The sequence below is a fragment of the Haemaphysalis longicornis genome, unplaced genomic scaffold (assembly GCF_048455015.1).
Source record: "Haemaphysalis longicornis isolate Haplotype H1 unplaced genomic scaffold, Haemaphysalis longicornis Haplotype H1 scaffold_32, whole genome shotgun sequence".
Lineage (NCBI taxonomy): Eukaryota > Metazoa > Arthropoda > Arachnida > Ixodida > Ixodidae > Haemaphysalis > Haemaphysalis longicornis.
The window spans coordinates 513,962-586,050 of record NW_027526343.1 but is presented as its reverse complement, the minus strand read 5'-3'; the positions used below and the strand labels follow the sequence as shown (position 1 = coordinate 586,050).

At 46.7% G+C, this 72,089-nt stretch overlaps 1 protein-coding gene across 2 annotated transcripts; it reads right to left on the bottom strand.

Annotated features, from left to right (window-relative positions):
- Window positions 1–26,164: 26,164 nt before the first annotated feature.
- Window positions 26,165–48,023, bottom strand: LOC144177838 (uncharacterized). 2 transcript variants are annotated; one of them, XM_077705422.1, is made up of 5 exons: window positions 47,947–48,023; window positions 40,252–40,357; window positions 39,161–39,415; window positions 38,025–38,093; window positions 26,165–30,877 (listed from the first exon to the last, which is right to left on the bottom strand). In XM_077705422.1, exons 2-5 carry the CDS (start codon window positions 40,337–40,339, stop codon window positions 30,807–30,809), a joined length of 483 nt encoding a protein of 160 aa, XP_077561548.1. In that variant the 5' UTR covers window positions 40,340–40,357; window positions 47,947–48,023; the 3' UTR covers window positions 26,165–30,806. The 2 variants fall into 2 exon arrangements, with proteins under 2 accessions (XP_077561548.1, XP_077561549.1); XM_077705423.1 differs by lacking the exon at window positions 47,947–48,023 and adding an exon at window positions 43,843–43,974.
- Window positions 48,024–72,089: the final 24,066 nt, after the last annotated feature.

Genomic DNA, 72,089 nt, shown 5'->3' with positions numbered 1-72,089 from the left:
GTGTCAGTACTCCTTTAAGCGGGTGCATTAGCCCTTCTCACGCCCGATTCCTGGCCAATCCCCCACGTGGGTATGTGCCATGTCAGCGGCCAGGCAGCGCGCGCCCATCTCCCCCCGTTGCCAAGGAAGACGAGGAGATTCCTGGCCAATCCCCCACGTGGGTATGCTATGCGGACATCGCCGGTGGACGCAGGTTCAGGGTCGCTTAAGAAGTGCATTCGCACTTAAAAATTTTACCATGCAACCTAAGCCACAGTCAAAGTCCAAAATCTAAACTGCTTCGACCGTGTCGCAATGGTACAATCGGATAGACGTCGTCTTCGCAATGCTACGTACACAGGTTCGATTCACACCACTGATAGCGTTGTTGTTAATATTGTTGCTGATGTTGTTCTAACTATCCCACGTTGTGGATTGGCCAAGAACCGTTTCTTATGCGCGTGATGTGACTGTGCTAAGCATCGCCATCATCGTTTTGTGAAACCCTATATGTAAAAGCGGCTTTCTTGCAGTGCGGTGTAACGCGTACGGCCCACGCCGTCAATGAGGCAGTGGAAGATTCACTTTAACAATGGCACCATCTCCACTCCATGGATGACGGCAAGGGTGCGGAGTATGGGGACTCAAAATGACATCTACGTTGCGCCCCGAGTGACATCCGATTTGCGCCTCGAGCATAATTCGATTTGAGCAGTGAGTTTCACCTTTATTATTCCCTAAATGAAACTGCAACTCACAGCTCGAATCAAACTTCGCTTGATTTTCGCTTGATGGTGGTGTGTGCACGGATGGACGCGGACGGACATTCGGAGGTCCTAAGGCACTCCGCACAGTTACGGGCGAGGGAGTAAGTCGTTTGGCTCTCGGGTACTAGCTCACGGTCGTAGCTGTCGCCTTCTCTTCACTAATCGACCACGAAGGTAATTAGAACATTGCGAATTGCAACTTTAAAAGTGCGAGGGCTAAGCACAAAAAAGAAGCAAAACCAGCTATACCGCCTCGCTTATGAACTTGACCTTGACGTATTGGCGGTTCAAGAAACTAAGGTCGATGGTGATGAGCAGACTGACAGTATGGTGCGCCGCTTTACGACGCACTATAACGCTGTTGTAAGCCACGCAGTCGGAAGGTCAGCGGGCTGTGTGTTGTTTGTGCGCCAAAGTGTGGGTGTTCAGGTCAATGAGGTGGAGACTTGCCATTCAGGGAGGCTTGTGGTTTGCGATTTCTCGCTCTCTGGTTTGGAATGGAGGATTATATGCGTGTACGCTCCGAAGACGGTAAACGAAAGAAAAACATTTTTTGAGGGCATGCGCCAGTACTGTGACAGCGACAAGGTACTCATCGTGCTAGGGGTTTTTAATTGCGTGCTAGCCGCCGGTGATAAAACAAGCACCACAGCCTACAGAGACGCAAGCACTTTAGCACTTGGGGATATAGTAAATGACTTTGCGTTAGAAGACGTTGCCGGGTGTCTTGAAGGTGGGCGAGCGGTCACATTCACGCATTTTCAGGCGGCCAGTCATGCCAGACTAGACAGAGCGTACGTCACGCTTGATTTGGTGCCGTTGTGTCACGATTATTGTGTGCGGCCGGTCACGTTTAGTGACCATTGTCTGGTCGGATTTACGATAAAAGGTTCGAACAAGCAAGACAAAAAATTTAATTGGGATCTGTGGAAGATGAATTCTAAATTATTAGAGGATGAAGTGTTCAGTAGCAACTTAATGATGCGTATAGAAAAACATAACGCTGACAACAAAATAAGGCCCGGAGTGAAATGGGAAACGTTCAAAGAGCAAACTAAAATCGACGCGATAGAACAATCGGTAGCAGTAAAAAGAGAGGAGAGAATTAAAGAAACTATTTTGCGCGAGAATCTAGAAAAGTTAACGCGGGAAGAGTGCCGAATTCCAGGCGAGTTCACGGCCGAGATACGAACAGTGAAACAGAAGCTAGATGCACTCGAGACTGAGCGCTATCGCGGAGCGATGGTACGGGCAAGGGCCGAAAGAATTACCGCCGATGAAGCGCCAACAAAGAGAGCGCTTGGCACCGAAAAGTGGCATGCGCGTCGAAATCACATTGCTGAAGTTGAATGGCAAGGTGTTGTTACAAGTGATAAATACGAAATAGAAAACTGCTTTCTACAACACTACAAAAAATTGTTCGCATATAGCCCAGTTGATGTTGAGCGGTTCAAAAACGATTACCTTCATCTTTTGCCCAAACTTAGGGATGAAACAAAAGAACTCTTAGAATTCCCAATTTCAATAGAGGAGGTTACGAATGCAATTAAAGATCTGAACCCTGGAAAGTCACCTGGGCCTGACGGCCTCAGTGCAGCCTTTTACAAGGCCTTAAAGGGACACTGAAGTGATATGTAAACATTGCGGGATTACTTGCGCAAATTGTAGTCCGGAGTCCCCAGGCCATGTTTCGACCACCCTGGGCGCGTTTACGCGATTTTATTTAGTAGAAAAATTAATTTGAAAATGCTGTCCTCCTCTCTTTACGCTCGCCCATTTTCTGCGGCGTTTTCGTGTGACGTCAGGAGGGGATAAGCTGGCAATTGGCTGCGCTACTGCACGGCTCCCCGGCCTTCTGACAGAGTCAGTCGGCCCAGCGTTTCGTCCGCCGGCCGCCGACGGGTCGTCGCAATTCGTTCGCTCAGTTTAAACGAAGCCAGGACACGTTTGTGAATGGTAAAATTTGCCTTTCTTTACTTGGTTAGTTTGTACACTGTATCTAGCTCCAAGTCAAGGTCGCTTCACACAAGCGCTGCACAAGCGCACATGCGACGCTTCGCTGACTGGTATGCCTGTAGGAAAATATAAGGCCTCTTGAAGGCGGGAGAAGAGTCAGCGAAGTCAATATAGGTACTAAGGAAATAAAATCAACTGATATTTTTACCGTACAGCGTAAAACTAGGGTGCGGGAAGCACTTTTTTGCGCTGGGCGAACAAGCACAGCGGTCAGCAGCACGACTACGCATCTGCGAACGGTTTTCCGTCTACGAAATGCAATTGCTAGACGTGAGCTATTGTGGAAACTCGGGTGACGCTTACTACACGAGCGCAATACAACAAATAGTCACCTAAGCTGCTTGAAATGCCAAAACTAAAGAAAAGTGTAAACTGGTTGTACAATATATACCCTATATTACCAATGCAAGCGAAGCCCGCTCTGTGGCCGAGCGGTCTGGGTTGCTAGGTGTGCCACCACAAGTATTTTGCAAGTCACGAGTTCGAATCCCCGCGGGTACATGCTTTTTTTTGTAAGTTAACTTTTTCGTTCTCCGCCGATGTTTTCTATATTGAGTTCACCTTTTTTTGGGCCGCAACGTTCATGGCTCCACGAACTAGTTCACAAAACGCGCGCAGGCTGGCACTGGCGCGCTAGCGAGTTCTCGTTGGTGTGCTGTTGCCATAAGCACCGACTGCTTGCAGGCAGTGGGCACAGGCCAGAATGAACAGACCCATGGCCTGGTGCGAACACGCTTTTTACGACACAGGCATGAGGGAGGCAAGCTCCAAATATGGGGGAAAAGCGCATGACATTTGGGCGTCTGCGGGTACGCGGAGGGCGTTCATGCACTACGTAGGTTTCGGCTAGTGAATGCTACGATTCCAATCCGTCCTAGGAGGCTTATCTTTATGCATTTTTACAGCTGACAACATGGCAGAAGCGCGGTACGATGATTACTGAGTTATTGAGAATGCCCATCCAACAACGCCAACGGTTGTGTTTTACAGAACCGAAACCGAAACCGAAACTTGTTTGGTTGCTCACCTTGGGCATCGTCCAATCACGGTTCCCGCTCCTCCTAACGTCACAGCTTAAGTTGGTGTGGCCGCCGCAAACCACGCATGGTAGTTTTTCTTCTTTCGCGCTTTGTAAAATAATTACCGATTTGTCAACCGAATAAACGATGAAAAGTGTGCTAATTTGAGCCAGTCTACGCAGTGCAAGCAAAAACGGGAGCTTGACAAATTCACTTCAGTGTCCCTTTAAGAAATGAATTAGCGCCAATTTTGACAGATGTGTACAATGAGGCTTACGATATTAATGTTGTGCCAACGTCTTTTACCGTTTAATTCACACACAGTTCTTATTCCTAAAACCGAAAACCCCGCAATGCTGCGTCAGTCCACATCATATAGGCCAATCAGTTTAACCAATGTTGACTATAAAATATTCATGAAGATACTAGCTAAAAGGCTCCAAACAGTAATGACAGAACTTGTGGGACCACACCAAACATGTGGTATTAGGGGACGCACAATCTCCACGAATATCCACACAGCCCGTTGTGTGTTGGAATGCTGCGATGCAACAGGAACCAACGTAGCGATGCTTCAACTTGACTTAGAAAAAGCATTCGACAGAGTTCCCCATGAAATATTGCAGTGCATTTCAGACTATGTGAATGTTGGCTCTGTTATTCGGGAAGGTGTGGCCATGACGCACAGGTGTTGCAAGTCGCGGCAAATAGTAAATAAGGTTGTGGGAGAAAGCATAGAAGTACAGCGCTCCGTACGCCAGGGATGCCCACTTAGCCCGTTACTTTTTTGTCTGTACATTGAAACACTTTGTTTAAGCATTATACGCAGCGACAGCGTACACGGATTTCGGCTGCATGGGGCAGAAGTTAAACTCTTAGCCTATGCGGACGATATTGCTGTTTTTTGTTCCGATGTCGAAAGCATCAATGCGGTAGTGGAAATCGTCAAACGATCCTGTGAGGCGAATGGGAGTGCCGTAAACTGGAAAAAATGCCTGGGGTTTTGGCATGGAAACTGGCCATCAACCCCTAGCATCTTCGCTAATATGAATTCGGTCAGCACACCGGCAGAGTACTTAGGTGTGCCTTTGGAGTTTTATAAAGACAGCGATCCGTATTGGAGGAAGGAAGCCGAAGTAATGAAAGAAAGGGCATAAAAGTGGAAAGGGTGGAGCTTATCAATATTTTCAAGAACGACTGTGTGCAACCTATTTTTTGTAAGCAGACTGTGGTATGTCCTTCAGGTTCTTCACTGTTCCCGAGCAAATGTTCAAAGACTGCATCCTGTATTCGCTGTGTTTATATGGGGGTCAAACTGGGAACGGACAAGCCGGACAAACCTGTTTCGTAGGGTCAGGGACGGAGGTTTGGGACTAGCACACTTGTTTGTACGTCAAATTGTAAACCGTTTCTTGTTTCTCCGCGATGTTAAGGATCCAACGTTAAGAACTATCTGTCAATTGCGCTTGGGTAGAGCGTTACCGGATATTATAGTCACGTCCAATGTTATACCTGGCGGCCTACATGGTTTTATGAGAGAAGTTGTACTGTCATGCCGTTTCTTGGCTGTTCGATTTTCTTGGGAATACTTGTGTCAAGTAAATAGGAAAAAGTTGTATAAAGACGTGTGTGATGTAGTCCTCCCTGAACCAATGTACCGGTTGATGTATAGAGTAGGTAGGGGTAAAGATGTGCTTAAAAGAGTTAAGCGTATGCAGGTACCCCCTAGCGTAAAGACTTTTTTCTTCAAACTGCATACTGGAACCCTTTCTGTTAAGACGTGGATGGCAGAAAAAGACTTGTTCGTTCCATGGGGAATTGACTGTATAATATGCAAAACAGCTGAAACTATTGAGCATGTATTCATCGATTGTTGGGATGCTGTGTTCCTGTGGGATGTGCTCCAACGAACTCTGAAAAAGGATCTGCCTGTGGATGCCCAAGGTATACAGTACTTGCCTGTTGAAAGCGAGGATGGTATGCCTTACGACCTGATCATGCTTGTTGGATTGAGCTCTATTTGGAAAGCAAGAATGGCCGCAAGGTACTCTGACATCGATGCGCGAAGCGCGAGACAGTATTTTAGAGAGGCAATGAGTGAATACGTGGAAAATCAAAAATATGTGTCGAATCCACCCGAATGTCTTGCAGTCATGGAATCGTTGGTACACCTAAGGGACTTTTAAACACATGACGTCAACCAAAGTCAGGTTGATGGCTGTCTGTGAATGAATGTCTGTGTTCTGTGTGTGCCAAATCAGGCAATAAAGAAAAAAAACGGTCGTAGCCCAATGGGTAAGACGACCGACACTAACTCTGTGTGGTCTACCAGACACAGGCTCGAATCCTGCCGGTACCTGTGTGATTTTTTTTCGATTGTAAACGCTATGCGCACGGACGCGGACGGACATTGTGCGGTCCTCAGGTACTGCGCACCTAAAACAGCATCCTTGTCTGAGTATTCGAGCTAGACAGATACCGGCAATACGTGAGGTCTCGCCGTTAAAGCTTTGGCTTGGGATTAACGAGCCGGCTAAGAGAAAGAGATTAAAGATTGCGTCGGAGGTTGAATGTACAACTGTGTACCGGGCTGCTAAACGGGTACTGCGGCGGGAACAGAGTCCCTGCCATTGCCGCTCAAGTGTTTTGTGTACCTTTGGATCATAGGAGACTAAGGCTCGGATTACGAGGCGCCCAAGAGACTTAACCCAACATGGCGCTACAGACTAACAGTAGCTTTTTTTCTTACTTTTCCTTCTTTATTTTTTCTTTTATCATTCATGTATCCAGTCTTTTTGACCCTAAATAGTTGCTGATAAATGTTTTACTTCCTTCCATCATATCAACAACGCCTCGAGAGCAAAAATCGACAACCATCTCGGAGAAATTCAACGCCACCACCTCTTTGAGCCTCCTGCGAAATCGACTGAAGCCCAGGTGATTGTGTTCCTGCTTGACGCCAGACTTTTGGGAACAAACGCTACTAACGTTTTGAAGGCGTGCGAACTCTTTGAGCGAATTATGAAATCTAACAAGTAGGTAATCCTGCGACCTAACCCCAGGTGCACAGTAGAGGCGAGGGAAAGGCAAATTGGATGTTTCATATCGCCTGACGGCCGTTAAAAGTACATTTCATATGCTCTGTCTGGCACTGTGCTTGCGCGGCCAGTAGGAACATACGATTGCGATAATCTTGGCGCATTGTTTTCCCAGTGTGGAGACCACAAAGCGAGCGTTGGCAGCGTAGTTAGATTACGAAGTTCATGGTTCTGGAAAGAGAAATCCCCCGAAACAATAACCTCGTATAAGCAACAACAGATGCTCGAACCGTTCGGTCCTCAACCAGTAACCGTTATTTCTTTTTCCGGTTAAGTTCCGGTTAAGGTTCAGCGCGCTCACAAAATAACGGTTCGGGTTCGGTTACCGGTCAAACCTTAACCCGACCGATGTACCACTGCGCAATATTGAGCAGAAGAAATGTAACTCTCGCGGCAGCCTTCAACCGACATAAGACGTCGACTTTGTCCTTCCCAGACTGTTCGGAGGAGGCATCCAAACCCAAGATAGGTACACTGCTTTGCATCGACAATGACCCACACTACTTAAGTGCGCCGGTGGGAAGTACAGGTGGGCAGCCACCTTCCTCATAAAAAAATGTGATGCCAGGAGAGGAGGGACGAACGGCAGCATGAACAAAAAACGAGGACCGACAATTATTTTCTAGTTGACCGGCTACGCTCCAACCCATGCATATTCGATACAGGTTCTCAAGACGACGATCATCCATTTTACAAATTAAATGGGGAAAAAAAAGAAGAAAACAATTGTAATATTGGCGTGTGACGTCATATCGAAATCCCTGTATGCTTAATTAGTGCAAATTCCTTAATTCGGCGTCTAAAATGTTCTTCTAAGTTGTTTTTTTTTTTCTTTTTCCTGACTAATACGTGTTACATTCACCATATTTCTTTTACTACCTAACCACCCAACTGCCCCGCTGCCTACACTTGAGCAGTGGAACTGCGGATTTCAGAGCTTCCAAATCAAAGACCGTGAGGGCTGGATCTCTTCGTGGAGAATGGTGCCCGCGCCACACATGACTACCAGGTTGGCCACCCGCTTCCAATAGCTTTGAAGAGCAGGGCACTTTAAGGGCCCATGTTGTCATCGTATCTCGTCCCCAGCCGCGCTATCGAGCAACCGCAGTCACGTGGCCTCAGCACCCAGACAGGGGCTTAGAAAAGATATCGCCTTGTCCCTCGATTCGGCCTTGTGACCAACAACATACTTGAACAAGCGGTTTATATACTCATAACCGTTGGAAACTCCTGAAACACTGCTGCTTGTCACACATGTCCCCATTATTCAGCGCAAAGAAAGCAGCAGGTGCATTTGAGGCAAAATATAGGTAATTAACCGGCACTCCCTGCGTCCATTTAGTTAGGAACGTCTGTTAAGTTGTGTTTTACCAGAGTAAGAAAAAAATAAGTGGCAGTCGAAGAAAATACGCCGTTTTCGAAATGTCGCAGAAAGGCTCGAACAGGTGAGAAATGAAAGCAAGAACAAAAGAACAGAACTCCCGCTCGTGCCTTAGAAAGCAGAACAACAAAGAGAAGATAGGAAAAAGATGCTGTCTATCCAAGGAGAAGGTGCGCGAGAACTAAGAAGGCGGGAAAATTGAATTGCATTGAACAAACCTCATCAAGAGAGGAGTAAGGCACGGAGAAGGACAGCGTGAGTGGTGGTAGCAAAGAGCGTTCGAACGGCGCCACAGCCTTTATGGCGAACCGCTGCTGTGCAGTTCCGACCGCTTTCACGCTGAGTGGAACTTGTTGAATTTTTCTCCTCTCCCGTATTGTTTCAATCAACATTTTTGTCATTATCCTTCAGCGCATTCCGTCGCACAAAAAAAGACCATGCTCGTTGTCTTAAATTCTTTGACGTAGCTATACCTCCCGAATAATTTCAGGTGTTCTCGCTGGTTTTAACCGCCGAATAGGCAAAATTTCAGGGCGCCTAGTTTCTGCTATCCATCCCAATATCTGTCTCACCCTTCGCATAAACAAACGTGCCATCATGAAGAGGAAACAAGCCCCGTGGTGCCTGATATAGTCGCCCGCCTTTCAGGACGCTGTTACCTTAGGAAAGGCATCCCCGAACCGGACTCCGTCACCTCCGTCATGCATGGTAGCCTGGTGGTCGAGCGGCCAGAAAAACTTGCTGCATTGGTGATGACAAGAATCCGGGGGCGAGTTTAACTGGATTACTACATGACGAGAGGCGAACTGCTACGGTACAGAAGCAATACCATTACAGGCGATGTTACAGCAGGGCTCGGACAGAGCAGCGCTCCTAACAGACACCACGCGCTATCGGCTAACGGCCACAGAAAGCACTGGATTTATAGACCGTTTACAGCGAGCAGTTGGGCTGACCTTCAACAAGTGACGCTAGCGCCGCACTCGCTATAACTGGCCTTTAACACAGGGTGGTTTCGGTGTCCGCCATTGACTGCCATGGTCTCAGCGAAATGCGCAGCCACAAAATGTGGAAGTCACGGGAAAAAACCTGCGCCATACCCCAAGGTTCCAGCTGCGTGGGGACCTGAAAGTGTGGGATAAATCGCCATGCGAGTATCACTGGCCACGCGTTCACAAAGACTGTCCATGTGTGACAAAGACTGTCCATGTGTGCGGCTATTCGCAGTACATTGCTTTCCGCACAGTGAACCGCTTTCCGCACATGCAGACCAGGCGTAACTGGATCGCCATCCTTCAACGGAATATTTTACTTTCAAGAACATCGGCAAAGGCGGCTTTCTCAGACCGTAACGGAAGCCTGCTCGCAAGCGGAGTGTAGTTCACACCTATGTGCACCGGCGCGCTTGTTCTAAACAATGCCTCCTTTTGTGCTTACGCGTTGCCTGCGTGTAGCCGCGGCGAAACCAGTCAGCCTGGCTGTGAAAGCTAGGTGGTCGGAGCGGGGACTCTCGGATTCTTTTCTAGTTATCGCTAGCTCATACCAGCTTTGCCACAGCGTAGAATGTCTGGTCTCGCGTTGCTTAAAGTTAACCAAACGCCTTTCATCGCAACGCCGTAATTTCGGAGCCCAGCCCGTTCAGTGCAGCCGCTAACCCATCCCACGTACTCGCGACCAGAGCAGAAACCTGGCTTCAGTAACTATTGGTAACTATTGCATGTGCTTCGTCGTACTGCAGGCCTATATTATGAACGTTGGCGCAACCAGAGATAAGCCGTAGCGGCCGTTGCCTTTCACCGGAGGCTGCAGCTGCGATGTTATTTCCAAGTATGGTGCGAACGAATCTGCACATACTCATGAGATAACAGTTGGGCAACTAGCGGCTCAAAGCCGCTTCATTTACATCAGCGATCGGAAACCTTTCGAGGTGGAGGGCCGAGTTTCGTCAAGCCGACACGACAAGGGTCGGACGGCAAATAACGGGAATGCGCAGTTTTGTTTGGACCGGTGCAAAGACAGGAACTAAAGACGTTATCTCCGCGTGAAGATGGGATGCAATGCTAACCAGAAGCGATCTTGCTTTGTTCCCGTCTAACCACATGGCACGTTAGAATTCTCATATCAGCCATCAGAAGTGACAAGGGAAGTGGGGTTCTGAGATCGTGTGCGGGGCCTCGTAATGCTTCCGCACGTGAGGCCCGCGGGCATCAGGTTTCCCTCCCTGATATGCATGGTTGCTGTGTACGTAGAAATGGTAAAAACGCCGCCATCAGCTATGAAACTCGTACACGGGTGTTTGGCGATGGGCGCCAGCCAGAACAGTGCTTTAAGAAGCATCATGGGACATTTTTGGGGTCTAAGTAGTCTGTCAAGGTTTACAAACAATTTCTACGCCTCCCATAAGTCCTCATTCACGGCGACACTCCGAAAAAGTTGTCCAGTTCACCCATAAAGCCGTCCCGGTGCTCGCCTATCACCCTCGGCCTATTGTATTCCACGGCGAGAAACGCGTCCAAAAAGAGCAGTCGAGTGACGTCAAATTGTCCAACATGGCTGCCGCGAGGCCGCTGCTCTGTACACTTTGCTGTAAACTGTGTATAGGCTACAGCAGTCACGGCTCCACCGCTTTCGTTGTGCTTTTGTACGCGGCACGAAAAGAGCGCACACACACACACAAACGCTCTTTCCAGATTTCGTAAAGGCCGGCAGTAGCGGCGCTCGTTGATTCTGGGAGAGGGAAGAAGGAATTTCGGCGAGCAGCGTCCGTTTCGCTGGAACATTTTCAACGAGACGAATTGTTTGTGCCGTGTTAGGCAGCCGCGCAGGTTGAGTCACCGATAGCGAGGCACCCACGCGCCTCGCTATCAATTTTGGCGATGGCGACATTGGCGGCATGTTGCAGTCTGTCAAGGAAGGACGGCTTTCTGTCCCTGCTCACGAGGAAGGTAGGCTTTTTCACACAGCACCGGAGCTAAAACGAAAACCTTGCCGCACGAGCGTGCACGGTAGCGACGCGCTGAATCGTAACAACGCGTAGAAAGGACAAGTTCACGTCCTTTTTAATGAAACCAAATTATAATTGCAGTTCCAGCACATGAAATAGCGTATGACACGAACCTGCCTTCTCGTAAAACAAAGTATCACATTAACCTCTAAAAAAAACTCTATATTTAGCCGTAAGAAAGCACTAAAGAAAGGAAACGTGCGAAAAAGCTAACAGAACATGCCAGGTACCGTTTTCACAGTGCTTTATCCTTGAACTTGTTTGGCGGTTTCGTCTGTTTAAGAGCTGCTTTCTTTTCGTTAAATCAAATTGACCTTCTGGCTCATCCTACATTTGTTCTGCTGCTGTTGTAACGGACGTCTGGGGCTGCTGTCAACAAAATGAAGGCCGTCCTTTTAAAAATACATGTATCTTTTACTAACGCTAAATTTCACCTTTCAACTTTGAGTCACTTAATCTATCTTTGCATACCGAATTAGAGCGAGAGGAGCAGTGTAACTGGGAGCAGAGTCGCATTGGCATGTCTGCGCACACCAGCGACACCAATTTTAAAATGCGAACCAGAGGTGCCAACCATAATAGTCCCTTTGCAAAATGGCCAAATCGTTGGCGGAAAAGCAGGAAGCCACTCTGGCAACACTGTACACCCGCTGCGCCGCCATTACAAAGGAAGCGAAAAGGCTGCGAGCACAGAGTTTCTATGGAGTAGCTACCGTCCACAGTCCACGTAATTGCATGCGCGTCCCGCGAAGTGGTGTTTCCCACTGCAGGGTGGGAAAATAACTTTGCCGCCCTTCCTTCGGAAGAAGAGCGGCATATTCAGGATTTTTATTCTTCGAGGTCGACCACTGAAAGGTACTACGAGTACGAGCGATCATACGTCAGCGTGGAGTCCTACGTTACGCCATCGTCAGTGTTGACAAACAGCAGCAAGCAAAGGTAGGATTTGTTGCTAATAAAGAATAGCCTCAGCGCTGCCTCCTTCTTTGGTTGTCGAGTTTTAATTGTGTGTAATCGATGCGCCCTTGCCCCGTGGTAGCGGCGGCTGGCCGCTATGAACGGGACATGAAGGGTCCGTCTCTGCTGATCGCTCACTTTGCGTATATTCAAACTTTCGAAACTATTCGCGAAAATGACCAAAGCATGCATAATGAAACTGATTTTGATGTCTCTGCTAGAGGTCATGTTTGCGATTCCCCGCCTCTGTACTTGCGGCGCTTAATTTTTGCGTCGGTGAATGCGGTGCTAATGCGGGAGCGATAGGTCGCACGCGTGCGTCAGCAGCGAGCAGAGGCAGTCGACCTTGAGAGGAACTCAGACATGTCCAGCATTCCCGCTCATGGCAGTCCTTTCAACAGTGATTACTCTGCAATTTTTTGGCGAAATGAAAAGTTCTTTTACACAGCTAATATTTGGGGTGAATACTTCGTTTGTGCACAGTTTCAAGTCGCGCACGTTGCGAGACTGGGTTCCTGAGCCATGGGAACTATCCCATACAAATGCATGGGGAGTTAGATTTGACAGCGAAATACACAAAAAAATATTCAAAAACCTGAAATATTCTTTTAGCGTTTTAATGTTCACGTTGACTTCTGGCATTATGCCAAATATCATTTTCCTAAAGTGGTTTTTCTAGGTTCCCGAGAGGTTGTAATTTTGAGCGAGAAGGCTGGGTATGGGAAGGAACAAACACATAAGAAATAGGAGAAAAGATGGGCACGTCTCGACTCGCCCCAGACGAGCCGCTGTGCAGCGGGGTCGATAAGCGGAAGCGATTTGACCAGCGTTAATCTTCGAAAGGTAGCGCAAAACACCACTTTAGGAGAAAGATATGACTCCGGCGATGGGGCAACAGACTCGCGATGCCGTGGGCGAAAACGCGCAACCGCAACGGCGTTGCTACGACCTGCTTCCTTTCTAATGGCGTCGTCGCGTTCACCACCAGTGTTACCACCGCTGAATTGTCAGTGTTGTCCGGCTTTTTGCAAAGGGTCTATACAATGGCGGAGCGTAATGCACATTCAGGAAAATAGTGACTTTTCATAAAGTTATGCTAGGTGACCAAACCGTCTAATAACCCTGTCAGACGGCACATTTAATTACATTTAGAGCAAATGTCATTTGCACTAAATGTAATTAGTTCGGTGCTAATACCGAATGACATTCGAGCTGAATCAATATTCTTGACAGCACTGGCTTGTCGCTACAGAAGTAAGTTCAGTAATTAACCAAAGAACACTGTATCTAGAATCGGTCAGTCAACTTATGTTTTTCCCTTCACATTGTCTTTCAAGTAAACAAAGACAAATAAGTACTTATAAAAAAAAATCTCTCCCCCAATGTGCGCACTACCCTGATATGGATTTTTTCATGACTTGTCTCATCTTGTGATGTCTGCTTATGGCAACTACGACGGCGATTATTTTAATAAAAAAGATTTCATTCGTTTTTAACAAATCAGTATGTATGACAACATTCTAGACGCACTTGCACTATAATTTTGCAATTTTGGGAATTTGTAATCGTCACTGCTTTCACAATCAAATGACATTTATTGGGCGTGTAGACCCGCACTGACAAACAAAATGTCATTAACAGCTAGAGTCACTCCATTTGAATTATATTACATTTGTCATGTTGCAGGGGCATAACTAGTAAGCAGCATTTAGGCAGTGGCTGGAAAGATGTTTGTCTTGTGCTCTAACTTCGGAAAAATCCTTCTCTGCAATTTAAAGGTGTTCGTGTCTCATGTGCGTGCATGACGCTCCCGTACGCTATCTAACATCTATCAATTTTATGTCCAGCGTTACTGGCTATTCCAACCACAGGATCGCAATTTTCATAGAAGAACAAACGGCAGAAAAGTGATGACGCCACTTTAGATCGACCTTGTGCGACTGTGGCTGATTGGTCCCAGGCCCATCCGAAATGGAAGAGTAATTTGCCTCGAGTTGCTCCGAGTACAAATTTGTAAGCTCGAAAATAAACGCAGGCATTCAGAAGCCTTTCTTGGCAGTAACATTTGACGTGCTTATTGCGCGCTCCTAAACAAATAAAATATGATGCTTTCAGAATTCGACTTTGCTCCTCAGGCAGAGAGACAAGCAGTTTCATTCCAGGCAATGAAATAGGTATTGTGTTTGCACTTTCAGTTGCACAGGCTCTGGCGCTGTCGGCATCCATCTTGCTGGGATGCGACGCTTATTCCGTATGCCATTTCGATTGTAGTTATTCAGCAGTTTATACTAACATATATGAAAACAGCAGCATGGATTCGGAAACCAGTGCTTGCGCACAACACTGCAATTCAAATTGCGCGAGAAAAATGGGCTTGGGCAGGACATCTCATGCTTATGAGAGAAAGCAGTTGGCACATACCTCTATCGGAGTGGACTCCTGTGAACCGTAAACTAAACAGAGGCAGACCTGCAGGACTCGGTATAGGAATCGACTACGAAAATTCGGGGGCGAAGAATGGAGTCGGTTAGCGCATGGCAGGCGAGCCTGCAAATCATTGAGAGAGGCCTCCGTCCTCTAATAGACCCCCGCCCCGGTGTCTCCGGGTCTAACTTGTTGCGCTGCCGAGCTAAAGAACGCCGATTCAATTCCGGCCGTGGGGGTCACTTTCCAGATAGAGCTGAAAAGCGAAAATGTTCATGTGCACAGGTTTAGGCACGTTAAATATCCCCAGCTACTCATTCATATTACTCCGAGGACCTTCACTACGATAACCTAGGGAAGCTTCGGCGCGTTAAACTTTATCATTATAACTGCAATTAAAATTAACTCAACCGAAAGCCAACACCGCAATATTTAGAAAAAACCTGGAGCTTGAGGCGGTCCCGCCAATGACGAACCACCCTATGAAAAAGGCCCCAGCGATATGCACTCGAAAAACGCTTACGAGAACCCCAACAAGGTTACCTCATTGTAGTGAACTGAAATCTCCCTACTGGCAGTAACGGTTGATATGCTAGAATGCCTCGTCGAACGCCACAAATGCGCGATGTCCGAACAAAAAAATGACTTATTTTGGTGCATATTTTTACCAGAGATGCACCAAGTTGCCCAACAGTGTGTTCGACGAATGTTTTGAGCGGGAAAAGTGGGTGCTGGTACACGTGTCTACTATTTAGCATAAGACTGCGCATTGAGATGTACGACGATGTGCGCGATGCTTAAAGCAATCAACCAAGTACAAAAAAAGATTTTCCTTTGTATATAAATAATTCTGGGGAAAGGGTCTTCTTTTTCCGTGCTCCTGTTAGCCAAGAACAGTTTACAAAGTGAGCTCAGGTAATAACCAAAGCTGGTGAGCCTCCGCTAGAAAATTCTACAACCTGTGAAAGCCACATCTACGCACGGTACTTTATTTGCTTCTGAAACTCCAGCCTGTCTGTACGTGCATTTAGCAATCATAAAAAGAGGCTGTTGAAGTTACCGATTTTAAATAGACAGCTATCAGGACATTGTATTGTACCGTAATCATTTTATTTCATGCCTTCACGTTCATTCTCCGCGATTTCTTTCCCGCTGCGAACGGCAGTACATTCTTGATACAACGTAGTGTTCCCCGGAATACTGGAATGGCGGTCTATAGCAACCATATTTCCCAACATTTTGAATTACTTTTCCGAGCACATTCTATGCTTGGTATGCACCTGGTGTTCACCCGGTATGAGGCGCTACTGCGCCGCGTTACCGATACTCGATGTTCCCTTTTGGGTGCATACAGCAGCATGGTAACTCTTGATTTCACGGTTTGGTGCTTTCCGCCTGTTGTATTTGGACTTGATAAGGCCCGCCGTACAAACAGTGGTTTTCGTTAGGTGAACTTATGTATTTTCTGCCAGAGTTTTTTTTCCTAATGTGTCACGGACCCCAAAGAACTGTAGCCAACCATACAAATTATCATCCACCGCCACCTCCAGACAAAACATTTGCTCGTAGTTTCGACGAGACCTGAGAAAGTGGGGAGTAGGGTGAACTGTTTATTGCGCGTTTTTTTATTCTATGGAGAACATCCAGCGCTATCTATCCAGCGCAAACTATGAGGCTTATTTGTGACATAGAGAAGAACTTGCAGTCGAGTAGGCCTACTTCATGGCTAGCTCGGAACACCCCATTCTGTCACAAAAGAGATCGGATCACAAAACAAACAAAAATGGCCGCGTATCTGCTCTTTTCGTTGCACATGTCAACGAAAGACGATAGTCGACTGGCGCCCCTGGCACGTAAGTGCTTCACTTGTCTTTCCCGCTCACCGCCCATGCTGTTCCTGTCCTTTCTCATTCCTCCCAAGATAACACGCTGGAAGTTTGCTCAAATCAATTTATATTTACCGCGTTCCACTACTCCAAGTCGGGTGCCTCGATGCCAGTGCTGCCGTACGGCGGAGACGCGCGTGAATCGAGGCACCCAACTACAACTTTCATAAAACCACGTTGCCCTACTCTACGAGCGTTCCGGAACCTATCTCTTGGAACCTTTCGTTGCTGTTGCCGTTTGATTTTAAAAATTCCGCCATGTAGCGTGGGCAACAGGAGGCGATGGTTTTCTGCAGTTGATGTAGTATTTCATTTGCTATCGCGAAAACCGAGCATCCTGGAATTTATTTATAAAGGAACACAGCAAATATCCCTCATGTATTGATTTTCTTGCTCATGTTTGCGCAATCAGTCGTGTTCTTTTTCAACAATGCTGACAAGCATGAACGTTAACACTGAACTTAGACGTTTTGATTTGGCTGTGCGTATATAAGACTATTGCGCAGTTACTGTTTGATTTTGGCCAGGTGGATGAATCGAGTCAGAGACAGACAGACAGACAGACAGACAGACAGACAGACAGACAGACAGACAGACAGACAGACGGGCGGACAGACGGGCAGACAGAGAGACAGACAGACAGACGGGTGGACAGACAAACAGACAGACAGACAGAGAGACAGACCAAAATTCCTGCGGTTAAGCAGTCCAAGAAACTGTCATCTTTAAGATAATTAGGTGGTTTTTCCAGTACGTTTTGAGACAAGTAGCGAGCCACACAAATGCATCCTGCAGAGCAGAGAAAGTAGCCACCACAGAAGGTATTCCGCAAATGTAAACATTCTACGGCTTGTTACATCACATGCATTTTTTCCCGTTGATGTTTACAAAAGCATGCATTCCGCATTTTCCCGTGATCCTTAAACACAAAAGCGGCTGTGGCCCGGATGCATCTCTCATTTGAAGTATATTAACATGCTGCTGTCACGTCCCACAGGACGCTTCTTGCATGGTGTGCTAGCGACGCAACATCCCGCAATCTACTCCCGCACACTTTTAAGCTTTCACTAAATTTCACTAATGCATAGCCAAAGGGAACTCACAATTATTACCGAGATGCTGTCATAAACATCGCAGAAACGCATCCAGGCTGGAGCATAACGGCATTATGGTTAGAGGCCAGCACCGAAAACATTAATTAATGGTTTATGGATACCACTGCCCCGTAGTGCCGTCATGTGGTGGAACGCCAGGTGTATACAATCTGTAAATAACATCCCTCCATGCCTCCTGTACAGATGGTTACTAGCCAAGCTGTAACGTGAGGCAGGTGTTTTACGCATGACGTGCGGCCTGTGCATTTCGAAGTAAACGTGTGGGCAGTGTTTGCCACTGTTGCGTTGACACTACTCCACCCACACCTTCGCCGCCCCTGTCCGCCGCATTCGCGTTATCTCCGCTTCACGCAGTCGCCCGCTTCGCCCGGGCTCTGCTGCGAGAGGAAGAAATTCAGCTTATCTCCCCGCCCTTAATTCTACCTGTTCCCCAACCTGTGCGTGTGCGTGTGCACGTGCGCTTGCGAGCGTGTGTGTGTGTGTGTGTGTGTGTGTGTGTGTGTGTGTGTGTGTGTGTGTGTGTGTGTGTGTGTGTGTGTGTGTGTGTGTGTGTCTGCGTGTGTGTGTGTGTGTGTGTGTGTCTGCATGTGTCCGTGTCTGCGTGTGTGTGGGTCTGCGTGCGTGCGTACGTGCGTGCGTGTGTGTGTATGTGTGCGTGTGTACGTCTGCGTGCGTGCGTGCGTGCGTGTGTGTGTATGTGTGCGTGTGTACGTCTGCGTGTGTGTGTGCGTGCGTGTGTGCGCGCGTGTGCGTGTGTGCGTGTGCATGTGAGTGTGTGTGTGTGTGTGTGTGTGTGTGTGTGTGTGTGTGTGTGTGTGTGTGTGTGTGTGTGAGTGTGTGTGTGTGTTTGTGTGTGTGTGTGTGTGTGTGTGTGTGTGCGTGCGTGTGTGCGCGCGCGCACACAAACACACGCAAGGCGTTGTGTGTGTGCAAGGCGTTGTGCAGGGGAACTTCCCTGCGTCCACAGAACCTTTGGATTTTTCTTGCATGTAGCTGTACGATAATGCTTAAAACAGGCGGCCATATACACGCATGGATGCAGGCATAGTAGCCAAGTGGCAGAGCCAAGCGTGTCTGGACATTAAAAGTATGCGCCAGTCAGTAAAAACGCTTCCATACTAAGCCCAACACGCCCGCTGTAAGCATCTTGAACCCTTGTTTAATGTATAGCTATATTCTTCTTCAATAATGCCTAAATGCTATAAGTAAATAAAGCTCCAGATTTGATCGTTATTGAATTTGTTTTACTACCTTGATAAAGTGAACTATGAACAACGGTGCGCGTGGTTTTCAAAGGGTTTTCCCAACCTTATGCCAGTTGTGCATACACGGGGCCAGTCGCCCGGGTGCCCCGCATGTACTGAAAAGCACGCGGACCGCTCCTGGTATTTTAATTTATCATAATAGTTGATCTATATCGGTGGTAACGGGGTGTTCCGTGCGAAAACAAATGGATGTTAAAGTTATTTTATGTTATTGATGTTGAAGGCATAAGTTGCGACCAATGTGTACCTCGCGGCGAGTAGACTGACTGCCTCCAGCTGATATGGCCTTCTTGCCGGAACGCCATATCAGATGGAGGCAATCAAATGGAGCAATAATACGCATATGTCCAAAAGGAGGCCACATTTATTGAAAGAATGCGAACAGTACACACAATAAGTGCCGCTCACGATTCCCATCACAGCCTTTTATTAAAGGCGGCTCTTGGATTCTGGCGTTTGACGCGCCGATGCTACACAGACTATGAGGCGCGCCGTAGTGGAGGGCTGCGGATTAATTTTCACCACCTGGGGATCTTTAAAGTGCGACGAAATCTCGAACACATAGGCGTTTTTGCTTTTTGCCTTCATTAGAAAAGCGGCCACCACGACCGGGAATCGAACCCGCGTCTTTTTTCTCAGCAGGACAGGTATTCCAAGCCATCTTCAGTACCAAGATGAGGACTGAATCCGATTTTCGCCGGGTGATAGCATTGAAAAGTGTCAAGCCACCACTGAAGACGTGTGCCAAGCCTCTGGTCATTCAGCTTGCACAGCGTAGATGTCAAAGCGATTGGCCACAAGTTGCGAAGTTCGTGCGGTGGTTTTCCTGGCTTGTGGATTGGAGCAATAGCCACCCGAAGCCAGGATTCAGGCAGCTTACCACATAGCCACACGTGATTTACGGAGTCCAGAGGCATCGTGAGCGCTCAGGCGTCAATATTTTTGTATACCTCATAAGTAATGCCGTCGGGACCCCCGGAGCAGTCCGCCGTTTAGCTCGATCGATAGCGGCCAAGAATTCATCCATTGTGAACTGTAACTGAATTCTAGAAATGGCATCATGAGTTGGCGGTAAGCACACACCGCTCCGAAAGGAGGAACGGAACCGGAATTGCCACTGGCACAACCTGAAAGGCAGGAAACAGCGCCCGGGCAACGTCGGGGGCGAATTGTGTCGAATCCTTGTTTGATGCAAGGCAAGCGCTAGCTGCTGCTTCCGGAGGGCGACTGGCGGATTCCATGGCGGGAAAGGTGCGCCAGACCGACATGGTAGAAGATGACGGACCACGAGAATCGCACCAGACAAGCCAGCGCTGCCTGGACTGTCTCCACTCGTGCCGTCTAGCAGCAGCGGTGAGGCGCACATACTGCAGCCTGGCAGGTATCGACGAAAGGTCCCGGGTGGCAGTTACTTCATCTTGCTTACGTTTTGCCCAGAGCTGCAGGAGCCGGAGATCAGGCCATTGGCGGGTATCCTCCACCCACGTATGCTGCGAGGCGTCCGCAAAGACACGGCGAAGCAGATCGGTGGGGTCTGGGATAGTCGCTGACAGGGAAGCGTTGAGAGCAGATACCAGTTCACCACTGAGCATCGGCAACGAAGGCTACCCGTTGAATGCGGAATAAGACCGACGCGAATTGGGTGGTGATCGCTGCCCCAACAGTCCACTTCGCGTTGCCAAGAGACCATTTGCATACCCAGCCACCACAACAGCTCAGGTGGATGGGGGGGGGGCATCCGTAAGTGGGTACACCGGCATGTTGGGCTAGTAACGTCATTCAGAAGTGTAAAGCTGGCATCGGTGAAGTGCTCTTAGACCACTCGACCACGCGCACTTGAAGGCGGGGTATTCCCTGTCACAGTGCGGAGCATTGAACTCCCCCGCCACGACAATGTGGAAACCAGGGTTAGTTCGCCCCAGTTTGGTAAGCCAACCCAGCAGCATGCGGGGAGCACGAACGCTATAAGGACGCACGTAGCACGACACCAGTATTACCACACAACGCGGAAGCTGAACTTTTACTACCACCACTTCCTCCCGGTCTGTACACCACGAGTTTAGAGAGATAGGGTTTGAGGAAGCTGAGTTTGAACATAAATGGCCGCCTTGCCCGTAGGTTTACAAGTTGGGCTGCACCGCCGATCAGGAATGGACGGCTCAGCGTATGCCGTAAATTGAAGCAGGCGGGGGAGAGAGTTCGTCGTGTGAAGCAAGAAAGCCCAGGCATGGAGCTTTCCCAGACGTAGCTTGTCACGCATCTCACCGATTTTTGTAGGGAGACCCCGGCAGTTCCACTGAACAATATATAGTTTGTTATTGTTCAGGCATGCTTGCGGACTAGTTGTGCGGCGAGGACGGAAACCAGTGTCTGTAGCTGCTGCACCACAAACTGGAGATGTTCCTTGCGGGTCAGAGTAGAGGAGCTAGGCTGTAAAGGAAGGTCAGTCGTAGACGGGGCGTGCTGACGAGGCTTAGAGAAAGGACGAGGTGGACGTGGTGGGTCTTGAGTCGATTAAGGCAAGTTCTGCCGGCGGACTGTGAATTGAGACCTTCGCGTGTTGAGTTTCTTAATTTCAATATGCAGCAATTGGTCTACGGCCACAAGCTTATCCTCCGCAAGAGGCAAGGGCATCTCAGAAACAGCTTTCCGGGAACGGCGCTAACCACGTACAGAATCTCGATACGTTGACTGCGAGGGAGGCTTCGTAGCTTCCTCTTCCCCCATTGCATCCTCATCCCCTTCCGACAAACAGCAGAAACGGTTGTACAGTGTGTTGCGACAATAATTGGAACACTTTAAAATTTTTTCATGAGTGAACAGCCGCTCTGTTCGCGCTGTTCGAACTTTGAATTGCATTGAGTCGTAGCAGTGAGGTGATAACGGCGCTACATCCCATTATGGCGAATCACTGCTCTGCACTTCCGACAGCTTTCACATTGAGTGGAACGGCTTTAATTATTTTTACACCCATTTGCGCAGCTGTTGATTCGGTGCAATCATCTGATGACGGCGCTACGGTCGCTGTCAGCCAACCTGCGCAACTTGTGAAAGAGGCATCAGTGGGGGCGAGGGGAATAATCATTGTGATAACCATTGTAAAAGAGCGGTCGGTGGTGACGAGTGAGAGCCACGGAGCGGCGCCGAGTAAATCTGCTTCACCGGAAGAAAACTGGGGAGGGGGGGGGCGGGGTGAGACATATACTGCGTTGCAGTAAAAGGAAAACAAGACAAAAGACTAAATAAAAAAGGACTGTGGCTTATCTCAGCTAACCGTGGATATCCAAAGCAAAAGTTTGGCTTAACCTGTTAAGTCTTGGTTTCGCTTCGTTAATTTTTCGTTTGGCTGTAATTATTACACTATTCCCACAAAGCATGGCGTTGACTACGGTTGTGGCCCCGATTCCGGAGTTTTCCGAGCCGAACGGCTTCCTGGGCGATATCCACGGTGTGGTTAGACGCCGCTTGCTGACGACGGCTCAAAGCCTCCAGCTGCCGCGCAACGCTCATAGACGGTCTGGACCTCGCTCTTATCCATGGCCAAGCTCGCGTGCACGTGGCGCGTCACGTGGTCATGCGCGAACCGGCTGCGCACAGCGCATGCACAAAGCCGGCAGCTGTATACCGCCTATACTCGGGGGCAACTTTCTGTGCCAATGGAGAGAAAGCCACGGGAGGAGGGGCGAAGTGGCTGGCCGAACCACGACATTTCGCTCCGCAGTTGGAAGTAGTTCTACAAACATTATTCAAAGGGAATAACCTATGAAATTCAAAAACATATATTTCTTTTTTTAAGCCTTGCATTGACAATGCCGATAAATCGCCAGGATATAAACGCCAAGAAGCATTACTTTATTTTAAATTTTCGGTTTTTTTTTTTGTTTAGGAAATTACCACTGGTGGCGCGAAGGTTCTCTTCAGAAAAAAAAGTGGCGTCATCGTCGACAGCAGCTACTTTTCCGTCCGATAGCCTGCCACTTTGTTCGCCGCAAGGGATTTTCAAAAAGCTTCACAACCAAAAGCTGTCACAACATACCAAGCAAGTTGTCTGCAACGCGTACACCAAAGTAAAACTGACGCAACCAGGGCTCTCCGCATTTCGTTCGGTTAGCCAGCTTACCGGCGTAAGCGAGCGTACGGTCGCACACCTCAAGAATTAGGTTTTGCGTGGCACCCTGAAGTCCCCAAAGCGCAAAAGGCTTCGTTTTTTTTACTTGAAAACCGTCTGCAGTTACAGGAAAGACAAGAGTACAACGGTACGACAGCTTCACCCTTGCTGCTCTCTGACGAAAAGTGCACCAGTACTCATTTGCAACGAGGCGCCAAAGGCAGAAAACATCCTCAGCGATGTGACCAGCGACCCCGACATGGGGCTACCGAAAATGAGTGTCAGAACGATGCGTCGGCTTCTGAATGGCATTGGATTTGCTTTTCGGAAGCGAAAACGTAACTCTGCGCTTCTGGAAAGGGTGGAAATTATCGTGTGACGGCGGACATTTCTGCGGACCATTCGAGAAATGCGAAAGCAGGAACGGTAAGTGGTTACTGTTTCGATTTGGCGGACAGATAGCTAAATGTCAATTCCGGTGATTAAAGTAAAAATTTCGTATGGAACCTTTTTTGACAGTTGAAATGTAACAAGAAAAAATAACGATGGAATCTCTCCTACAGCCAAATTTTTTATTGCTGGGAGTTACTTATCAACATCCCTCCGCATGCATACTGGCGTTCACTTTTATTTTTTTCCTGGCGTTTTTCTGCATCCCTGCCTCTTGTTCGTATTTTTCATGCTATTCTGGTTGAGCGAGTGAAGGGACAAGTATGCATCGACATGTTATAATAATGTATGGATAACACTCAGTGAGTGGATTTCATTAGCCATGTGGGTGGTGTACGTTCTGCAAACATTTTTTATTTTGGTGTTTTGCGGTGCCAACAAAAACTAAACATACCTGCCTGCGTAGTAGAATGATGTTAGGTGCAAGCAATAAGTGCCTTCTCTGTCTTTACTAACCCTTCTCCCCAAAGAAAAACTGACACGTATTCCCTTCATTTTCGCAGGACTATATACTACCTCGACGAGACTTGGGTCAATGCTGGCCACACCAAGGGCACGGTGTTGGAGGACACCACTGTGTCATCCCGTGAAGACGCCTTTCGCAAGGGTCTACCTACTGCGTTTCGTGCACCAAGTGGCAAAGGTGGTCGGCTCATCCTCCTTCATGCTGGAAATGAGAAGGGCTTTGTGGACAGGGCATGTCTCATTTTCCATGCGTCAACGAGTGCTTCCACTGACTACCACAGTGAAATGGATGGCCCACACTTTGAGGAGTGGTTCGCAGAACACCTTTTACCCAACATTGAGCCACGGAGTGTTATTGTCATGGACAATGCTCCGTACCACAGTGTTCAGATCGAAAAGCTGCCCTCGACGTCGTGGCGCGAGGCCGACCTTCAGTCTTGGTTGACTACAAAAAGCATCCCGTGGTGTGATGACCAGTTGAAGACCGAGCTCCTTCGGCTGGTTAATGAGAACAAACACAAGTTTTTTGGGTACCGAATTGAAGCCCTGGCCAGAGTTACTGGTCATGACACTGTTCGCCTTCCTCCTTACTCGCGAAAACTGGGCCCGGAAGAACGTCTTGAGATGATGCAATCGACACCAGAATCGACAATGTCGTGATTCCGCTAGGTTATGACTCTAGCAGCTCCAGTGACTGCAGTGACAGTGAAATGAGCGGTGTAGATGAACTGATATAAAACCGGTGTGTACTGAATTATGTGGTGCTGGTCGTGTGTGGCGAGTGACGAGGTGCTTTGTTTACGGTTCTGGTGACAGGAAGCTTGGAAGTACGCTCTGTTCGTTTATGTGGTGCTGCTTTTGTGCGGCAACTTACAGAACCTCCTGTTTATCTTTCCGATGCTCAGCAGCTTGGAAGTACGCCTCGTTGGTTATGTGGTGGTGGCCCTGTGTGGCAAGTGACGAGGTACATAGTTTTCCTTTCTGGTGGCCAGAAGCTTGGAAGTACGCTCTGTTGGTTTATGTGGCGCTGCTTGTGTGCAACAACTTACAGGACACCTTGTTTACCTTTCTGATGCCCAGCAACTTGGGAAGTAGCTGCTCATACGGTGCTGGATTTGTGCAGCACCAGGCAATCATTAGGGATGCTTGTTGTTAGTATGGGAATTAGTCTTCAGATTCTCTAAGATTCTCTAACTTGTGATTCTCTACACTGCAGTTGCATTGAATGAGAGTAGTCACCTGAGCAAAGTGTTTAGACAGGGAGTGTAATTGAGGAGTTTTATGTCGGGACCCGGCTCTTGCAAAGCTATTGAATCCGGGATTTCAGGCAATTTGGTTAGGAGCACCTACAGAATACCCGCTTGTTTCGGCATCGACGATGGTTTCGTTGCCACACGAAATTGCGTTCAGTGTTCTTGGTTAAGGTCGCCATCACTAGGAAGGGCTCTAGTTTGTCACGTCTTCCGTCTGTGTCCCTGTGGTGTTTCTGAAGTGCTAAATATGCCTACCCTACTAGCCTAATGTCAAGCCTTCGTATAATAGAAAGGGGGCGTTCAGGGTTCTCGAATTGGAGAGGTTGTGGTCAATGGCAGTTGGGTGATGTTGCCCATTCATTCAAGTACTTTGGCGTGAAGGTTATGCATGGATTTTTGTATCGCAAGTATTTTGCTCAGTCGTTTTGTCTTTAAAAGATGAGAAAAGTCTTTAGCAGTCTGCACGAAGTTGCTGCATGGTGGCGACAGAGCTTGCAGTCATGGGGAGGTTGATCAGATTCTAGTTTCCGTTTGAGAGAGGGAGGGTTGGAGTGCGATACAAGCGTACGTTGTGCCAGAGTAAAGCATTTAGGGACTCTGGTTGTGCTTTTGCCTGTGCTGGTGCGCCCGGGTGGGTAGGGGTGGGCGAGTTGAGACGTTGTCGGACAGCATGCTTTTCCTGGGCAAGGTGTGCGCTCTCCTCGCGGATTTGGGTTGCTTCGGGCAGTGTGTTCACTTCATGAAGTGCTTAGTGTCTAGTGCACTGCGCGTGAATTGTTGGGGAATGGGTAGCGGGGATATCTAATCTGCTTCAAGCATGGTCACTGCAGAACCGCCGCCAAACCTTTAATAACGCTGAAAGAGTGTCGAGGACTAAGAAAACACACAATAAAAGCAAATAATTATTCACTAAGACTTGCTGATAATACTTTTCTACACACTGAATTTTCTCACAGAGACGAGAAACAAAACCCTGCGCCATAAATACGTAGTGCTTTATTCAGTGGCTGTACACAGTCAAACAGCATCGGGAACAGTGCACTCGGTTAATTAGAAACCCGGTAAATAAAACGATAAAATACAATAATACAATACAAATCCAACACAATACAAATACAATAAAAACCGTACAGTCAGTCACCAATGCCACCCGAAGGCGCTGCTATGAGAACATAAAAACTGACAGAACATAGAAGGCGATTTGCAACAAGTCTTTAAAAGATGTCATTTACAACGAACATGAAACAAGGTTTCACGTAGGCTCCTCATTGTACAGGCTAAACGAATGTCCAGACAAACTCTTGGAGACTTCTCCGATCGGACTCCACTCTACCACACATGACACCAGACTGGTCGCATTGGGTTGTTTGACGGCCACGTTTAACCTCAAGCAAACACAACGGACATGTCATCATTAAGGGTATGAAACCTATACCTCCGCGAGCGCCCCCCCCCCCTTTACCACCCTCCTCTCCCAACCCATGCACGCAAAAACGGGCAACCTGTCATAAGCGGGTGCTAAGAAATGAAAGATACTGTCGAACATGTCGCTCGGAAAGCCCTTTAATCTAAAGAGTGATATTGGCCTTTACCTTTTGAACTGGGTAGTCTGAGCAAATGTCGAAATGTCAGGACCCTAACAGCAGATACCCACCTCTGTTTGCATCTGACCGTCTATGCAAATCCCCATTTTCTACCCGGCCTACACAATGCGCCTTAATGAGTATTCCATCGCCTGCGCCGGAACATGGCTTACACCCGAAGCTTCAAGTTCAGAATAGGGTGGCAGAATTCACTAACGAGCCCCAGGTGCGCTCTGCGCGACACTATAGAGCAATTGTGTACCTACCCGCGATTTCCTGTGGCGCGAACAGCAGAATGCTGCCAGACTCGTTAACGACGAGGAGCAAGGCTCCAGTTGTGTACTTTTTGGGACTCTGAGCCACCAATGAAAATCCATCTTCAGGGACGAAATTTTTGCTTTATTTTTACGGGACTCCGCAGTAGAAAAACAATATTTTCTGAAATTTGCTCTTCACTACGTGTGAACGCGTTTCCACTGTTATGTCCCGTTTACGCTATTGGCACATGCATAGAACGAATTCAGCAAATACATTTATATTTAACGATGGATTATCATGCAAGCAGGGCTTTTCCTCTGGCTTGTACACAGCACTAATTGGTGAAGTTTTCTCATTTCGTCTGGAGCGACAAACATCCTCGACAGCAGCTGAGCTTTAAGAAAGCAATCGTTTATTTCCTGCGCCTTGTTCCTCACCAGTGAATTATCTTCACGGACTCCAAAGAGGCTCTGCAAACTCTATTAAGGAGAAGTAAATTTTTGCCCCACCAAATCACAGCTTTTTACATCTCATACCGTGACCACATTGCTTGCTCTGTTGGACGCAGTACTGACAAAATGGCTCATGAAGGTTTTCTGCAAATACCGCAAGGTGTTTTTAAGAAAACATTAGCTGCACCATGGTTCCCCACTCTGTGGTGACCGAAAGCAACCGTTTATGGAATAACCTGCAAAATACCAGCTGCCTTTTACACGCGACTGACCCAGGCTCTGGAGACAGCTCCCTCGTAACCTGGAAAGTTACACCATCGTCTACGGCTGAACTTTGTATTCGAAAATAGTTACCTATCTCGCCTTGGAGCGATGCCAAAGCCTCACTGTGATAACTGTGCTTGTGTCGAAACAGTTGAACACATATTATTAGAATGTGCGGCCTGAACCGAGATCCCACTTCCTTGAAAACATGGAAGGTCTAGAACAAAGACCAAAAACTCTCAAGATTATTTTAGGACCACTGACTTGTCCCTCGAAGCAGCTCCAAGCTATAAGGAGTGTCGTCTCTAATTTGGGTGGTATCGGCCTAATTTCAAAATTGAAAATTACTTGGCCCAAGCTCGGAAGAAAAAACAAACGCGTGTATGTCCGACACCGCGCCTTAGCACCCGAACGGTATTTTTTAAGTGTTTCTCTGCCCAGTTCTTTCTCGGGCCTTTTACTCTTACATCCCCAGTCCTCAGCAGAGAAGCGTACAGGCGACTGTAAACGCCAGCAAACTTCCCTGCTTCTTCAATAAAGAGCCTTCTCTCTGTGTGTGTGTTGGCACCATTGAGTCTACTTTTTTACTCAAATTTCTATTTCGAGTCTCCTTTCTGGCAGTTCATGGCGTCTTTTTATATTTAATTTTTGTTTTCTCTCTCATTCTTGTACTATTCAAACTCTCCAACGTCCACCTCAAAGCATTGTAGTTATTCCCTCTGTGCTATCAGAGCTTATCTCCACAGTCAAAATTGCAGTTTCCTCTCTTTTTCTTTCTTACGCGGCAAACTCGCGTCTTCTTGCAACAGTTTTTTCGGTCTTACGAGAATAAAAACTTGCACCAAAAATGCAGTATAATGGTTATAGGAAAAAGTAAAGACAATGCCGCAAATGTTTCTGTTAGTTCTAATTTTTTTAACCGTCTGTAGCAATTTTTGTTGCAAGTTGGTCAAAATCATAACAAAAGTAGTTTTTATTGTGCCTCATTTTAAAGCAAATATATTAAGGTCTTGTCGTATGGTTTGCGGTATTTAATAACTTTATAAATAGCTTATATTTGTGTTTTTTCCTTTCCCTGACACTACGCGGGATTATGTGTTCCTTGGTAGCCTTTCCTTCTGAAACTATCTCCAGTGTAAGGTTCAAGTACCTTCCCTGAAAAGGCGAAACACTTTTCATTTGCTTATTCTGGGATTTTGAAGTAACACCCCCTATGCCGATGTATCCCAGCTATTTCCTAACGAGAGGTTTGTATTGCTTTACTATAACATTTTGACTTTTTTATATGCATAGTTTACGGCATCTTATGAAGCACAAATTTCCCATGAAACTGGTGCCGTTTGTTTCAAGAAATAACTTAAATGAATAGATATACTTACCTTCGGGTATTAAAATACGCCTAGTGTTTTTCCTTTGGCTAGGGAGACCATTTGAGAACATTTGTTTCAAGATTATGTTTCGATGTTGATGGATGAAGCATGTTTATGTGTCTATGTTCAGGTTCGCTACCATCTTAAATGTTATACCGCCTGAGTTCCGCAACAAAATAATTACCGTTCGCTCCATTAAACGTTTATTCTTTCTCTTTATTCGTCAGGAAAACTATAAAATATCACAAATCCATTCTAAGAAGAACACATGCACTGTAAATATCAATTGTGGGAAAACCAGCATTGTTCAGGAAAATCACAATGAAAGCACTTTTAATACGCTTATTACTAATGCCCAGTGTTTATGGCTTCAATGAGATGCTTCACAACACACACTTTCACTATAAACACCTTTGAAGGAAACAAGGTTTCAGCGCGCTTTTTTGTATCAAAGCAAAACTAAATTTCTATAGAAAAACCTTAGGTGGCCCTACCTATTTCTTGCAGAATTATGATTCGGATGATCACATATATGATTACCTTAAGTAAAAATAACAAATACAAAACTTCACGAACCGTTCTACAAAACTGCTTTATTCAACTGACTCAACATTATGGACTAAGGAGCAAACCTTGCTGCAATAAATGACATTTCACCGCCTTTAGCCTACTGATTCAGCATTCTCGTTTAGTTATTTGATTTATCAGCACGCCATCAGAATAATACACTGTATCGTCCACGGTCTTTAAAACACGACCTTTCACAGGCTACCTGAAAATGAGGGAGGGATAGCTGCAAAAACTGCTGCAGGTTAATCTAACAAGGTTCAAGTGGGACTCGTTAGCAATTCTTGAGATTGACTGTCCATTTTGTAACAACCGATATGCTTTAACAGTGTACCAAACGTCATTGTAGCCAACACGTCATCACAATTGCCTAATCGCAGACATTTCTATGGACACCGCAAAAAAAATCCCGAAATTAGCTTGTCTACCTGAACCACAAATCACAGTGTCTATAAAAGTAAATACGCTGATCCCGGGTTAAAAAAACAAAGAAGCACAATATACAACCTTAGGAGGAAAAGTTTTTGGTGTGAGGAAACTTTTGTATTATAGCATGTCTGCTACTTGCATTGCTGAATACCTGATACGTGCTGCTAACTCATTTTATTTGCACGTCCCAACGACTGAGTTCATGCTCACTCATCCCATTCAGGTGTGTTTTGTAACACTAGATTTTTCCGAAAAAAGCCCTCACTAGACCACAGCTGTCTGCTCTCTATATTCCAAAAAACAGCTGTCTGCAACTTTTGTGTAATACTGCTGGTAAATTAAGCCGTAACATGGCAACAAGATGCTTGAACACATAGTGTTAATAAGGTCTGCTCTTTTTAATGTGTATGAGTATTCTGGTACTACATGAGAATTCAGTTACCCCCAAGGCTGACAAAAACATCAGATCACCAGGACCGCATAAAAAGTAGTCCATCAAAACATGATTTCTCAATGATTGTTGCGATGCACGGTACCAATACAAAATATCTTTTACCACACTGTGGCGCTACTCGGTACTACAAAACACCATCTGAACGACTGTTGTGGTACACTGTAGTCATCTCCCCATTAAGAACCCACAAAACACAGGTATGCGCTAACCCATCAATCATCGGATAAGTTTCGTTTTAGCGCCTACACCAAGGTCCTCCAGAACGTCCTGGTAGCCACGAAGATGGTCAACAGGATCAGGAGATGGATCGGCCCTGCATGTGATAAAAATAAACGGTATTCGTGAAAAACCGGCCAAACTTGGCGCTTAAAGGGACCATGCAGACAAAATACGAGCTTGTTTTATACGAAAGATTTCGTGTTTTATATTGCCCCAGCGCTTGTCCGGCAGCAAACAATGCCGTATTTACGGAGAAATTAATCGTTATGCTAAAATATACATTCACCCGCCAGATCGTGCGTTGTTGCCCTAGAGTTGGTATACTGACTCTAGAGGGAAAGCGCGCCGCTGAGTCAATGCATTGGAACCGTACGACACACAGTGGCAGATATGATAGAACGATTTGAAGGTTGCCAGCTGAGCTTTTGCTTACTGAAAACGGCGAAAGCGATGGGTTGTAATCTGGTACCGTGCTACTGTGGCGTTTCCGCGTCCGGCTAGCGAAGCAAGCCGGAAATAATTGTAATATGGCGGACCGCTGGCCAGGCGGATTTTGTGTAGGCGGCATCGACAGCATTGAGCAGTTTATCTCCTGTGGGTAGGTAACGGGCGTGTTTTTGGTTTAGCGTGTGACTTATATGTACTGAGACTATTTGAACAAGATGTAGCAACGCTCACACAACACTTTCGCGCAAGCTCGAATGCGACTGATCGCATGCGCGAGGACGCCAAGGGATCAGCTGATCCGTACTGGGGCGCACAGAAAATGAATCTCCGTATGATCTCCGAGCATTTTTGCGCTGTGCCGCTTTATTTGCCATTCTGTGGCATTTTGCGAGTCGCTCAATGCTTTTCAAACGAAGTGAACTGTGGCTTTAGCTGCATGTAAAACCGTTATTGACACCAAAAAAATGTTATCGCATGGGCCAACGCTGATATTGCCGGTGAGTCCCGGCCCTTTGAAGCACAGGAACGCAAGAGCGCGGTCAATCGCAGGCCAACGGAGCGGCAGAATGCATGCCAAGGGAGTATGCGAAATACAGTCAGCAGCGTGTCCCGTTTCTCTTTCTGTCTGTATTCGTCATGTTCTAGCTGCTTTCCATCACTTCAAAGGGAAAGCTGGCTGGACGGAATGGGCAGTATTGAATGGGCAATAATTTGCCGCACAGAGCGCGCGAGGATAGAACATTGACTTATTATTGTAACTGATTAAAAACAAAACCGCATTTCTTTACCTGTTTTTTGTTCTAACTACCCGAAAGTTTGCTGCGCGAAAGTTCGAAGCACGGAGAGCTGTAAGAAGTTCCATGAATAAAACAACTGGAACCGAACGATTATAAAAGCTCCTTTTATTTCTCTTCCAACGGGAACGATCGCTGGCTGCCACTCCGTAGCCTGTATGAATTTGCGGTAGTCAAGGTCAGATCGGAATTGCTGCTCCGACGTCTATTCAGGAGCAATAGATAGGGTGCTTAACGTGAAGAAACGAATAACAGCCTCGCCAGCGCCCGGGGAGGCACTTGCTCAGCGCGTGGATCCGAGTTGTACCAGCTGTACACGTCTTGCACGCACGCAGATCTGAGCTGGAGACTGCACGCACACTGCGCAGGGCACGCGGAAGGGCCTTGCCAGTTCCTAGTACACTTAAAGAAAATCGAAACCAAAACTGAACTACGCAATTACACTTTGTTCGCTAATTATAGCCTAATTACACTAAAAGTTTTTATAGAGCTAGTTTTATTTACTAAGGCAATTATTTGTAACAATTTTGCTTCAGTTTTTTTGTTTTAGTTAAGTAATTACGGAATAACTTTTTTAAAAGGCTGAATACAATTGATTTGGCAACCATGGGAATTGTATACACGTCAGCGCTAACGATTCGTACGGTCTCGGAGCTCGCTTTATCCCTCTGGTTGTTGTGACGTCTGCCCTGTCATGAGGGCTTCCAGTGCGCCATTAGGCCCTCCAGCCTTGCTTAATGTCAGTCCTCCCAGATGGCGCTGCCATAGTCAGCGCGCGGACCGTTGTGCGCCTTTGCTTTGTTTTTGACCGCATTTGCTCCTGACATGTTTTTTTTTAAATGCAGAGCATTTCAGTAACTCACGATGTCACCCGCGTTGACGTCCGTAGTCGCAGTCCGCACCCCTCCGCCTACACTATATAAAAAAAAATACTATCCGGCGCCAGGTTTCGATCCCTCGACCCTGCGGGCGGAACGCAATGTACATGGTGCTCTTCCAACTGCGCCACAAAGCCGACACAGAATGGGAGGCTACGAACGCGCCTTATATCCTTGACTCATTCAAACTACGTCAAGAAGCTGCTGATACAACGCATTCACTACCACCAACTCCCCAAACACTAAACGTTAACGCAATACACCCACCCCCTATGCGACGCATTTACTCGAGTCCCCCTCGCGGGGAGATGGGCCCAATTTTTACCGTAGAAAGTAATCGTTTCGTGAAACATGCGGTGTGCTTGACCAACAGGTTCACGTAAGACAACGTCGTTTACGCCGATTGGCCAGTGTCGTGTAAGACAACTACGAAGAGGCGGGCTGCTGTGGAGCTAAAAAAAGCACAGTGCGGCAAACACAACCAGCACTGCGCATCGGTACCTCTATGTTTACGTCTATTTTCGTACCTTCAATTGTTTGCTCCAACATTCTTACTACGTTAAGATGAATATGCATTACATTTAAGCGCAAATAGCTCCTTCGGCAAGCTTATAAGCCCTGTCTCGTTTGCGTTTGCTTTTGCCTGCCTCATCCATTCACACAGCTGAGCATGTGACACATCGGTTCAGTTGCAGGAAATGAGCTAATGGGTCGCATGGCCATTCCCTTTTTCCCAATTATATAACTTATTTGAGCGAAGTGTGCATTAAAAGTAGTGTCGGTATGATTCTAACGTGGCAATCTTTTGAATGAACCAAACTTGTGTTTTGTCTGCATGGCCCCTTTAAGGGAGGGGGCCATTGGTTATCCCCCCTTTGCAATTAGCAGAAGTAGCATGTATCGGAAGACCGTCACCTACGCTTTTTTGCGAATCGACAACTTCTCGCCCAATATATAGAATCCCGGGTGGCGCAGAACGTAATGCTACCATGCTAGCTGCGCTGTTTTGTCCGCCAGCGTTCCTCACGCGTACGTGGTGTGGGTTTAAATATGAGGTGTGGAAATTCTGCCTAAGGCTGCCGACGTGGAGAGACTGTTTTTCGGGGGTAAGGTTCACACGAAGCTTGCGCTAATCTTGCCTTCCAGACGAAATAGAAGTAAGAAATCATACATTCCCCTTATTTTCGCAGGTTCCACTGAATAAGAATGTTAATCTTGTTTGAGAAGATGTTCTACACGTTTCTCATCAGTTCACTTGAGGCCAAGAGGTTTGGCACTGTAGCCACTCAAATCCTGTTTGCTCATGTGTTGTCACCACATGCGATAGGGACAGACGAGGAGATAATTTATCTTTAATGAAATTAAAAGGTTTATTTCTATGTAAAAATATGCCTGTTGTGTGAGCGTCAAGCATAGCTTAGCGTAATGGTCGCCGGGTCTGCACATGCTTAGGTGCTCAAACACAGTGACTTGGTAATATTATTTGAGGACCTACGTAAGAAATACTTCTAAGCCAAGTTGTGCGGATTTTTTTCTGCACGAGTAGGTGCACAATAAAGAACAGAACGAATGTCGGCAGATTTGTTCATGCATAAATTTTTCAAACTGCATGTAACTTTCATGCAGGTATTTTGTAAGGGCACCCTTCCAAAGATTGGCTTTCATGATCGAGGACTATATCCAAAACATACATGATCCAGTATGTTTTTGGTATAGCCCCCGATCATCGAAGCCACTCCTAGACCGGAGATCCGCCCATTCCAAAATGTTAACGGCATAATAATAAACACGCTTCGATTAGCTTTAACAAAGTCGTGTGTGCATGAGATTGGGGCCAGTTGTGAGGCCCAGGTTAATAAGCTTAAAGAAGTCGGCAACCACGAAAATTCCCCAGCAATGCAGAAGCCTTTATAGAAGGGCAAATAAAGATGTTTTTCTCTCTCTCTCTCTCTCCATTGGGCAAACCTGCGAGAGGTTAATGAAACTTCTCAAACGCAAACCGGACCAGCAGCAAAAAACAAGATAAAAGGAAGGAGAAAATAGCAGTCGTTTCATACGTGCACCACTTATCACATGGTATAAAGAATGTAGCAGGGAGATTCGGGGTAAATGTCGCATTCTATGTACACTCAGGCTTAGCCGTGTTTGCCCGGCCATACACAGAAAGATAAATAACAAACCGAAAAAATCAAAAAGATACTGCAGCATCAATCACGATGATAGGTTTGTGCCCTGTCGTACGGGTATTGTGTACCGGTGGCCCCTCGATTGCGGAAAAGTGTATATTGAGCAATCGTCTAGGTGTGTTAACACGCGCCTGCAGGAACAATTGAGTAATCTAACAAAGGACACCTCTTCCACTTATCAGCACACTGCCGATCATGTGGCTGCAAGCCGTGTTTTGTTGAATGTGACATTTTGTTCACACATAAAGACCAGCTGACACGAGAAGCTGTTGAAGCTTGTCATATCAACAAGAGTCGAAACGGATGTATAAGCCAGCCTTCTCTGACGCTGTACGATGAGGGAAAACTTTTTTAGATGCCCCGTAACTCTGTGAGCGGTTCTCACTCCTTTACGCGGTTTTATCAGAGGGTTCAAATTTCGTCGGTTTTCACCACATCAGATTGTACGTGTTGGCTCTAAATTTGTGTTCCTTTCCAATAGAATACCAGTTGCGAGTCAGCGCCCTTCTTGTTAATTTCTTCTGTGTCCCTCGTCGTTTATTGCACTGTTACATTACATCATCGTCTTTATGGCTTCACGAATTCGATTTCACCGTTGTCTACAAGAGCGGACACCACCACACCAACGGTGGCTGTTTGTCCCGCGTGCCTCAACAAGCGCAGCCATTTGACGATAAGCACTATGACGATTTCTTAGACGATTTCTTAGCTTCCATCTCTAACACGCTGCCCGGTGCGCTCGTGTTTTAGGAAGATCAAGAAAAAGATGCCAGCTTGCAGCCATTTTTCGCCTGCGCACAAACGTCTCACTCGCCGACTTCACCGTCCCTCGTCCGAGATGGTCTGCTCTGGAGACGGAATTATTCCTCGGGTGGTGCTCGTTTTCTGCTTGTCGTTCCTGAGAGACTTCGCCCTGTCGTCCTGCATGCTATGCACGACGATGTCACCTCAGGACATCACCTCAGTACGTCACCAGATGCGAGGTGTGCCAGCGCTACAAGCATCACAAAGTTCCTCCTTTACGGCCTCTGCATCCGATGGGTCTACCTACGTCCCCTTTTGAAAAAGTATGAGTTGACTTGCTTGGGCCGTTTCCCAAGTCGGTAGCAGGCAATCGGTGGATAATCGTGTGTGTATTATCTGATAGCAATGTGGAAATGACTTCTCTGCCATCTGCTACAGCTTCCGAGGTCGCACACTTTTTTCTGCACTTCATCATACTGTGCCATGCTGCACCCCACGTGGTTATAAGTGATCGCGGGCGACAATTCACAGCGGATGTGGTAGAAGAGCGCTTTCGTCTCTGTGGATCACGGTACTGACACAGCACACCGTATCACCCACAACCCTATGGCCTGACTGACCGAACAATTCGCAGACTGACAAAAATGTTGGCCACGTACGTCTCCTCGGACCACAAAAACTCGGACGATGTGTTACCTTTCATCATCAACGCCTACAATACCGCTAAGCACGGTGTCATGGTATACGCACCCTTCTTTTTTCTATACATGTGACTGCCAAGCAGCTTCCTCGACACTATCCTGCGCTTTTCTCTTTATGAAGATGTTTTTATAGCGCATACTCTCTGTCGTGCTAAAGAGGCACGTCGACTTGCCCGACTACGGACATTGACGTCTCAGGCGAAGGCCAAGGCACGATATTACCGACGACACGCACCAGCGTCGTACATTTTACCGGTCGACGCAGGTACGCAAACGTGGTTTGTCCCAGTTTTTATCAACCGACACAGGCCCTTTTCTAGCTGTGCGAAAGTTATGTCACCTGAATAAAGAAATCGCTAGAGTGACGTCGCAAGACCGTCGATCCCACAAAACTCAAGTTGTTCACATCGCCCGGCTGAAACCTTGCCAACCGCGACAACTTCAACTCGCTCGGTTAGCTTTGCCTCGCACCGGGGAAGTGTTACAGAGAGCTTCTACGAGGGATGTCTTATGGTTCACAAAGAAAGGCATTGGTCAAGGGCACTGTTGATGAGTAGAAGAGGAGGTTGAGGTTGGGTCTGGGCCAGCCGCCTCCCGATCTGTTCGCTCACCTGTTCCTGGATCTCATCACTGTAAACAAACCCATTTCCTCAATCAAGACTGTGTCAATACATATAGCTGCGCGGGTGGAGTAGGTGCCGGGACACGCAGGCGGGATCGGCAACGAGACCATTTACCCTTTCGTGAGCGAGACCGAGGAACTCCATCCCGACCTAGTGTTACCTGTACGATTCGCGCGATATTTCTCTGAACCCACAGAAGCCAAGGCCGCGGCCAGGCACGCATCCCCACGGTCGCTGCGGAAATAGACACCGCCAAATTCATCTCCACTGCCCGGTGAATTGCCATGTGTCGTGCAAGTGCTACTAAAAAGTCACGGGCTGAAGCCGCACTCACCCAGGATACGCTGGACAAGTGACGCGCCTATGTGCCAAAGTACCACCAGTATGCTGGCCACAGTAAACAACCTGTCACAGTTCGTATCTGCACCTCCTGCTCCACAAGAGCCACGCCCAGTGTGCACCACATGTTGTGGGAGAGTCCGGGTAACCATCTAAAGTATCTCCCGCCCGGTGCTGAGCGACCTCATGACTGAACACAAAGATGAAAGCCGAGAATAGACGGCAGACGCTGCTTCCTTTGTGGGAATTTGCCCGCTCCGCAGGCGTTGACCGCCGAATGTATCCTCTCAAACATCACCCCCGCCCTTTCTCCTTCTATTTTCAGGGCCCCAATGTGTGCACAATTTGGTGGGTGCCCTAACTGCACCTGTTGTTGTCAATCAAGATTTCATTCATTCATTGATTCTAACAGTGTGATTGTGTTATTTCGTTTGATCATTAATAAACCGCCACGACGTGAAACTTGAAATATGCCTGTACATTGTGCGTCCGTAACCGCTTTTGCTACGCCAAAAAAACTGGAAAATACCTGTCATGTGAGACGAGACTCCATCGTGCACTGATGCTCCATGAGGGATTCCATGTTTAGCAGGATCATCTGAAATGAAATTAAAAAATGTGGGTCGCAGTTACAGCCGACATAAACCACGCCGACAAACCGTCTTCGCCATCCAAACCAGGAGATAGTTCCGTGATAACGTTTACTGGCCTTTTACTGCACAAAACGTCTTTACAGCTCCGTAGATAACTTAAAACACTGTTTTGGCATACTTAACTTGCCAACGCACGCGAAGGTAGCTCACAGCCACACGCATTCTATGTGGGCTCGATTTTCAGAGGACACATCATGCACAATAGCTGCTAGTAAAGACAGCAGATAATAATACGTTCACAACACCACTTCGGGCACGCGGCATTAAACGTGACGCGAGCGCACAGTTGCCAATGTCTATACGCACTACAATTCTCACATAATCATCCTTGTTATTGGTATTACCCACATGTATTTACAAGAAAAAACCCCGCAATTCATGCAACAAATACTCGTACTGTTTCCTTAATGTACTTTTAATATTAAGTAGAACATTTAAAATATGACCGGTACACGCATAAGCAAAGAATCAGATTATTAAAACCAAACAGAAAAAGAAACAGGGCCAAGGAAACATGGGTTACAGTACCACAAACATTTTTTTCGAACACAAAAATAGTCACAAAAAATATTTCGATAGGCCTCAAGCTGTTTGCCATCACTTTCGTTTAGGCTATTGGTGTGCTCTCACAAAGAAATTCGCTGCCGTATATTTTAAATCATACCGAATTTTTGACCCTTGTTAATTATTGTAAATCTTGCAGCAGTACAAATCTGCATGTTCTCAAAAATGAACATGACCCCCTGTTTAGTGAATAGGAACATCACAAACCTAAATGAATCAGACATGGGGCCTCAGAAATTCGTCTTTTATATACTAAGAAGGCCGTAACTTTCGGTGCGTGCACACATAGTTATCACATTGTAAAATATTAAATGACCCTGCGTTTTACATGTCACTGCTGTATTTGTTTGTGCATGGGTTTGCGTATGCAAGTCAATCGTTTATCGAGCTGGTAGTTCCCATTATTGCTATTTTCACATCGAAGGAGCCTCTACACCACAGGGCTCACCATTTGTGTAGATGGTGCACTCATCCGAGGGCCGAGTTCTGAGACGAATGTTGTCACCCACGTAGAACTCACAAACTCCACGCTGCATTCCTTTGGCGGCGCAGTGCTGAAAGTGCTTGCATTCCAGTTCAGCCTGTTCGGAACAGTTTCTTGCACACTGGCGACTAGTAACATTATGAACTGTGGCAGAAGGGGCTGGCTGGTAGACCTCCCTAAATGGGTACGCTTTGTAGCCTTCAACGTCTCCTGACTTGCCTTAAATGAAGAAGAATAGAAAGAGCGCAAAAATAGTTATTAACGTGCTTTTTTAACATACGGTACTCCCCTCTTAAAGCGAGTAACGTTATAAGTATACGTCTACCCTTTGGTGACTGGGATTAATCATAATTCATCACGGCCACTTCAAAAGACCGAAATTCGACACACAACTAGCAGCCTATAACAGATTGAGGGTAAAGTTATGAATATGATATTGGAACTCTACATTTTGATTAGTACAAAAAGAGAATACCGTGGTTATCTATGTAGCGTATTTACACACAATCGATCGATGGTTTTGGCAGCAATTGTTACAGCTATAAATGCAACTGGAGAAGAACTGCGTCATGCTGGTTCTCCGTTTGTAAACATCCTGATGCAAGCCCAACAAGCAGCACACGAAATGTCAAAAATGAAACATCCCTGGGCATGCATCTTTGCAGTTTATTTTTATGTGTACCATGTGATTACGTATGTTGGTTGTGATAAGAAAGTACGGTCGTTCCCCTTGAGTATTCTATGTGAACCACCTTACTATTTCGCATCCGTGACCTGACACCCAGATTTTACTTTTAGGTTTGCGTCATTTCAACTGTTTCCAATGCTGAAATCCACTCACGGGCATGTGCTTCACAACGCACCCCCGGTCAAAATCTTTAAGCGACGTATGCTTACGTATAAAAATAATTCCGTGTCCTAGTTAATACAGATAAAGAGCTTCATGCATTTATACTTCCCAACACAACACTTTGTGTACAGGTGTGAAGCAACACCTCAGAGCACAATTTTTTTTTTTACTTTGAGCTCTGCGTTCGTAAAGAGCGTTCACATACCATCAATGCTTGTGTCTCCGGCTCCGCACGCAAGAAGCCATGTCAAGAACAGAAAAGCTGTCCCCACGAGTACAGAAAGCCTCCCCATCGCACGCCCGCTTGAAGCCTGCAAGGAAGCAAAAATGTGGTTGACCTTCCTTCCAGACAATTGTATAGTGCAATGGAAAATTTGAGCATCTGATAGGGCGAGCGCTGCAATAGGAAAATAAATTTAATCGTCGAAAAATCTCCCCTTCGCCAACATGAACAAATGCCGTAAGCGTTTGAACCGATACATTAGCTCTACTACTCTTGCTGCTAAGAACCTTACCTCCAGGCTACAGGGGACGAACAGTGCGTACCTTTAGGAGTTACTAAAGATAATTCAGAGCGAACCTTTATACGACACCAGGGTGCCTGGATGACCTCATTGCGGCGTCATAGCGGTTACAGTAGCCTGTCGAACCCGTTTTCCCCTCCAGATATATCTAACATGCATTTCCATTTCCCACGAATGAATCGCCAGCAATAATACGTGTGCGTAGGAAAGCATGCGTAAAAAGGTCTAGCGCAAGATGTGCGCTCTAGACGCGGACAGCGCGGGCTTGTCGGTGCCGGGCAATTCTCCTGTTGTGAAGGTGAGATAACAGACAACTTATCACTTGTAAGGTTGTCACTCCCGTACTACCTCTTCCTTTTCTCAATGGAAAGCTACTGGCCTTCTTATCGTTTTGGACAGGGATGGGCGATGCCAAACTGTTTTATGACAAACCCGGTTATCCAGTTATCCACCATATACATACCCTCCCTGCAAAAAACGTCTGCAAAAAACGTCTATAACCTGCTTCACTTTGCGAACGCGTTTCTCAGCGTTCCACGCGTTTAATAGCGGGAGCCCATAAAAAAGAATAATATACAAGAAATATTCAGCGCGTTTTCTTCCATAGCATGAATCAGAAAAAATAAACACGAAGAAGCTCTAGGCAGAGGGCCTCTGGTCGGTGCTAGTTGGTACATCATCGATGGGAATCAGCTTGAATAATAACGAACACAGCGCAAGAGGGAGATACACGACACACTGCTGTCGGGAGATTCACGAAGCAGCAGTGTTCATTATTATTCAAGCTGATTCCCATCGAAGCACTTGGCGCGCATTGTTTTATATAGCCCATCCCGAGAAATGGGAGAAACATTCGGCGCGTCGTCCATTCCCATTTTGTTGCAAAGCCTTTAGTAAGAGTGGTATAACAAAAAATTGCCCCGTATCTGCCCCTTTTGTTGCAAATGTCAACGTAAGGGGACAGTCTTTCGTCAACATTTGCCAAGTAAATGCCTCTTTTCGCCTTCACACTCACCTATCAGGCTGTTCCTCTCCCGTCGCGCCCACTCTAGATTTGAGCAAACACTCAAACGCTCTCTCTGGAGATTTGAGCACGTCGATTTAAATTTGCCGCGTTCTACTGGTACAGACAGGGTGCCTCGATGTCAGCGCTGCCGTACGGCGGAGACGCAAGAGAATCTAGGCGCCCTACTTCAACGTTTATAGAACCATGTCTCCCTACAACACGTACGTTCCAAGCAAAACGTCGAACCCATCTAGCTTTCGTAACTGTTGCCATTTGATTTCTTAAAATGCCGTTAGAAGGTCTAATTACGCGGGAGACAGCAGGCGACGTAGTGAATGTTTTAAAGCAAAGCTTTTCTACTTCTACCAGCCAACAGCTCCACCCTGGCGTGCGCCACAAGAAACTCCCACCCAGCCTGAATAAAACTACTGGCACAGCCAGGAATAGAACCTCGGCCCGAAGAGAAGCGGACCGAGAGCCTATCGTCTTAGCGACTAACCTACGCAAACACACATGGAGACGAGGAGGGGAGACAGACGCTGGTTTTGATTCGGCGGCCGGGGAGGTAGAGGGCACTTTTTGGAGGCGAACACGGAATAAGATAAATAGGAGCGCCGACTTCGCTCTCTTCGACGGACCGTTGAACTTTCTCGCTCACGGAGCACAGTAGAGATGGCGCGGGGAATGGCCGCTATTACCCAGTGTTCCCCGCGCGCCGGAGCCTGCTCACCCCGGCGGGCGCGATGGCGGGATCCATTCCGTCGGCTTTGTCGTCTGCTTTCGCGACGGATGTTTTGGGCCTGTTCTGCCACAGCCACACGACCATTGCGCGCTTCCTTCGCAAGGCTTGATTATTTTTTTTGACAGCTCTTTCTAGGTAACCTAGACGGGACGTTCTGCTCAGCACGAGGTCGTGGGTTCGATTCCCGACCTCGGCGGCCACTTTTCGGATGGAGGCGAAAAGCAAAAACGCCCATGTGTACGAGATTTCGGCGCACGTTAAAGATCCCCAGGTGGTCAAACTTAATCCGGAGCCCTCCACAACGGCGCACCTCATTGCCTTCGTTGCGTCGGCGCGTTAAACCCCTACAATCAAATCAAAAACCTAGACTCGACGGAATCAAGTGATCGTACGGCAAAGATACCTCACGAATTGGTTTGCAGGGCGGGAAAACAAAATGTAGAGACCACATACACACATCTGGCCGCTTGAGAGACGGTAGCTTTTGCGCACTGCTTGCCACGAATGGGACTCCGTTTTCTAAATTGGTGAATACAAATTCGGTTCTGTTTTAACAGGTATTACAAAAGGCGAAGGAGCAACTGGTTCTGATAAATAGCGATTACAAATGTTTCCTCAGCTGTCTCGCAATTCTCAAGCTTACTAAACTAACTAGTTTAAATCGGTATAAATGGGAGTCACCAAGCTCACATTCCGAATGGTTTCAGTGCCCGCGCTTGTGTCGCGTGGTGGTGCAGCCCCTAGCTAGCACATCAGGATGGCTAGGTTCCGCTGTCTCACCCTTCGAAAGACGCTCCTTTCCGTATTCTTTCTGCGGACGCACGGCCGGGCTACAGCGGCGGTAACGGGATTCGCAGGGGCGGCGTCCCGAACGCAGCAGCGTTGGCCACGGCCGGGCTACAGCGGCGGCGTCCGCCGCTCTAGTCCGGCCGTGGCGGACGCAGCTGCTTTTGGGACGCCGCCCCCGCAAATCCCAGATAACGGCTGGCAGAACCTCTGGTTCTACTCTTTGTAGAGCCACGTGTATGAATTCAAGTGGCGCCTCATTGGCAATTGTTGTGGGTGTCGTTTACTGCTTTGCTTTCCAATCGCCTTCAGAACGTGGATTGGAGGAAATTTTTTATGCAGTAGATGCGTCATTTTTGCGATAGCAAGTAAAATACTGCATTTTTTCTGGCAAAAATCCTGCATTCATGAATTTGTTGTAAAGAAACACTGCAAGTACCACTTATGCATGGGGTTTCTGCCTCATATTTGCGTAATGTTTTGTTCTTGTTCAACAATGTTGACAAGTATGAACATTGCCCCCGGACGTAGATGTTTAGATTTGCTTTGGGTATATAAGCACATTGTGCATCTTCTCTTTCACTTTGGCCGGGTAGCTGAATCAAGTTAGAGACAGACAGACAGACAGACAGACAGACAGACAGACAGACTAAAATTTTCGGGTTCAAGTTACCAAAAAACCGTATCATCTTTAAAACAACACAACAAACGAGCGTGCACCAGAAATTTTACAGGCACTTTTGATTGGCCCTGAGCTTCTGTGGAGACAGTGTAACAGCTGCATGAATTCACGATCTGGATTAAGTAGCTACAGGTAATCTGATGTGGACGTTGTACACTATAGTCGACATCGGCAGAAGGGCCGGCGACAAACCTAACAAAAATGTCCCGTGCAACTTATTTCAATCGCGATTTCAGAGAACATATCTACGCGATGGTATTAGTTGCGTACAAGTGAGCAAGACCGGTGGCCGGATTGGTATAGGCAATTTTTTTCAACAGGTTTCATCTCTTCGGCAGGGGTCCAGGGGCTGTAAAATATATTCCTAGTGTAACTGCGGTTCTCACCGCCAGCATGACCGGGACGGCTGTCATACACAACTTTGCCCTTTCTTGGCCTTGGAAGCTACCCCGAGAGAGCTCCTTTAGGCGTGGCTACAGTCAGGGTAAAAACACCGCAGCTGTTTAAAAGGTTCGCGCGGATTAGTGCTCCTTTCGCTCGAAAAACACTCTGTTACCGCAGTGAAATGACAGCGCTTCCCCACTTGGAATACTCTGTTGGAACTGCTTTACAAGGTTTAAGTCCTAGAAGCTAAGAAGCGGGTCTGGAATTAACCGTAAATTATCGGTGCTCGCAGGTATCATAGGTAATCATCAGTACAATCGGTATTTACCGCCCGACCGCTACATTTTGTGCGTGCAATTACAGTTCGCACTGCGATCAGAGCGAAGCTGGTGACGTTGGGGATTAAACTAAGCACAGCCTGACGGAGCGCACCGTCCCTACCTAACAATTTTTTGGCTCGCTGGTCCCCATTTCCGCCGTTTGCCACCATCAAGTCGCTATCTATAAAGGCGGACCGGGCAGATACAAAGTACTTGAACTTTTATTTTGCTCACTGCGCCTCACAAAATATTCATCACAGCAGCTTTTCGATACGAGTGCCTCCAGGACGTCTTCGGGGAGTACGAAGTGTTTCTGTTACATGTTTTGTAGGAGTGCCTGCAGTTTTTGCTTTGGGGAGGATTAGAAATTACTAGCACGTGCTTCCGCAGGAGGCAAAGTTACACTAAGAGCATTTCTTCCAAATCAGAATAACTACTCTTTGAAGTTCAACCTTCGGCTGTTGCTCGATAGTTGGTGCAGCTCAAGACTGCACTTGTGCAGCAGCCCGCGCGTATGACCTTCGCTGTTGTATTCGTGATACTCTATTTTTTGCCTGGATGACAGCTTGAGCCGTGAGAACTGCTTTCAAGGCTGCTCTGTGCTGTCGCCGTAATAACAGACAGAAAACTGCAGTATTTTGTGCTTCGTTGTGCTGCTCTGTTCAATTTAAGTTGGGGAGGGTAGTTACAGGTGAGACGAACTACTTTCTACCTGCTCTCGCAATCGCGTTTTACTCCTTAACCTACCAGTTGGAGACTGCTCTACAAAGTTACAAAAAATGTATTCGCATGCCTGCATCTAGGATCCCATCACAATTCTCAAGAAACTCACTGAAACTGAGTTAAATAACTCAGTACATGAAACCGACCTTTTTAAATGAGTGCTATTTCTGTTCGACTTTCGTACGGATGTTTCAGTCAGTTACCTCACAGCTTTTTCTTTCCACGTGGCTGTGTACACGTGCGCAACGTACGTCCTGGTCATAATGACACACTTCGATTGCAAAACCACTGCCAACGCCAGCAATCCAATGCCAGCAGTCGAAACGAGGGCAAGCACCTGGGCGACATCCGCTCGGAACACATCCACTCGAAAAGGGCAGGACCTTATCAGAACTTTCGCGGGCGAAGTTCACCACGGAGTGTTTTCACCTAAAGAACTGTCCTCTCAAGTCTATCCGTAGCCTGCCTCCTTATCACAGATTACCACCACTTTCATGTGAAGTGATGTATTCGAAATGCCGGTTAAGTGACATCACCTGTCACTTACGTCATGCAGCTGCACTTGAAAGGATACATGACATCAGTGCAGAAAAATGCAAAAAAATGCAAGAATTCTTCGCCCAATAGTAAACGGTAGCACCACATGACAACAGGGCCGCTCCGCCGCCCACAGCCTATAAATGTGAGAGCGCACAGGAGTAGGCACGTAACGCAAAACAGCGTCACAGTGGACATACAGGACAGCAAGTCGGCATTGTAGCCGCGCGAACGAGGAGAACGATTCGGCCAGCCTAGGAATAACAGATATTCGGCCTATTTCCATAATGAAGTAAGGAATGTGGGCGTTTTATTAATGATCCTCCAGGTGCAGAAAAATTCTGCGCAAAGTGACGCAAAACAGGAAAAAGGGGAGCAGCCAACGCACACGCTGGACTATCAACTTAGATAAGAAAATAAGAAACGATACAGCCCGCTAACAATAAACCGCAAATGCATCCGTAATGCTATTGGCAACACACACATTTTTCAAAACGTTGTCTTACTACCCCACTTTACATCAGCCATGTAGGGATGTGGTTCATTTATGAAGTACATGTCAGTTTCTAGAAAGGCGTGAATGTTGTCTCTTCCCCCCCCCATGTTTAATTTTGTTTCGCTTTTCGGCGGCTTCTTTATTTTTGGCAACAACAATGAGATAGCCTACCCACAAGGCGGAGCGGAAGCTCACTATGATCGATCACCTACGCGTAGAAAACTCCTAAGCATGAAACAACTGGCTACAGTTTCTTCTGCCTCGTCTACGCTTGTACACCACGGACTCTTCAGAACCCAGTTCTATGCTTCTCAATGCCCCACGAGGTGTTGGTTGCCACGACCTTGTGCCTCGTCCAAGAGTGCTGCCGCTTAGCCCGCCTGCGCATCCTCACATGGTATTTCGACATTATGCTGTAAATGTCTATGGAATGCGTTTATGGACTCCGTTAAGGAAACGCGATTTGTGTAGAAAGCTTTATGTCACGTTATAGCGGTCTATTTGTTATCGCGGAGTATGTAAGCAATGCGGCATGCGCCATTTCACGTGTCACACAGAATTACCGCCGGGAAAGCAAGAACCAACACGTGACGTATCGCCCAAGCGCTGCTGAGCACCTTTACGGATGGTTTCCCATGTGACAACAGCGTGCACGTCCTCGAGGGAAAACTCAACGCTGAATCCATAACTTCTGCTCAAGAGTCTGCTTGCTCTCTTCCATGAGAACTGGCCGACTTCACAACCCTTTATTCGTTTTTTTTTCTATTTTGTTTAACAACGCCCACCAAGCCACCATGCATGCAGCAATGGTTCTTTTAGGTCTTTTTGAAGCGTTACGTGGTCAGTGGGGTCATGGATTTTCCAATAAATCCATGACCCCACAAGTCGCAAGCAAAAGGCGCATGCAATGTGTGACGCATGAAGGCAAGTCATTATTATTATTTAAGAAAATAAGGGACCAAGAACGCTGCCTCGAAGCACACCTGGAGTAAAAGGGGATAGCGGTCAGGTATAATCATTCACTGGCGTGAAATGTTCACCCATAAAAAGGAAGCCAAGATAATGTTAAAGAATCTAGTCAAACGGCGGACAATTTAAAGATTAAATGGCAATGGGCTACATGGTCAAAAGGTTTAGAAAAATAAAAAACACAGTCAGTTTGCTAGTTTCTCTTCATGTTATTGTGCAAGTCAGTGGTAAATTCAAAAAACTGCGTATCACAATAAAACCCACATATTAACAATAGACATGCTGTAACACCTCATGGAGCGCCAAAGATACACGCTGTACACACCAAAAAATGACGCGGTGTTCGTACGCCCCATCAAACAAGGCTGCCTCTCCGGACCGCGCCCATCTTAGGCCCAAATGCGTGCGCCTCACCATTGCCTCCATCGATGGCCGCCCCAATGCCGCATCTCACTGCGATACCTACAAGACCATAGTGGGAGTGCTTGTCGTTAGCTGACTGCATGTACAGGCGGCTTAACCTACACCACCCAGTGCTTTCGAATCAACTTGCGACGACATTGTCTACTTGTTATTGCGAAGAGTGCGATCCACCCCATAGAAACTATTGTCATTGGCATTTCACGGCGTAGGAAAAAGAACCATCAGTGAATTCCTGCACCCAACCAACGAAGTACTGACTCACCGCCAAGAATGCGAATATGAAACGCAAAAAACACGCTAGTACTGACCTGTAAAAACAACTCCCACCTCCACGAAGCAAACTCCACAAAAGCACGATACGCGCCGAGCGACGTCCTAATGAGGCTCACAGTTGTCCGCGTCCGATAGCCTCATGAGCTTCGCAGCCTGGCCGCTGAGGGGAGATAAGGCGCTGCGGTAGAATGAGCGGTCGTCACAGTCGGATGCGCTGTGCACGCCACCATTGCTTTGTCCGGGAAAAGTGGGTCCTGCTAAACTTTTTTTAGGTGCGGAGCATCTTAGGATCGCACAATGTCAGTTCGCGTCAGTGTATACCATTAACAATCGCAAAAAATCTCACAGGCACCGCCTGGATTGGAGCCTGTGTCTGGTAGACCACACAGCGGTAGTGTCCGTCGTCTTATTCATTGGGCTACGACCGTGCCTTAGTACGCGCGAGTCAAACGGCTTACTCCCTGGCCTGTAACGGTGCGGAGTGCCTCCCAATGTCCGTCCGCGTCCATCCGTGCACACACCACCATCAAGCGAAAATCAAGCGAAATTTGATTTGAGCCGTCATTTGCAGTTTCATTCATGGATTATCAAGGCACAACCCACGGCATAATCGAGTGACGGTCAAGGCGCAAATCGGATGTCACTCGGGGCGCAACTTGGATGTCATTTTGAGTCCCCATACTCCGCACCCTCGCCATCATCCACAAACAAGTGGGGATGCTGCCATTTTTTACTATTTAGCGTGCAAGTGCGCGTTGTGAGATGCAGGAAAAAGTACCCCAGATAACGCACTGGAATTCAAAGGACATGCTAAGGATGTCCCATCCGGGAGGTTAGGGATGGCCCAGGGGCCTCCCAGTAAGTCCCAATAGAGTACCGAAAACATCCGAAGTGGAACAAGAAAAAACGTTTTTGGGATGTCCCTAAAAGGGTGCATATGGGAGGTTTCTGAGGCAAGCAACATCCGAATAGGAACAAAAACAGGAGCTCATTGGGATGTCCCTTGAAGTCATTTTAGGACTTCTTAGGGATATCATATCCATTTATATGTCGACATTGTTTTGCACTGGAGCTTTTACACTGGAAACACTGCTAGGACTCCGTAGAAATATATTTTATTTTTCAAATTTCGCAACATTGCACACTGACATAAAAAATCAGCACCACACACGAAAGAATATGATTCACTGACACAAAAAAAGTTTTCATATTTTTGTGCACAAGTTATGCTGCCCGCTCAGTAAGAAAGGGCACTTTTGCACGGAAAGTGAAGTATATCCAAACACACAAAGCCAAGGTAATACCCCTGTACCACGCTCACTTACAATTGTGGCTGACTCAGTCCTAGTCGAACATCCACTTCGGGAGTTGCTACTCGGCCAGATTCAGTCCCTATTGAGCTGAATCCCGCTTGCCGCAGTGTGGATTTTACAAGCACAACTGAGAATTTCAAGTGCTGTAGAGAAAGGCTTTGGCAGCACCGTCCTCACTGAGCAATTTCACGTAAGGTGAAAAGATTGCATAACACCACCAATTTTATCAAATGGAAAATGACCGTATGATAATATTCATATATTTAAGTACACCTGCATACAAACTTGTATTTGTAAACTCTAAACACCGCGGTCAGTCTCGCCTCTAAAACGGATGCATCATTATGCCTGAGGGTAGATCTATAAGTACAGTAGTTATTTGTGCATTTCGCAGTATTGTCGCTCTTAACATTAATGTCAAGAAAAAACACAGTGGAAGGTGCCTGTCGTGGCAAAAGGGCTTACACACCACAACATAACGCATTTGCACCCATTACTAGAATTGCACAAAGAATATTCTTGGAGAGTTGTCTGGCACGGACGACAAGCAGCTGTTTTACCACTGTCTTGCGTATGAGAGTGCAATTTCCCAAATGATATTTAAACTTGCCGTGTACGCTATGCATGTAGCCCAACTAATATCAGATCACTGTAGGGTGTCAAACTTTGTACAAAATTTGAATAAGTAACTGGCATAACCCCTGTACAGAAAACAACAAGATGATAAAAAAACTGTACAGTGCAGAAAAATTGAACGTGAAATGGTGTACAAAGCCAGAGTACAAATATTCCACCTCACAAATGTTCCCAGTTTGGTATACCACTGTAACAGACATTACTACATGACTTTGTGTCATTCCTGTGGAGCAACTGAACTTGCAAGATCATTCTGTGCCGCTACCTGTTGCACAACACGTTGGCACTGCGATAGCAGTGTCTTCTTGTCTTTCCATTGCTTGTACTTTGGGAGGCTTTCCATGATCAGTGAGGCTACCTGTGCATAAATAAAAATTGCAGTGAATGTAAAAAACAGTTCCAACTTCTGCAGGGTGGTACAGGGTTAAAAATATGTAACAGGAAGGATGCGGCAAGGCTTTACGGCTTGAAGTTGAAAATACATAGCAAGCACAGGTAAACAGACAAAAAAAACGTGTGCTGTGGAGCCACATTTTTTACCAAGTTTAAAGACACCATTGACACAACATGCAACCTTACTGTATTTTGAAAAATTGGGCAATTCCTACCTCTTTACAATTTTGTTCATTGGGAAACGATGCCTTCATCACGAAGTACTTTGCAATTAAAAGAACAGATTTAAAAGCAGCCTGTTGCTCCCTAACCCCTATTAGATGCCAGGATCCCGTTATGATGTACGCATGGAGTGCACAGACAGACAGTCCACATGCTGACTCTCAGTAGAGGGCGACAAACCAGGTCAAAGCAATGAATGGCCTGTGGCACTGAATCTATTAAAATGCAATGGAATGTTTCCCATTTGTGACATGTATCCACAGGTACCATGCTCATTTTTCATGGACCTCAAGTACGGGCAATGATTGATCATGTAAACAACACAAAAACAAGACTAAGGAAGATGAGACACCATGCAGCAGCACTGGCTTTCTGAGTCCTGTTTGTCTTTATCGCTGTTTTTTATTAAGCATTACGTACTAATTCACCCCCGTTAGCTTCCTTTTGCAGTTTGAAGCTAGCCACCCGAGTTTCTGATATATCGATTTGAACGATGCATGCAAAGATTACTGCAGTGTTCCGGTGGCTACTATAAGGAGACGTACACAGTGACAGATTCATAGCTAAGCCTATCTTGCTTGTGATTTTATTCACCTCAGCCACTCCATACAAGCCTACAGGTGGCGTTGCTTAAGATTTTATTCAAAGAGTGCAGAAAATGCATGTAGGCACCACGCCCCTATCGACATTTTCTGCTAATTAAGGTCAGTTGGAGTTTGTTATTTATTTATTTATCACGATACCCACAGCGCCAATGTTGGCATTACAGTGTGGGGAAACATACAATCAAAGAAAACACTGAGTACAGGATTGCACAAAGCAAAATCGAACAGTAACAACCGAAATAACACAAACTGATTGTACAACGGCTAGCAAAGACAGCATACAAATGAAATGATTCACCTCATCTGCAGGCATGCGGCGAAAGTTTCACTCGACGTAAAAGACACTTCCTGCTGAGTTAGACTATTCAACTCCGATATAGACCTCGGAAAAAAGGACATTTTAAACAGATTTGTTCTGCATGAAATTTCTTTTACATTGAGTTAATGATCTCTTCTGGGCGAGATGTAATCTAGATTTTGTAAGTAATTGTAAGTATTGGACTCTTCGAGTGATGCAAAGTGGTATGTCGTCTTCATGGTTACACTAAAAAGGTAATTTATTATCATGCATAGCGGCGCAAACAGCGTGTTTTCACAGTACTCCAGTGTTTTATGCGATGCACTTCACTGCCCTGGCTTTGTGCTATCTATTATGATTTGTAGCCGAAACTTTCGCTGTGGTCCGCCACTACTGCCATGCGAGCAAGTTACGGAAATGCCACAAAGGACTATTTTGTGCATGTTTGGGCACGCAACTTTCATGTGCAAGCATACACTGCACAAGATTAAAGAACAGAAAACTCCCATGAGCGCTGAATCCCTTGGATAATGTACAACTTTACATGACCACCTTTTTCACGCATCCGTTCCCCCATCAGTCAGTGTTTGTACAGACATGTCTAGTACCCCTGCTCCATTTGCGTCCGAAATGCATTCGACTCGAATGAGGGCTTCGAAAGTCATTCAGAATCCGCCGTTCTCCCCTAGTTTCCATGGCATTTGAAAGGTGTAACAATCGCACAATATTTGATACCTTGGTAGCGATCTTTATGAGTGACTCGTCAAATTACACTGCATGTCGTCATAGCTATAGGTGCAGCACGTCACTGATTGCTTACGTCGTGCTTACGCAAAAAAACATGGGCGAATTGCCGGCAATTTGTGCAGTCGAGAATAGGGTCCCTGGCTGTTTGTACAGTGTTTGTAGCCAGTTTCCCTGCTGAATTTCACGTTGTTTGGCCGAATTCTCTTCGTAATCTTACCCTTGTTGTATGAAATGGCACAAAACTGCTCAAGCAAAAAAACGTTTCCCGTGTCCGATTCTAACTTGCGGGCGCCGGGGCCAGCCCAACATTACCACGTTATAACCGGCCTGCATTGAATTCGGACACTTTATCTACTACACTATCGAGGTGAGAAGCGTGCGCACCGAAAAACTGCTGCATAAAAACCGCGTTCGCATTTGTAGCCCAGCACTCCGATGTGTTTTCATAAATTCTAATCAACCCAGAGCTTTAACCGCCAACTTACTGTTGATCGCTTCTGCAGTAAGCCAACGCGGAGCGTACTCAATCAACGAAACAGCATAGCATTGTTTATTGGCGGAAACAGGAAAGCAATCGATCTGCGTGATGGTGGGACTCGACGACTCAGCGCTGTATCGTTGCTTCTCACTAATTATTTTTGAGCGTGATGAGTAAATGACTGGTTAGTTTTAACTTCCGACTACTCGAAGTACCTTTGATAAACGTGTTTATGTAGTAAATTCTCATTTTAAGCTTTCGGTTATTTATCTCGTCAGGTCAGAAGTTTCACGTTCGCACAACTCACATTACAGGCTACGTGAGACCGACGTCGACAAACTTGTGCAAGAATATCGGCTAGCAGAACGACCGTTTAGACTCGTGCGAAACAGCGTAAACAGTTTAGAAATACCGGGTTTCCTTTAAACGTGGTTACTTCTGCCTGCTCCACTCGCCCGCGATGGTGACTGAAATTTCGACCATGCTGATCAGTCGCATCACAAATCAGACATCTCCCGTTCAGTTAGTGGGCGAGATTCATCATGGCGCCGTGATTTATGCGACCCTTTGCAAGCCCGCTCCATGCCGACATCTTGTGCAGACGAGGGAGCACTGTAATTGGCTTCTTATTGACCGACTGACACGTCCCTTCACGAGTGGAGGAGAAAAGCCTCGGTGAAACCATAACTGCATTTGTTTTCCTTTTTGCCCATATTGGGCAACGAAACGGGTATGCATTATTTGCTTATCAAGGTTCCACGGTTATATGTGCCCGCACGACTCAATGTTTTTGAAAATCTTTTCACGACCCCTTACTCAGCTACACTACGATGTTGGAGCAGCTGGGTAAGGCATCCCAATCGTAGAGCCGGCGCGGACACCGTGGAATGCACACGGTTGCTGAAAAAAAAATAAACAAAGCTGATAAAGCGGTAGAGAACAGTTCCGTAGCCAAATACATCAACATTTGAAACACACGTTTTGAATAATAATGACATTAGAAACGTCAGAAAAACTATTTTTTATTCTTACTAATATTTGCAATTGCATTTATGTTAAAGCACAATATTTTTTAGGTTCATACGAAACTAAATGATGGGCGCGCTGAAGTACGTGGCCAAAACTCGCGCCAAAATCAACGTTTGCTAGTTTGTTATCGTGAAGAGAAAACTGTGAATGTAAGTGTGCGGAGAGAAGAGATGCAAAGAAGTGCTTGCTCTAAAGCACCTCCCGTAATCACGGCACTGGAGACCGTTTTATCAATGACAGATACGTCGGTTTTCTCATCAATTACTTTATACGAAAATCTGCGGATAAACTCAAGCATTAAGCACAGCAGATTCTCTTCGACCTTCCGTCAAATAAAATGAAGGCATGCTTAAAGGAGCACTGACACCAATTTTTGGCGTTAATATTATTGCACAGTTGGCTTCCTTCACTCAACAGAATACCCTGGCTGGAATATGAGCGGCCAGCCACGCGAAGAACATAGTTCAATTGGATCTCATTTATCGCGCCTACGGAGCAGCGCGCGGAGCGGCACTCAACAAATGGACATCAGCGTGACATCACCCCGGGAAGTCAAAAGAAGTGACGCGACAGCGCTCGTCAAAAAAAAGGGCCCATCTTCCCGCGAGGGGGACTCGAGTAAATGCGTCGCATAGGGGGTGGGTGTATTGCGTTAACGTTTAGTGTTTGGGGAGTTGGTGGTAGTGAATGTGTTGTATCAGCAGCTTCTTGACGTAGTTTGAATGAGTCAAGGTTATAAGGCGCGTTCGTAGCCTTCCATTCTGTGTCGGCTTTGTGGCGCAGTGGTACCTTGCGTTCCGCCCGCAGGGTCGTGGGATCGAAACCAGGCGCCGGTAAGTATTATTTTTTATATAGTGTAGGGGGAGGGGCGCGGACCTGTTGTTGAGAGCGAGGAGGGTAGCGGGATGCGGGAGAGGAGGAGAGGGGGAGAGGGCGCACCTGCGAGCGATGCGGACTACTACGGACGCCTAGAACGGGTGACATCATGAGTTAAAGAAATACTCTGCATTTAAAACTCGTGACGTCACTTCACGCGCGAGGCCCCACAAGCAGCGAGCGGGCGCAATACCCTCTCAAGCGGGCGCCGGTGACGTCCGCACAAAGCGGTGAGGTCAGGCCGGGATTCTGTCATATGCGCCGTTCGGGATGAAAGCGCGGGAATTTGAAACAAACGATTTTCAGGCCGTTCAGTGTAATTAACTATCGCGCGCTGAAGTATTTGAAGTGCTGTTTCAGGTTCGTCAGACCATTAAGCGTCGATAAATCAGCAATAAAAGTGTAACATAAAATTTTCGTGTCTGTGCTCCTTTAAGGCGCGCGAATCCCGATCAATGCACATCTAGAATGCCTTTTGGATCATCCCAGTACGGACTACAACGGGACGTCCTTAGTATGCATTATTCGGAATATGGGACTTTTTGGGGATTTATTTATTTATTTATTGTACCTTAAATGCCCCGAGTAGGGGTATTACATGAGGGGTGGGCTGATACATCGATTAATAAGGTGATCGATGAAATCCTTGAATTTAGTAGGGTCGGAGTGCTGGAATGCGTCGCTGGGCAAGCTGTTCCAGTCTTTGGCTGTTTGCACAAAGAATGACTGCAGATGGGCAGATGTACGGGCTGACGGAGGATAGACAATTTTGCATGGCTAGTGCGGCATGACGTCCGGTGGGCGGGAGTGATAGCAGATGAAGGAGGCGATGCGTGATAGAATTTGTGAAAAAGGAAAAGGCGAGAGGTTTTTCATCGTGAGGCTAATAATTTATGGTTGGTCCGGCGTTTGAGGGTAGATACGCCAGTGTAATGTGAAAAGTCTGAGTAAATAAATATAATCGTACGGTTTTGAACGGCTTCAAGTGTGTATGCGGGATTAGATTGAAAGGGGTCCCAACTTGCGCATGCGTACTCTAGCTTGGCCCGAACTAGTGTAATGTAAGCTTGGATGTTTAGTGAAGGGGAAGCAAGTATTAAATTTCGTCGAATATAGCCGAGTGCGCGGTTGTCGTTGTGAGAAACATGTAAAATGTGCGATGACCAAGAAAGATCGGAAGTTAGATTGATGCGAGGCATTTATAGGTGCTAACAGAAAGAATTGCGGAACCGCAAATGGAATTTCCTAAATGTTTGGTGTGACTGCTTGCGCTGAAATGAGATGAGTACAGTTTTTTTAACGTTCAAGCGCATTAACCACGCTTCGCACCATGTTTGAATGAGTGTAGCTCTGACTGAAGGATTGCCAAATCGGAAGGATGACGTACAGGGCGGTAAAGAACGCGATCATCAGCGAATAATCTGATAGTGGACTGAATGTTAGTAGGAAGGTCAAAGCATAACAGAGGGCCGAGGACAGTGCCCTGCGGAACTCGGGAGAGAACGGGGGACATATCTGAGGCAGGGTTGCTGGCATAAACAAACTGTTGGCGGTTAGTCAAAAAGTCAAAGATCCAGTCGAAAATATGGAGGTTTAAATTTAGGCGGGATAGTTTTAAAAGCAAGCGTTTGTGTGGAACTCTATCAAAGCTTTTTCAAAGTCTATGAAAAGGTTATCTATTGGTGTGTTAGTATTCGTGCTAGGGCTGATATCGTTAACAAATAGCGCGAGTTGCGTGTCACAGGAAAGCCCTTTCTGGAAGCCGTGTTGGTGAGGGTGGAAAAATTTGTTGGCAGTTAGGAATTTTACAATGTGGGAGTAGGTTATATGTTCCATAATTTTCGAACAGACACAAGTTAAGAAAATGGGACGGTAGTTTGTATTGGAATTTAAAGTACCTTTTTTCGCCACTTGGATACCTCTGCCCACCTTCCTGTCCAGCAGAACCACACCACATACAAGAGACTGCAAAAAAATGGGCGCCAAAATGATACTTGGGACATGTGTTGTGTTTTTTAACTGATTTCATCAATACCTCAGGAAGAGGATAGTGACAATGATTCTATGACTTTCAAAATTCCATTAGGATCAAACACTAATGATGGCATGATGTCGTGGTCGAAGAAAGGGGTTTCGGGTAACTCACTCCCAAGTCCTCTGGTAAAGACGGGGCAGACGGCTTTGTTTAAAGTTTCAGCGACATCATGTGCTAGTACAGAATGGTTATGATCGTCTGTTAGCGTCAGCGAAGTGGGGTGGTTAGGGTTAATGGTCTTCCAGAATCGTTTTAGGTTATTACATAACATTTCTGGTAATGTGGAAGAAAAAACGACCGTTTAGCCTTTTCAGATTGCGCCGTGCACATCTTGTCCGCCGCAAGATATTTGGCCCAAGCGTGTGGGCTGTCATACCGTTTAGCCGATAGGAATAGTCTTTTCTCTTTATTGCTCAGACGTTTAAGTGACGAGTTGAACCAGGGGGAGGATGATTTGTCTTTGACGGTAATGGTGGGGACGTGTTTACTGGTAACTCCTGGATTTTATTTTGAAAAAGTGACCAGTCACATTCGAGAGAGCGCTGCAAGAAATGAACGATGAACCACTCACAGAATGTTGTTAGCTCCTCATAGTTAGCCTCATAGCCTCATAGTTACCTTTATTGTAGAGCAACATGGGTTTTTTTTATTTTTTTGCTGATGAAGTACCTTAAGACTAATTGAAGCGTGGATTACCGCGTCATCACTTAGGCCAGATAAGTGAGTAAGGGGTAATATGGTATCATCGTGCGAAGTTAAAAGGAGGTCCAGAATGTTTGAAGAATTACAAGATTCTCGAGTTGTCGCAGAAAAAAGTTGTGTTAAGCCAAAATTTAGACACATGTCAACAACATCGCTTTTTATGCTGCATTTTGATGTTGTTAGGGCGAGGTCGGACCATGTTGTCGCTTGGAAATTGAAGTCGCCGAGTATTAGTAAGTGTGCACTGGGATTTCAAGTCAAGTTCAAGTTCAAGTTCAAGTTTTTTATTTACATCGTGAAGATGTGGGTTGGCTCGAGCGAAAAGTGAAAGTAGTTTCACTTGAATAAGCCCGAGCCTCCCTTGTACAAGGCATCAATGCAATCAGGGCAGATAAAAACAGTTCCTCACACCACAGGTTACAGAATCGAAACAATTCTACTTAATGTTCGTATAACAGTTACATGTGACGCCACAAAATACACACGATATTTCTATCAGTTCATTAATTAGAGAAACAACAACAAAATTCACAACTTGTGTTTTTTCTTTGTGGCCCCTTTAAAGAAGTAGCGTTAATGGCCCTTTCTGCGATAATCCGGCGCCGACGTCCGTGGTGCTTTTGTCCCTGCGATAGAATTGAAACTCCCGTGGGCTGTGATGTCAAAATACCCAGCAACCATTTGAGCCTATTGGCTGCGAACTCGGGTGTGCGCCGCCTAACATCCGCTTTGGCTGCGAGGGTTGTATGGCCACGAACACTGCCGTATGCATTCGCTGCGAGCACGGGTGGGCACCGGCCTGACGTCCTCATTAGCTTGCACGCGTGAGGACAATGCATAGCCGTGAACGCGGCTATGCAGTGGCCTCACGTCCCCACAGAAAATCTGCCGCTCGTGCCTCGGCGAGCAGCTCTTTAGTGAGCATGCCGTCATGTACCGCGGAGAAACGTTCAATCGTTACTTGGCGTGACGCACCAACGAGTTTAACAGTTGCCTGATGCTGCAAAGATATGCTATCTTAAATGGTTATATGAAGTTCTTCTCTCAATATAATAGTCGATGTTCGAAAAATTTATTTGTCAGGGAATATTCAAAAGCTTCATGAAAGACGAGCATTTTTAGTGATTTTGGCGGCGGATGCGAAAAAAATATTTGCGGGAAGCCTGCTCAAGTACGAAAAGAACGCTGCTATCTGCTAGGACGGCGCCCAATGAAGCCACGCGATCACATCTACAGATTTTCTCTAGTACATATTCGTATGAAACTCCATGCCCCATTCGGGATCGGATATGGGCCTCAGTGACGCCTCACTTAACTCTTGTCGTCGTCACGTAACGGCAGCTTGACGTCAAATAAGTTTCACCCTGCTTGGCGTGTCGTTTGGTTAACACTAAAGCTACGTAACGTTTCAGCTGCATATCGGCTTTAAACATGGTGTGAATTGGGCTGCGACTTTGACAGTCGCCGTCAGGACGTCGGAGCCGACTCACCCCTTCCCATTTGTCTGCGCCGTCAATCTAACCTCCCACAATGCTCGATTACCCATCCCAGGAGTCTCGCCAATAGACCCTATGCAAAATGCGCACCGCCATCTCATGTCGACTCCGGTAACTAGGTCCGCCATTTTGGTACGGTCGTTTGAAACAGAAACCAATTAGCAAAACATGGAAAGCGGGCATTGGCCGCTCTTGGTGATGGACTACAATGCCGGAGCATTGCTTCGTGCTGCAGTGCACGCAATGCGGAAATACCGGTCCAAATGGAGAAAAGGTACGTGAAGTTCCACACTCTTGAACGAACTTTCTGACGCGAACTATGCCGGCGCGAGCAACCTTTGTGACACGCTGGGCGCGGTGCGCTGGGAGCGAATATTTGTTGTTGGTTCGCTAAGCGCGGGATTTCGTAGTCGCTGTCTGGATGAAAAATGCAGCTGCGTTGGAGTTCTGTGGTCCAGCCTTTATATTCTAAATGAAGCCTGAGCGTGCGCCACCTATTCATGCGACTGACAGCGGCGCTCGACCGGGGAAACAGTACCACACGTTGCCAAAATTAGGCTGTTTCTTCACTCGTCCCTGTGACTCTGCGCCCGCTTCATTTCATTGTTTAATGGTACCGCTTAACCCCTACACGAGCCTTTATCTTACCTAGGGCTGTAAACAAACTTTTCTTGCCGCACTACGCCGTCACGGCGCGGTTGAAAATTTCCTCTGTGGCGGGCGCGCACGGTACGTTGCATTTAGCTGCGTGTCGTTGCAGAAGTGGCGTACACTGTTTTATGATGATCTAACGGTAGAAAATTCGAGCTTTTGCACTTGGTCCCGATTTGCCCGGCTGAAAGTTCAGTTGTTACGTCAAGTTAACTTGTTGTCCATTGTCATTTCAGCCACGATGTATTTACTGTAGAATATTTTGCGACTAAAATACACACTCACTCCTCTAGTTTGTCACATGCTGCATGCATGCCTCCGACGTAATGATAGTGGCCATTGATGGAGGTAGCTAAGACAATTTTCAAGTTTTATTCAAAAAAAAGAAAAAAAACGGCCAGAGTTGCACTAGGCCGCCGCGCATCAGCTTGAGTGCTTTTTTTTTATCCACAGTGAAAATCCCAGTAAATTAAACTACTTCGCTGATTTATAGCGCGTGCAGTATAGCAAACTGTGGATATAAATGGAACAAAGAGAAGCATTCGCGCACACCTCCATGCCGCGGTCTAGTAAACACGACGTTGCCCAGCCTCTGCGTGCTCGCGAGATGACCACGGCGTAATGTGGCATGAATGCTTGCTGGTAGCTCATAGGTGACCCTTCAGGTGCCATGCCAGTCCTTGTTTCTGTCACTGTGGGGGGTGAGGCCAGCAAAATTGGGGCAAAAAGCCCATTCTCAAGGCTACCAAGTTTTCTCCCAAGCGCCTGCACGGCACTTTGTTGCTGCTCGCATTGCTCGTGCACTCGACGTACATCGAACAGACGCATTGGCAAGGGAAGGGATGGGCAATTTTCTCGCGGGCGTCTCCAGTAAATGTCTTGGACACCCGCTGGCTTGATGCCCTGCTGTCTCGGACATCACCACTGTTGTGAAGCTCAGTGCACGCAAGCTCCGGTGGCACCTCTTAAAACCTTCGGCTTGCAAGAGGTCGAGTAGGTGCACAGCAGCCAGGATGTGACTCCATGCTCCACTGCAACCCACCGGGCACTCGCACGCTGCCTCCACAATCACCCCACTGTCCGTCTCAAAGGTGAGGCACACAACATAGGGGCGGCCCCTTTTATTCTGGGGACAAAAGCAGCTGCTGAGCACATGGATGAGGCACAACCTGCAAGAACAGAGAGAGTAACAGTAAATATCACTCAGGGAAGAACAGGACTAGTCCGCTACAGTTTATGATAAAGGGACAGAGCAGAAAGCAGTGGCCGCAAGGAACAGAATCAAAATGACCAGATTTTGTGTCTTGCTTAACACTGTTGCAAGGGCAATAATCTACACCTCAAACAGCAATGATATCAAAATTGTTAAGCTCGAGCGTGCAAGTATCGCTGCATGCTTTGTTAATGTATTTTCAAGAGAAGGAAGTTTAATATTTATAAACCTCACCGTGGGTAATAATACCAGTACCACCATAATCGTATTCCTCAAAACTTAAGCAAGCAATATTATTATCATCTGGAACTCACTCCCAAAACCTTTCGAGATAAACAGGTAAACATTCGGGCTATACCGATGACCTATCGAATTAAAAAAAATCTTTTAGTTGAGTTCGAGCTAACGAGGTTTTACTGTATTATCTGTTCGGGCACACCAAAAACATGCGCTTTAGAAACAAACAGAACCACCCCACCGCTAAAAAAGAAGAAGAAAGACACACAAGCAGATTTTTGCGGTAGAACATGTGCAATAAACAATGAAAACACATAAAAAAGAAAATTTAAGGCGTATGTGCACTTTTGTAGTTGACTTCACCGCAAAGCGTGATTGCTTTGCGGCAAACGCGCGGGCGGACGACGGTCACGGAAAACGGCCGCAACCTTTCCGTAAACTTCTTCGCCGAAAATCATCCCGTAAATTCAATGTACAGCATTTGAAAATAACTAATACACTCACTAGCGGCACGGTCTGGCGATTGTCGCTTTCCTCTTTCAGGGTTACTGCAACAGGGTCCCCGCTACGCATTTGCATGGTAAACAACAGTGAACACAGTGCTATACAAATGTTCATACCGGTTGACTCGCGTCAAGGAAAAAACAAAGAAGGATTTACTTACTACGAGTCGCACGTGTTTGTCAACACCGATGAAGGCGAGCAATGCGCCTCGGTGGCTAGGCGGCATGCCCTGCTCCGCTGCCGCTTGGATGGGTCTTTGGCGCGGCACCCCGAGTGGTATGAGTCCTCAGACACAGTCGGCAGCGCAGACAAGTCCTTCGTCCACAATCCGCGGTCGGGAGCCGGAAAACGCCATCGAGTTTGAGCCATAACTCGTTACCGTCACGTACTCTTCCACAGTAAACAATACGAGACTTCCCGATCGGCGCCCGTACCAATATGGCGGACGGTCTTGTTTGCATCAGTGTTGCTAGATCACCAAGCAATTTCGCATAAGGTCTATTAAAGATCACGGCTGACTCCCCAGAATCCCTTTGACTGCGACGCTTGAGCTGAAGTCACGGTTATGTGACGTCGCATCACGAAAAACGTGAAGTCGACATACCCACCCAAAATTCTTACGTACCCGCTCGAGTCAATCGACAAGTAAGGCTATCACCTACAACTCACCATAGGAGCTTCAGTTGCTTTCTGAATGTTTACTGAGAATATTTATATAGCTACCGTCCTGCGGTGGTTGATGTCGACCAAACGAATATTCGCCTCCAGTTTTTCGTGAATTGCCTAGAGATCTCAATCGGATGTGGGTATCTTGAGAAAACATAGACTTAAATTGGCCGATAGGACGACTCTATCGTTACGCCAGGTTTCGTTTAGTTGTCGAAATTAGTTCAAAGTAAAGTTGTCAACGTTAGGTAATTCCGCCTGCTCTCACTACACGGCCGTTTTAGAGAGAGTATGGTTAGAGAAAGCGGTTGTGGTTCGTGTTTTATCGAAATTATCCCGAAACCAGTAATATTACAAATAGCCGTTAAGAGACGAGTCTAATTTACTTTTCATAAATACCGTATTTACTCCCATAATGATCGCACGCGCGTAATGATCGCACCCATGAACTTCGTCGTTAAAATACGATTTTTTTTATTTCCCGCGAATGACCGCACCGTGAACTTGCCGCAGCCATATGCCATGTGGTATGGTGGTTCCAGTCAAATGGCGCGTACCCACTCAGGGGAATTAGCCAGGAAAAGGGCGCCTTACCGAAAGAAATTAAGTCATTTTGGTAGGGAAAGAAAATATTTATATATTAGGATGGATTAGCAGTAGATGACTAGAGAAATAAAAGTAAGGACATTAGAGAAATAAAGAAAAAAGGTAAAAACGAACACCATTTAATGAAAATTGGAAGTAAGAAACACGAAGAAAGTGGTACAGACGAAGCAGTGAGCTGGCCGCGCATATTCTTGACAAGGGAATCCAGTAGGGCTAAATGATGTCTTGCACGGCAGAGGGCCTGATTCCAGGATGAATCAGTGCAACGCACTGCAAAGATCCCCTGGCAGAATCCCAGTTCCTTCGCCCCGAATGACAAAATAACTGTAGCAGACAGCGCGAGGTTTAGCCGGTTGCATGTACTTTCTAAGTATCTTGGTCTTATTGAGGAGAACCATCGGCAGGAGAAGAAGAAATGGTCGATTGTTTCTGGTTCTTCGCAAAAGGCGCATAACGGCGACAGGGCCAGATTAGAGCGGTCAAATTAATAATTTAAATTTGGCACGCGACAGCGAAAGCTAGGAGGGTGACTTCGCAAGCTCGCGATTGGCTTATGCTGCACTTCCATGAGTACCGAAGGTGCTCGACCTCCGAGTCTTCGTAAGCAGAATCAGGCAGACTTTGAAGTAAGCACAGCCTACGGAAGCGAGCCGAAGTTATGAGGGAAATGGGCGGCAGAACCTCCACTACTGTGTGCCAAGTCCAGCGGACGATGGTCGTGCTTACCTATGTTTCCTCCTCTTTCAAAGCGGACATGGCTACGTCATTGCCACAGACTTGCCGATATTAGCGATATCGGCACGCATGAGTTCATTATTGGTGGGGAAGAAACTCACACTAAATGCACATAATGTACTCACAAGACAAAGAAGAAAACGCAGAAAGTCCCAACAGAATGGCGGAAAGTCCCAACAGATGGCGAGCGCTATGCGTGCGCGGAAAAATTGAACTGAATTGTATGTCCAGAAGGGTTTATCCCGCAGGCCTCTTACACTCGTGTTAGTACAAAATCCTGAGATAAGTTTTTCGACAACTGCAGTGCAGCATTTCAAGTAAAAACACATTGTATATATAAATGGGCTGCACAGTTACTAAAAAATGTATAAAAAAACCCAGTTTTCCCGAAATCCTGATTGTCCCTATTAAATGGCTGTTATGCACAAATGTTTTCGAACAGTGTTTAGATACCTGAGTAAATTACCGATATCAGCAAAACCCAGCTCAATATCTCAATTGGCCTGCTACAAAAAATGACTATCTCAAAAATTGTTTCACCACTTTTCACTCTCTTCGTGGTGTAATGTTTAAAATTTTCAGCAATATTCAGCTCCTACACCACAATCGCAATCTGCTCATGAAACAGTTTGAGCAAGAAGTTTGGCTAGGCTTTTACAACACCTGTTGGGCCTTTTTGGCTCGTTGGGCGTGTCATTTCGAAAACAACTCGCCCTTTTACCTGCGTCGCAGGGCGAAACCCTTAAAATTAGTTTTGCGCATTTGTATGACTAACATTTATTAGGAAAAATCAATTTTGTCAATGATTCAGTGAAACATGTATTGGGGGATCTTTAACACCCATTTTGTTCCGAAATGCAGAATCGCCATTAGGGCAAAACCCTAGGGCAAAACCCTATTAGGGCAAAACCCTAAAACTACTTTTTAGATAGTCTTAAGGGCTAGATACATCAGCAACAAGTGCTTCGATGTGTTAACTTGTGAACAAGGTAATCACAAATTTGCGGAAACACAATCTCCTCCTTTCTCTCGGTTAGGAGCACAATTTCGAAAAATACCGCCGTTGTGAGCCCCTACACCATGACACAAATATACTCCCGCAATTTCAAGTCTCTAGGTCTAGCAGCTTTGGCAGGCCGTTGATGAGTCAGTGAGTCAGCCAGTGAGTCAGTCAGTCAGTCAGTTATTCGGGCACTGCTCTTTATAGGTATAGATTACCGTTTCACGCGCTGTAACAAAGTACGAGTTGGAATGTTATACGAGTACGCACTGGATAACATTCCTAATGCTTTCGGCGCCGCCACACTGAATCATTAGCTTGTTTTGTGGTTGCTATTTTTCGTTTATCTTTTTCAACTGGAATTTCCCCTTCCCACTGGCGCGTCGCTCGTGCTTTCACGGTGTTTAAAAAAGGGGATAACGCATTGCTTCGTAATTACCAGCCCATATCCCCGATAGCTCTTCTTGTAATCTCATGGAGCAACTAATCGCTGACCACATAGTTGATTTCCAGATGAGGATTCCTTCCCCCTCCCAGAACGGGTTCCGAAAGGGCTTGTGCCGAAATCGTCTGATCGGCAAAACACAGGACAACAATAAAAACTGGAACCGACCAAGAACGTTTATAAACTAAAAAAAAACGTTTCGGATCCCGTGAGTATGCCTGGTTTACATTTGATAACATTTGTTAGGTGGTTTGTTAAAATTTGTTAACATTTGTTGATCTTTATTGGCCGAGATGTTAGGCCGTGAGTAAGTCACTAATATAAACTACAAAAAGCAAAGAGCCAAGAACACTGCCAAGACTCGCCCCGGACGTAACCTGCACGAAAGATGAATTGGAGCAGTTCAAAGATGTAGAATGAGTTCCGGGGGATAGAAAATCGGTTATCCACGCTAGAGCGTTAGTATGAATATTAAAACGTCTTAACTTGAGCAGAAGTCGGTGGTGAGGAACGCGGTCGAAAGCTTAAAAGAAATCCAGAAAATGGCGTCAAGCTGATTACTAGCGTCAAGAGATAAGTCATGAGAAAAACCGGCGAACTCTCTGCCACATGAGTAACCCCTGCGAAAACCGTGCTGATATTGCTAAATAATGTCGTGTTCTTCAAGGTATTGGATCACTTGGGATTGTATGGTGTGTTCTAGTTGTTTACAGATTCTATTTGTTGTTAAACTTGGACGGTAGTGTAATGAAGACGTTTTATCACCTGATTTAGCAATACCCCTGTATTCAGGCATTAAACCATGATATAATTTCGGAGAAAAAGCGCCGTTAAAATTACAGAAATACTGCAGAATAACATTTAAGAAGTTGTTGATTCCAAAGTGATCGGACGCAAAGGAAATCTGTTTTTTGTTTGGTAATGAGAAAATGCCGCATCTTCAAATATTATTCAAATATTATGACACATTTAATGTTATATCGGGGCACAGAACAGACGTCTTCCAAAACAGATGCGAACGTAGTGTCTAATAGGTGACCGCACTCAAATTCGGGGAATAATGTTGCACCATTACAACCACTAACGTTGATATCAAGATTATTTTTTAGAAATATTACTCGGGAGAGTTTTCGGGGTTTATTGGTAAGCCCATAAGAAAAGTCACAATTATAAAAATTACGGCAGGTAGATTTTAGTAGACATTCGTATTCTTTGTCACATTTTTGTGTTTAAGCCAGGAGTCTGAAAGTCAGCCTTCATCGGCTAATCTGTAAGTCTTTTTTTTTTATTTTACAGGCGTTGAAGCCGTCGACTAAGAATAAAGATAAATGTTTATGCCCAACCAAGCGGGGGGCTCGGTAAAGAGCAAAATTATTTCACTGGGCGGAGTCCGAGCCCCGTTTAATAACAGCAACGGGCAAAGACAAAGTACATAGTTTACAGAAAATTGATTTGGTGCCATCATTATAGACCGTTCTTCAGGAATCACTCTTTCGCTAAAAATGTTTTTAATACACCTTTTGCGTGCTCAGTAATAACCTAATTGGCGACAAGGTGATACAACAAGGAAGGCAAAGTATGAACTGAACAGAGCACGAGGTCGCCGGTTCGATTCCCGGCCGCGGCAGGCCAATTTTCTGATGGAAGCGAAAAGAAAAAACGGCCGTGTGTTCGAGATTTTGACACACGTTCAAGATCCCCCTCAGGTGGTCAAAATTAACCCGGAGCCCTCCACTACGGCGCGCCTCATCGTCTGCGTTGCGTCGGCGCGTTAAACCCTTCAATCAATCAACCAATCAATTGAACAGCGCTAAGACGAGACAAAGTGAAGAGTACCAAACACGGGCGCTGAGTAACAACTGTTCATTTTTAGAAAGAACGAACATTTAGAGTGGAACAAAACGAGCATGGTGATCTGTGCGCGCATTGCGGGACGCAGAAGAACATATCAAACAGGCTTTGATAAGGCGTATCTAATATGAACGCGCTCTTTTAGGTAAAACGTGAAGTTCTCCTATCTCGCCAAAAAACGATTTCTTTATCCAGCGGAGCCACGGACGCTGTGCTTATGCTTGATGACCCTCCGCTATAAATGAGGAATGTGTTAAGTTCGGGCCCCTCACTTATGAATTAAGACCGCCCGGCAACTAGGTATCTTTCGCTGGGGTTACCTTATTTACCTGTATGCTGTTTGTTTTCACGCCGGCTGAGCCGAGCTGGGCGCGAGGGGCGTCAGGAGAAACCGCGAAGGCTTCTTTTTTATTCGCCGCGCTTTTGTGTCCACCCGACGAGCGGGCCCGCGGAGACGATGCATACAAACGCGTCTGTCACCCCAGAATAGCTGATAGCGATGTAAGCTTTCGAAGAAGGATTTCCTTGCGTTCGTTTGAGAAGCCGGCGGAGGGGGACCGTTGACATTTTAACGACCGCGATTACCGCCACGAGAATCCCCGAAGCGTACGGGAGCTAAAGGTCGGTCAAGGGGTCAAACCTTGGTTCAAACATAAAAAGAGGTGACCAGACGTTATGTCTGTGGCAGTTGCATGCTCAAAGTTACTGGGCGAAGTTTCCGTTCGTCACACGTATCAACCTGACGACTCGGCGGCTGGGATGCGTCAATAGGTAGGCGACCAGGCTTTGTTAGGCGCTCCACGTGTCTACAAAGGAAAGCAATTCTAGCGGCGCGGAGCACGAACATAGGCGTGCATGGTATGACAAAACTTTAAAGGGACACTGAAGTGAATTTGCCAAGCTCCCGTTTTTGCTTGCACTGCGTAGACTGGCTCAAATTAGCACACTTTTCATCGTTTATCCGGTTGACAAATCGGTAATTATTTTACAAAGCGCAAAAGAAGAAAAACTACCATGCGCGATTTGCGGCGGCCGCACCAACTAAGGCTGTGACGTTGGGAGGAGGGGCGCCGTGATTGGACGATGCCCAAGGTTAGCAATCAAACAAGTTTCGGTTTCGGTTTCGGTTCTGTAAAACATAACCAATGGCGTTGTTGGATGGGCATTTTCAATATCTCAGTAATCATCGTACCGCGCTTCTGCCATGTTGTCGGCTGTAAAATGCACAAGATAAGCCTCCCAGGACGGCTTGTAGTCGTAGCATTCACTAGCCGAGACCTACGCAGTGCATGAACGCCCTCCGCGTACCCGCAGACGCCCAAATGTCACGCGCTTTTTCCCCATATTTGGAGCTTGCCTCCCTCATGCCTGTATCGTAAAAAGCGTGTTCGCACCAGGCCAAGGGTCTGTTCATTCTGGCCCTGTGCCCACTGCCTGCAAGCAGTCGGTGCTTATGGCAACAGCACGCCAACGAGAACTCGCTAGCGCGCCAGTGCCAGCCTGCGCGCGTTTTGTGAACTAGTTCGTGTAGCCATGAACGTTGCGGCCCAAAAAAAGGTGAACTCAATATAGAAAACATCGGCGGAAAACAAAAAGTTAACTTACAAAAAAAAAGCACGTACCCGCGGGGATTCGAACTCGTGACTTGCAAAACACTTGCGGGGACATACCTAGCGCCCCAGACCACTGAGCCACGAAGCGGGATGCGAAAGCCGTGCTAATATAGGGTATATATTGTACAACCGGTTTACACTTTTATTTAGTTTTGGCATTTCAAGCAGCTTAGGTGACTATTTGCTGTACTACGCTCGTGCAGTAAGCGTCCCCCGAGTTTCCACAGTAGCTCACGTCTAGCAACTGCATTTCGTAGACGTAAAAGCGTTCGCAGATGCGCAGTCGTGCTGCTGACCGCTGTGCTTGTTCGCCCAGCGCAAAAAAGTGCTTCCCGCGCCCTAGTTTTACGCTGTACGGTAACAATATCAGTTGATTTTATTTCCTTAGTACCTATATTGACTTCGCTGACTCTTCTCCCGCCTTCAAGAGGCCTTATATTTTCCTACTGGCGTACCAGTCAGCGAAGCGTCGCATGTGCGCTTGTGCAGCGCTTGTGTGAAGCGACCTTGACTTGGAACTAGATACAGTGTACAAACAAACCAAGTAAAGAAAGGCACATTCTTCCATTCACAAACGTGTCCTGGCTTCGTTTCAACTAAGCGAACGAATTGCGACCAAGCAATTTTTTTTTTAACCTCCTTGATTGCGACGACCCGCCGGCGGCCGGCGAACGAAACGCTGGGCCGACTGACTCTGTCTGAAGGCCGGGGAGCCGTGCAGTAGCGCAGCCAATTGCCAGCTCATCCCCTCCTGACGTCACACGAAAACGCCACAGAAAATGGGCGAGCGTAAAGAGAGGAGGACAGCATTTTCGAATTAGTTTTTCTACTAAATAAAATCGCGTAAACGCGCCTAGAGTGGTCGAAACATGGCCTGGGGACTCCGGACTACAATTTGCGCTAGTAATCCCGCAATGTTTACATATCACTTCAGTGTCCCTTTAAGACGTGCTCTCGGGCGGCACGTCCGAGAGCCGATTCCCGGCGTTAGGTCTGCTTTTAGTTGGTTGGTTTTCATTTCTGTTATATTTGTGTTTCGCGGAATACTTTTGGGTTTTCGCATGACAGTGAGAGAGGTGGGTCACGTGACTATCTTGAACCCACCTAGCTTTGTGTGTCACGGTGGCCAATCAGTGGCCTAGTGGGGGCTAATCAATAAGCCATCCTCACTCTCAAGATGTGACGTCCATTTTGTGGGTGGGTTTTTGTTGGTAAAAGCGAGGAGTTTGATGTTTTTGAAGGAGGAACAGAGAGGATAGAATAGGAGGTTGAGTGGAGACAGGGAGAGGAGCGGCCAGCCCCGCTCGATGCGGGCCTTCCCCGCCCTCAGGTATGCCATCATCAGCCGTGAAAGTTGTAAAGACGTAATGTAAATAAACTATACATATTGTACATTTTGAGTTGCTTGGAGTAGACAGTCGTCGTCTATGTGCCGCCGTCCAACGAGCCAGCGAGTCATCGTTTCAGCGATCGTCTCATCGGATCATCGCATCGATCATCGACGTTCGGTGGCCGATCCACCTTTAAAAGTGAACGGAATGGTTTGCTTATCTCACGTGTGCATTGGCCTCTATACCTTTCCAAGACGCGGCCGACCTTGAACTCAGGCTCACACAGGTTGCAACTTCTCACATGCTGGGCAAGCATGCTGAAAGTGCCGGTCCTTAGCGAGTTGGAACTTCCGCTAAGCCGGTCGTTCATGCATCGTCCCGTCTGGCCAATGTAAGATTTTTTGCAAGTGTGCAGGACAATGTAATTTAGTAGACGACTGCCTCATCGCATTTCAAAAAGGGTGTAGCATGACGCTTAGTACAGCTCTTGCGGGCTTTTTCTTTGTTACTCTTCTGCACAGCCCACTCAGCCTGTTCGGCGCTGAAAAAAGGACATCCACAACTGAGCTGCCAACATTCTTTTTCAGGTGGCGACTTATGCCGTGTACGTAAGGGATGACTGCTCTCCTTTTGTGCCCGTCTTGCGCGATATGCCTTGTCCGTGGCGCCGCTGGATGGAGAAAGCGCATATTTGACAGGACAGGAGAACTGCACGTTTCACATAAAAGGCCGCATTTATGTTAGATACGCATTATCACAGCCTGTTTGATCTGTTTTTCCACGTGTCGCCATGCGCGCACAGGTAACCCTGGTCATTTTGTTCCCCTGCAAATATTATTTATTTGCAAAAATAAACAGTTGTAAGCCATGGTCGTGTTTGTTACTCTTCCCTTTGCAGCGTCTTGGTGCCGTTCTATCAATGCAATTAACGAACTAGCCCACCTATAAACCCTCCTAAAGGCGAAGTGTGTCGAATTCTTTGGTGTACAAAGGTGGAACGTGAAAATGGCATAGTCCATATTTCTTGTTAACGGATCGAGTATTTGTTTGCTTTTGCTGTTAGGTCTTGTACCCTGCAAGAGCAGCGGCATCTGGGTCGAGGGCTTCTTGGCGCTGATTGACTAGTTCATCTAATGTGATCAGCTGCAGTTCCTGTTGGAGAATTGGGATGACGGTGAGGCTGGAAACAGGTTATTTCTCGCATAGCCGAATTGTTTTTTTTTTTTTTATTCGGGGAGTACCCAGTCCGCCTTTGTGAGAAAGTAGAACTGAGCTTGATAAACTATGCGAAGCTGAAGAATGGCTTGTACAAGCATTCGGATCATCTTGCCGCACCACCGGTTTTTTTAGAAATGCCACGAAACAGATGCAGCAATTGTGAAGTTTGCTGCTTTCCAGAGCGAAACCAAGGTTTTGCAGAACCGGCGGCAGTAATATCAAAGCCCAACACCCATAGGGTAGATGCTGTGGGTATAGGCGTGCCTGGAACAGAAATACGGATAGAGAAGGAGGCCAACCGCTGACGTTCCCATGTGCTTGCCACGGTTGTAAGTGCTGTTTTGGTAGAAGAGAGTGTGAGGCCGGGATACCTCCACCAAGAATTGGTTTCATCAACAGCCTGTTGCACGCTGACACTTTCTCGACGAGTAGGTCCTGGTGAACAAACCATACCGTGATGTCGTCCGCATATATGTTCCTGCGGATGTGCAGAATAGCACGGAGTCGCCAGGCAAGAGGTATCATGGCCATGGTAAAAATAAAGGGGGCTAGGACACCACGGCAGTGGTGGAACACCACGGCGGTGGTGGAAGGAACCGATGGTAGATCCGTTAAGGCGGATGGAGAAGGTGCGGTTTCGTGGGTAGATGGAAAACGTATTTACTCGCATGTCTCGGGAGGATTCTTTGGGTTACGAAAAGGTCAAGCTTGCTCTACTACAGCGGAATTGATGCACCGAAATAGGGTGCCAAAATAAATTTCTAGGGGCACTGCCACAAGATGGAAAAACCGGTCACCAGTTTGCCGGATCACTATCGGGATATTTTAACAGATAAAAGGAAACAGCCCTATTAAAGAACCTATGAGGGCCTACACGAGAGAATGATCACGGAACAATTCATGGACCCGCCGCGGTGGCTCAGTGGCTAAGGCTTTGCGCTGCTGAGCACGAGGTCGCGGGCTCGATTCCCGGCCGCGGCGGCCGCTTTTCTGAAGGAGGCGAAAAGCAAAAACGCTCGTGTGTACGAGATTTCGGCGCACGTCAAAGATCCCCAGGTGGTCAAAATTAATCCGGAGCCCTCCCCTACGGCGCGCCTCATCGCCTGCGTTGCGTCGGCGCGTTAAACCCTACAATCAAATCAATCAATCAACAAATCATGCACAGGTGCAATAAAAACCTGTTAGTGTTCTTGGAAGAAGTCGCTCCAAGTTGCAAGCGACACTTCCAGTAATTATATACACGCACAATTACAGTGGAGCCTGCGCCGGCAGTTGACA

Bases quoted from the DNA above. Each gene is read 5' to 3' on its own strand.
- LOC144177838 (XM_077705422.1), bottom strand. From the start codon at position 40,339: ATGGGGAGGCTTTCTGTACTCGTGGGGACAGCTTTTCTGTTCTTGACA. The intron at 39,416-40,251 runs GTATGTGAACGC...TCTTCATTTAAG, and splicing joins CGGAGACACAAGCATTGATG to GCAAGTCAGGAGACGTTGAA. The intron at 30,878-38,024 runs GTATTTTCCAGT...TATCACATGCAG, and splicing joins AGTCTCGTCTCACATGACAG to GGCCGATCCATCTCCTGATC.